The sequence below is a fragment of the Vigna unguiculata genome, chromosome 2 (genome assembly GCF_037176805.1).
Source record: "Vigna unguiculata cultivar grain cowpea cultivar isolate G323 ecotype 2 chromosome 2, ASM3717680v1, whole genome shotgun sequence".
Lineage (NCBI taxonomy): Eukaryota > Viridiplantae > Streptophyta > Magnoliopsida > Fabales > Fabaceae > Vigna > Vigna unguiculata.
In genome coordinates, this window is record NC_140793.1 from 27,024,109 (window position 1) to 27,096,197 (window position 72,089).

General features: G+C 28.9%; 4 protein-coding genes across 4 annotated transcripts; 1 reads left to right on the top strand and 3 right to left on the bottom strand.

Moving 5' to 3' along the window:
- Positions 1-15,658: 15,658 nt before the first annotated feature.
- LOC114173633 (BTB/POZ domain-containing protein At1g67900-like) lies at positions 15,659-19,029 on the bottom strand. The gene is made up of 4 exons (XM_028058125.2): positions 18,696-19,029; positions 18,531-18,600; positions 17,162-18,433; positions 15,659-16,506 (listed from the first exon to the last, which is right to left on the bottom strand). The coding sequence occupies exons 1-4, from the start codon at positions 18,752-18,754 to the stop codon at positions 16,009-16,011; spliced, it is 1,899 nt and encodes a 632-aa protein (XP_027913926.1). The 5' UTR covers positions 18,755-19,029; the 3' UTR covers positions 15,659-16,008.
- A 19,482-nt stretch (positions 19,030-38,511) lies between these two features.
- Positions 38,512-42,121, bottom strand: LOC114167545 (MATE efflux family protein). The gene is made up of 8 exons (XM_028052651.2): positions 41,707-42,121; positions 40,924-41,465; positions 40,745-40,831; positions 40,453-40,509; positions 39,212-39,450; positions 38,974-39,092; positions 38,786-38,875; positions 38,512-38,666 (listed from the first exon to the last, which is right to left on the bottom strand). Exons 1-8 carry the CDS (start codon positions 41,989-41,991, stop codon positions 38,607-38,609), a joined length of 1,479 nt encoding a protein of 492 aa, XP_027908452.1. The 5' UTR covers positions 41,992-42,121; the 3' UTR covers positions 38,512-38,606.
- Positions 42,122-55,270: 13,149 nt separating this feature from the next.
- On the bottom strand, positions 55,271-56,316 carry LOC146888483 (uncharacterized). The gene has a single exon (XM_085669942.1). The coding sequence runs from the start codon at positions 56,095-56,097 to the stop codon at positions 55,648-55,650; it is 450 nt and encodes a 149-aa protein (XP_085526068.1). The 5' UTR covers positions 56,098-56,316; the 3' UTR covers positions 55,271-55,647.
- Positions 56,317-68,677: 12,361 nt separating this feature from the next.
- LOC114174040 (uncharacterized) lies at positions 68,678-70,130 on the top strand. Its single transcript, XM_028058781.1, has 6 exons — positions 68,678-68,985; positions 69,086-69,184; positions 69,275-69,316; positions 69,441-69,585; positions 69,677-69,778; positions 69,899-70,130. Exons 1-6 carry the CDS (start codon positions 68,770-68,772, stop codon positions 69,955-69,957), a joined length of 663 nt encoding a protein of 220 aa, XP_027914582.1. The 5' UTR covers positions 68,678-68,769; the 3' UTR covers positions 69,958-70,130.
- Positions 70,131-72,089: the final 1,959 nt, after the last annotated feature.

The window sequence follows — 72,089 nt, forward strand, 5'->3', positions numbered from 1 at the left end:
ATTAATTTTGTAAACTTTATTTGATTATGTGTTTAATTATATATATATATATATATATATATATATATTAAAATTTATTATCGATATTACAATCTCACAATTTACGATTATATAAATCTTTTACAATCCTAATCAAAATATCGATTTTAATTACCTTGTAGATAAGTAAAAGACAATAGAAAGTAATAAGTAATAATAAATTTCTTTAAAAAATATATAATAATATTAAAGGCTTTCATCTATAAACAACATTTACACATGGTCCATAAAAGTATAAGTGGCCATAGGATTATTATTATTATTATTATTATTATTATTATTATTATTATTATTATTATTATTATTATTATTATTATTATTATTATTATTATACCATTATTTCAGAAAATCTCCCACATAATTAAAAAGAATATTTTTTTAATATATATTATCTTTAAAACAAAATGTTGTATTTTAACATAGGAATCTTCCATGTTGAACCTAACCTTATACATAGTGCATATAAAGTTTCACATGGTAAAATTTGGAGATTTAATTATCTTGAGCTATATTTCTTAAATTTGAACTTTAGTAAATAACACATTCAATATCATGTTAAGTTTTAATCAACGATTATGATCTTCTACCATGAATCTCATTTGATGAGGTCATTTATTGACTTATTCCTATCTCAGAATGACAATCCCACCATCATACTCACTAGATAAACCTTCAAAAAATTATTTATAACTCATACAATAATTATCATTAAATTTATTAAAAGATATTTTAAAAAAATAATCATGCATGTACCTTAACCTTATTATTACTTTATATAATAAAAAATAACAATATACGATAAAAAATTGTACAATAAATCATTAAAGATACGAGTTAAGACACATAAAATGTCGTTTTTATAAAAAAAAATTCCCACAATACAAGAGAATAATATACTTTCTTTTTTTGATATACAAAGTCCGTCGATCGATAAGTATAGGAAAGATATCTTAATATCATAAACAACAATGTTAAAAGATAATAATAATAATAAAAAAGAAGCCGGAAAGTTTTATGTGAATTGTTATATTTGTTATGTCTTTTATTTAAATAGATATATTTTATTTATAGATAAAAGGAAATAAATAGTAGCCATTAGTTCTTAAATATATTAGTAATTACCTAATTAAAATTATTATAGGTATGTTTTTCAAGTTATATTAATATTTTCAACATGCTAGCTAGATTTATTGAATTTATAGTTTAAAAAAGAAAAAAACTCTTTAAGTATTCCTCCTACTTTCTACTGGCATCTTAGGTTTCACACGCAACATTCCCAAACGTGTACGTACGTCTTTATGAATAAGATGGACAAATATGATATTCAATGCATGAATCTATTAATCACCGATGTATTAAAGATTTAGAAAAAAATGATATCCAGAATAATGGTATCTAATTCAGAGTATGACACTATTAAAAAATCTCCTACTATATGGAATTTTTTTTATAAATTTATTAAAAAATTTATAAAAAAACTTTTTTTTTCTATTATTTCTAAGAATTTTAATCAATAAATAATTTCTTTGTGGATAATTATTTCTTATAAAATTATAAAATTTATAAATATTTTTTACAAAATTTATTGTAAAAAGATATTTTATACAAAATATTTTGTAAAAAAATTGACAATAATTTTTTACAAATTTTTTTTCATAAAAAAATTTATAAGTATTTTTCGGAAAAAAATTTTAAAATAAAATTAGCAAAAAATTTAAATTTGTTTAGTAGTGTAAAAAATACAATTACCGAATGAATAAATGAATGCAGATAAAAGTGTAAATGTTTGGTAATTAATTTACCACATAACATAAGAGTGTACCAATAAAACAATAATGATAGCAATTTGGTGTTTCTATTTGTATCTCTATCACACAGCTTTTCATTAAAACCCTTCTGCTACTGATGCTCACCTAATATCTTTTGCCAGATCAACAAGATACCTCAGTGCATGGAATTTGTTAAGAAAAGTGAGAGAAGAAAAAAGTTGAAATTGTGTATTTTGGGGAAGTGCAAGAACAGGTGTTTCCATTAATGAGGAAGGACTAAGGAGGGAGACAAGATTACAGAGTATAAATGTCATTGTCAGTCCATATGTTTCAGTATTTATGGTATGCCATACAAACACAAATGGGTATGGGTATGGTAGTATCATCTTCAACTTCATCCTTTCATGCTCTCTGCCAAATTTAATTCTCATGTCAAAACAAATTTAGACCAGTTTCAATACTTCTATTTTGAAAATGTATATATGTTCATTGGATTGTAACATGCCTTAGAAAATATATGGATAAGAAAATATAATATATCTATTTAGTGACAAATTTTGACCGTAAGATTCGGAAGGGTTCATTAATATATTCAAAATTCATACAGATGTTTTAAAGAGTTAACACAAAACTTTTTTTTTATATTTATTGTTCTTATGAGACCAAACTATAATTTGCAAACTTATTAGATGGTTTTGGTATTCGATTGTTGACGAACCTCCTCTTGCTCTAGTGGATCTTCAAAGATGATGTAAGGGACCTGCAAAAGATATTCCAATGCCTAAGTTAGCACTGGTGATGTCAGGATTTCAGAGATTATTTAATGCGTAATCAATGCCTAGAATAGTATGTTATTTATACATTTTTACCTGTGGGTCCTATTTGGAATGAGTATTTGGGTCCAAATATCCCTTTTTAACTCTTTTTGGACCTAGTAACAGTGGGTGAGATTACCAGAAGGTCCCTCAAAGTTGTAGGTAAGCGGTTGTGGGTCTCTAGTGCCGGATACCACGTACTCTGAGGGGTGGTGAATATGCGGTATCTGGTAAGCAGTTATGCAAATCTGAGTGGTCTGCTTAGTCGTGAGTCATATAAAGTACGCGACTTCAGGGTGTTGTTGGTGTCCACATATCCTTAGTGTGCAGAGTATGTGATCCGGAGGTGTTGCTGATTGGCCGCATATTGTATTCGTACCTTACAACTCCGAGTAGGCGGCTTGGGTAAGTTGTTTACTGGCCGCATACGGTATGCTACGTGCATTTGTCCTTGGTTTGTGGTATGGTTGGGATAGTTGGGACACTTATGAATCTTTAAATTTAAAAAGAAAAAAGGTTTTATTTTTCCTAATTTAAAAATTGGATCTTAATGTTATGTACAAAGAAGAAAAATGTGTCTTATTTTTATCTTTACGGGTATCTTACTTTATTTCTAAAAAATAAATATAATTTTTTTTCATCTATATACCTATTTAAAAATAAATAAAAAATAATGTATCAAAATTTAATAAAAAATTAAGAGATGTAATTATTAAAAAAAATTATGATAATCATGTCACAATAAAAAACGGTTATATATAAAAGTATATAGTATATAACTTTTTATTCTTTATTCATAAAAAAACTTAAAAATATAAAAAACTCATCAGATAAAAAAACAGTATTCATTAAACTAATATTTCACTATCAATTTAGATAAAAAAAATGATCTTTTTCATTTTTAATAATGGAATAGAAAATATGGAAAATCAAAACACAAAATAAGTTTGTGTCTATCTTTCTATTTTTTTTATAAAAAAATATATGAAAATAAAAAATAAATACAATATATAAAAACTAAAAAAATAATGAAAAAACATAAAAATATTTCAACAAATTTATTTATTATTTATTGTTTAATTTTATATTTTATTATTTATTAACATGTTATAATTTTAAAAAAATACAATAATATAATTTTCATATATTTAAATACAATATATGTTACATATAAATTTTAAAAAATTTAAAATTTTTGCGGGCCGACTTTCTCAAGGATCAATTAAGATCTGCCGTTGTATGTATTAATTATATTATTTTACTTGAAATTCAGCTACTCCTCGACCAACTTTTCAATATTTACAACAGCTACTCACTACTATCAAATTAATAAGTAACATAAAAAACTAAATTATCTGAGGTAGTATTAGAAGAAGAAGAATTAATAACAATTTCACGTTGAGCTTCTTTTTAAAGAATAAGATCAGAACTATAAAAAATAATGTAAAAGAATAAAGAAAAAAGTTATTTTCGACACCAACATTCCCAAATAACTATCATAACTATCATTTGATACCAACTTCTCTTAAATATTATTATTTAAATAAAGTGACAATCGGTAATATTAATGTCATACTACCACCGTCCAAAAGTAAAAGAGGGGAGTGGATAAAGTCTTGACTTAGATCTTTGGATTGCATGACAAAAAGAAAAAAGTGAGAGAGAAGAAACCATGGAAAAAGAGGAACAAAAACTTTTGAAAGCTAAAGAACAAAGCAAAGAAAATTAAGCAAAACGGAAGAAATTTCTTTTAATACCATATTAGAATGATACACGAACCTCCTGGGAAAAAAACGAAAATATTGTATTCTAATAAAAATCTTAAAACAAATATAATCTACAAAATGACGCATGAATAAGAAAACAGAAAAAAAAAACAAAATAACAAAAACAACAGCCACTAGAAATTACTACCAGAGGAAGGGACGAAGACAACCCTGTAAGGAAGAGAGGAAAAAGAAGGTAAAGAAAAAAAAAGAAAAAAGTATGAAACTCGATAAATTTACTTTTAGATATTTATGGATATATTTGTGATTATCTATGATTAACGATGAATTTTATCTTTCGTTATTAAAATTTGCTGATTAATATTCTAATAATAAACTCGATTTTTCTACCGACGAGTTTGTATAAGTTACTGACGCATTGAGACTATTGATAATATGCCGTTTTCTTATAATACTCACACTAAAACATTATATTATAAATTCTTAAAATTAAAAAGGTAACTTTATTAACAATATTCATATACAATATTTATAAATCATAAAAGATATTAAAAGTAAATGGACAGTAAAATTCTTAATATATATATATATATATATATATATATATATATATATATATATATAAACTTATGTTTCATTGTTTAAATAATAAATTATTGATTTATAGTTTAATTTTTCATGAGTGTTTTAAATTCCACATTTTATTATTATCTATCAGAGACGGGTTTTAAAATTTTATAAATCGAGAATTTTCAAACAAATATCAAAGTTAATTTTTTTTATCGACTATTTTCATAATTGATGTTAAAATTCCAAATCCACTATGTATCACTTCAAAATCATATTCAATATAAGATAAATATTCAACCTTGTAGTATACATAATTAATAATACTAGTAACAAATGTTGGAATTTTTTTACTGACCCGCTTTGTAAATGAATTCTCTTCGTCCGTGACTCAGATCGAAAGAACTTATATTCATCTCCTCACTAAAGTTAAACATGAGAAAATATATTTTTAAAAAATTCAATTATGTTACTTTTTTTTTTCAAATTTACCTTATATAGGTGAGAGGATTGTGTTTCATATGATCATTTATAAGTTTGTTTACTTCCATAGTTCAAAAGTATAATGATTTGGTTTGGTAATCATAATCATAATAGGAATATACAACAAGCATTGAATTTTAGTCACATATTATGTGACAATAAAGTAAGAAGTGTTTTTGGAAGGACTTCTTAAATTACGATAAATAAGTCTTATTAGAAACTAAGACCTATAATAACGATAACATCATAAATAAGATGAAAGTTTTATTGTGATAATAAGTTTTGTAGTGTATAATTAGATCATGTCTCTTAAATATTATTATGATTGTGTTTGGTAAAAGGTGAAGAAGAAAGATTGGAAAAAGTATAAAATGAAAACTAAGAGTTTAATTAAACATTTTGTTGGTAGCTTTATTGCATATACCTCTTGGTCATCCAAAAATGTGCATGCTATGTATCTCTTCATTTGTGATAGCTTTATCAGAACCGAACAAAAAGCTCCGCATTCTGCCGTCGCCACTGTTTTGTCGTCACTGCTTCAATCTCTTATCTGCCAAAATCTGCATTTCATTATTATTCTTTTACTTTCAGCCAGCCACCGTAACTCATGAAAAAGAAAACATCATTTTAAGAATAAAAAAAAGCAAAAAATAAGAATAAAATACTAAAACCTATTCACCTTTTTTTCCTTTCTTCCCATCTCCGTTGAAACAAATAAACTAATTTATGTTTATAAAAAAATTGATCGAATCCAATCTTATCCATAATCTGAGTCCCCCGATACATGATATCAAATATGATTAAAATATAATTAAATGTGTTTTTATTTTTAAGCAAAAATTGATATTAGTTTCTTTTAAAAATATTTAAATTAATTTAATATTTTAATTTTAAAAATATATGAATTTAATTTTTTAAGTTTATTTAACATCTAAATTGCTTTTACTAACTAACATTAAAATAAAAATACTAATATTAAAATAAAAATATGTTAAAAAGTGTAAAAAAAAAATACGATAATAAAATATATATTTTAAATTTTAAATAAATTTAATAAAATTTGTTAAAAAATTAAATTTACATATTTATAAAATTAAAAAACTAAATTAATTTAAAATTAAAAAATAAAACTAAATTTAATTTTCATTAGAATTTGAAGAGCAAACTTATAAAATATTCCTGTAATAATACATTTTATGAATATAGTATTGAAAAGAAAGAGAAGAAAAAAATGATATCGTAGAGTGTGTAGAGTGATGGAGATTTGATAGTAAAAATCTTGGGATGAGACTGGTAAGAGCACGGGTGTGTGTTTGAGAATAGAAATAGAAAGGTTTTGTGGAAAGTATAAGTGTGATAATGACCTACTTTTTATTTCCCTATGCTATGCTACGCTATGCTATGCTACGCTATGCGTTCTCTTCCCTCCTGGGTTTCAGAAATACGATCTACCTTTATCAGCCCCATGCACGCTTGCCTTTATATCCCCACTTTAACACTTTTTTATACTAACAATAATGCATACAACAAATCTTTTTTTTTAATTGCTGCAACGTTTTTTCTTATATCTAAAAATATTTTATTAATACACTTTTATAATATTTATAGATAAAAGTTATGTAAGGTCCATTTTTATTCTGTCCTAATTTTAAAGGATTGTTCAAATTAATTGGGCATAAGGTTGGTCCATAGGGAGTCAAAGACCCTAATCTGCCATAACTTTACTCATTCGTCTCATTTTCAGAAAAAACAGTTCCCTTATTAGCAATTGCGAACTCTCTGCAAGGGTTTAACCCCTAATCTTGGTCAATGTTACTCAAGCTCGACCTCATTTTCCACTCCATGTAAGTGATTTTCAAGCTCTTTACGTATCCTCTATAAGTCATATTTTCGTACTTCCAGTTAGGGTTCCATAGTAACCCCATTCCTTTATTGTTCCGCTATTTTCCAGCTTTTGAGTCTGTTCCTTGAGTTGTGCTACTCCGTTGTTGGTATCGAGGCCTTGTACTAGCTCATTCCAGGTAAGGGAAGTTAGGGTTCTTCGCTTTTTGTCGTATGTTGGTTGTTTCACTTCTGTTTTATGATTGTTGTGCTTGGAAAATGCTTGTCTTGAAATAAGAATGAACTGGTTATCATTGGGAATGTGTGTATGTCTCTGTCACGTGAAGCAGGAGATGGCGAACTGATGTTCTCGCCCAGGCGAGCTCATCTCGCCCAGGCGAGAGTTGCAGAAACTCGCCCAAGAGTATTGCACGAGTACTCGCTCAGACGAGTGAACTGATTTTTGAGCGAAAAACCATCTCGCTAAGGCGAGATGGCCTCGCCTAAGCGAGCGCCTGCAAACTCTCCTAGGGCCATTATCGCAGTCTCGCCTAAGCGAGAGTCTGCAGCTTGAGCAAGGGTACTTTTCTCGCCTAAGCGAGGACGTCTGGCTTGAGCGAGACCCGCTGCAAGTCACGCTGTTTTCCTGCGCTTGGTAGTTATGGACTGTTTGATTAATGGATCTACCCGATTTAAAATATGAGGCTCGAAAAATGCATGGAAATTTGTGGTTATGAAATTGGATTTATGTGTTGGTTTGATTTTGGCATGAAATTGATTGGATTATTGAATAATGTCATGAAAGGGATAAATATGCATGAGTGGGAGGGTGTATGGGTTATGAATGACGAACTAGATAAATTCTTAGCATGTAATGAACATGAGATGGTTGGTTATGAAAGTGGCATGGTAATGAGATGAGCTAAAATTCTATATTCATGGATGGAGTATGAGGAGTTGGTATGGGTTTGACCTGGAATATAAAAGAGATTGATTATAAAGGTTGACATGGGATATATATGCGTGATGAATATATTACTTACTTGATTATGATTGGTCCATGGCCAGTGCGTAATTCTTTGAAATCTCTAGGTGGGGTTTCAGGACCGTGCTTTAGTGGTCGGGACGTAATTTCATGGTCCCTGTTAGTGGGTGTCCCATCTATATAATTTGGTAAGGATTCAAGGTAAGGATTGTATCCTGACACTCTAAGGAGTCAGTTAGTCTCACTTAGAGTGGACTGACTCTTGTGGTGAGAGTAGCAGGAGGCCTGAAACTCATTAAGGGCTAACCTTGTGTGGGGGGATTGATTCATTGTAACACTTGTAACACATAGCTCAGGGGTGAGCAGCTCGGGGGTGAGCAGAGGTATTTACCACAAGTGCAAGCATTCGCTGAATCCGACCAGGTTATATGTATCCAGATGAGTCGAGTCTTAGTATATTGACTTGAAGGTCATAATATGCTTGGATGATGTGTGTATATTGGACTGTGAAAGTATATCTGATTGCTTGATAAAATCTTTTTGGCTCTAGCTTACCCTTTGCTTGTTTGATTGCCTTGTATATTGTTCTTATACCTTTGCGATGATTCATCAATTTATTAATGGGAGTAGATGTGAGAGGTACTCGTGGTCAACAAGGGAGAGATGATTCCGCTGTATAGTCTACTTGGCTGAACTTCACGTTTTATTTGGGCTTTTCTTGAGGACTAAGGCTCGTATATTGTATTGCTCCTAAGGCTTTATTTCGAATACTGGGGTTATCTTTTACTCCTTTTGAGTTATAGGTATTGTAGTGAGCTTTAGTATTTCCTTTTAAGTACTTGGATAACTGTAAGGAGTGACCTTATACTTCGCAACTTACTCTTTATATTATCCTAAGATCTCATTTAATTATATTATTATTTAAATGAGATGTTACAATATATTTTTTTTTAGTTTGTTATAAATTTTAGTTTGATAAACATTTAACATTTTTTAATATTGAAGGAAAATAATTTAACTTGTGTTATTTTATATAGTTAATTTTTAAAACTTATATTAAATTAAAATCTGTTTTTATTTTTTATTTTTTTTAATATATTTTGATTTTCAAATTAAGATATGTTAAATATCATATTCTTGTCACAAAGTTTTTAAAAATATTTCAGAAAATACTTTTATATTTAATCATGAGATGATACGTGAGATTAAGATGGTGTTTTTTTTCTTTTCTAAATTTATTATTCAAGAAGAATGAGAAACAAATATTAAACGGTGATTGACATATTCTTTTTTATAATTTTTATCATTGAATAAAATTTATAAAAATAATTCTATATCATTTATAATTTTATATAACCTATAATAAGAGGTACATTTTGGTAACCTAAATTTTTATCTATTAAAAGTTTTCTTTAATATATCACATAAGTTAATTTATTCACAAATTTTTTAAAATTTTATTCTCTAATCTATTCTAAAATCACATTTGAATCTCTTAAAATAAAATCCTCCTATTCTTCCGATCTCTTTCTCTCTTGTTCCACAAATCATTCCTAAAAAAAAACAACCTAAATATAAACTTTTTGATTTCACATACATTATCTTCATATATATATATATATATATATATATATATATATATATATATATATATATATAATATTTATAGTTTAATCCTAGATGATAGCTACAGTTTTAGGGGAGGTTACACTTTTGTCAACTAATAATAAAATGCAGTTTTCGTTTCATTACCTGTTTTCTTTAACTAGAGATTGATATTTAGTTTACAATTAAAAGAATTGAAAAAGTGATCTGGGAAAGATGTTTAAATGTTTAGTTATTTTGAAAGTAAGTTAGAGATACATCCTCTATTCCATCATCATGTCGCTAAATTGTAGAATAGAGGCTTAATATATATAAAGCCTCTAATATTTTGGATAGATGATGTGTGATATCGGGAGAAAAGGATATAAGAAATATCCATAATACTTTTTATGCATGGAACATATATATTAATATATATTAATTTCATATTTAAAGATATTAAATATATATCTCTACTTAAGACTTACTTTATAAATATGTAACTATTTATTTTAAAAGGATGTATTCCAATACATCACAAATAGTTCCACATGTATGTATGTTAAGAACGATGACAATTTAAATATTTGTTTTACCTTCACTTTTTAAGTTGTCTTCTAAGAAAAAAACTGTAATATTAAATTAGTCTTCAAAACGGATAATAATACAGATACGATATTAATATACAAAGTCTTATAATTTGGATTTTGTTGTCTAAAAGTGAATGAAAAATAATGAAAGAAAAAAAAAGTAAAATAAAAAGTTATATAAATTTAACCTATTTAATTTTGTAAAATGGGGGAGAAAGATAAACAAAATACAGGTAATACAAATAACCTAGGAAAAATATAAGATATATAAGAAATTCAGATACTTTTGTGTTTGAATATTCATACAAACTATAATGAATGTTTATCTACGACTTCTATATATTTTACTTGATACGTATTTTTCTTCTCTCATTTTAACATAGAGATTTATTTTATTTTAAAAATACATAATTTTAATCAAATTTTCATTTCATTTACTTTTTTTATTATAAATAAATTTTCTGGCACTTCAAATAACATGTCATAAAAGCAAAGTATAAATTAAGTTATGAATATGATAAAAATAAAGAATTTTGTGAAGTAAAATGGCCTAATGTTTCCATTTTAAAACAATAAAATGTTATTTGGTAAATGGTAATTGGGTTGTGGACTGAATTAATCCATTAGGTGGCTCTGTTTCATTCATAACATGATAGATATAAAGATTGTTCTTAAAAATGCTATTGTAATAAGATGGTCCATTGAAGTAGAAGCTACTAACATAAGAGAATATTTTTAATGGACATTAAATTGTGCTTGATATATGGGTAACAATGTTATGCTGGCAACGTACTTTCACAAACTTTTCAGTTCATTAGGTTCTCATCAAACTTCCTTTGCTTTAAAATTCAAATGCAATTATTAAATGTAATTAATCAAAAGCTCTTGTATTATTAACCACCAACCAAGCTATTAGTAATCAACAAGTAGCTAATATATTAAAAGTTACTTTTGATTAATTATTTATTTATTTGTCTCAACTTTAGTATATTACACATCTTAACTTACATGTTTTTTTTCCTTAACTTTTAGGGAATTTTGAAATTAGTCTATTTCAAAACTTTGGACCAATTTAGTCCTTCATCTTTTGAAATACGTGGATTTAGTCTTTTTAATCAAATTTTGTTAGCTTTATTTGATGTTTTGTATGCATTTCAATATTGTATTTGAGTTGTTTATAATGTTTGACACATTTTTGCTTTAATGTTAAGTCAAATACTATCATCAAACACAAATAAATTTAACAAAATTTGATTAAAAGGACTAAATCCACGTATTTCAAAAGATGAATGATTAAATTGGTCCAAAATTTCAAAATGGACTAATTTCAAAATTTACTGAAAGTTAGGAGACCAAAAACATATTTAACCTTTTTATTTTTATTCAGAATACTTTTATTTTCTTGCTTAAACACTCACTACCACATTTTCACGTTAGTTTATGAAAAGTTGAAAATTTTCATGAAATTAGTTATTGTACAATGAAGAACTAATTTGATTGATATTTTTGTGAAGAATGAAAGTAGGATTTCTAATGTTCTAAAAGACAAATGCAGTCAATCAAAATTTTCAGAAATGGATTTTAATATTTTCTTTAGTAATAAATTTGTACAATAAAAAAGGACACTTTTTCAACGTAATCGACCTATTAACATTATATAATTCTTCATCACGTTGATTAAAAATTAATTTGACATCTGTTCATAAATTTATAATAAATTGTTTATAATGATAAGAAAATCATGTGAAATTGGACAATAGGCGTTGAACTTCTGATACAAGAAGAACTGCGATAATAAGGTGGATTGGGTTTGAACTTATGGGCTTATTAGTTGGGTTAGAAGAGAAGTAGTCAGAGGCCCACTATTCACAACAAAAGAAATAAACTCGAACTTTATACTTTTTCATAAGGGTATAAAAGGTATTTCGAGGACTATGAGATGCAGGTGGAGAACATGGGGTGCAGGAGGAAGCAACCCTTACTTGAAATTGAATGGATCCAAGTGTATACATATTTGGGTCCAGAATACTTGTTTTCCCGTTAGTAAGATTAAATAAAGAAATAAAAATGAAAGAAAAGTAAGTAAAGTCATGTGTGTGCAAATTTCAATTACTTTTAATAACTATGTAATTTCTTTGCATAATCTATCTGTCTTTCAAAATAATATAGACAAACTAAGAAAGTAATCATTTAATTAAATAAATTCTAATGACCAATATTTCTTTTAACTAAGACATCTTTATCAAGAGTAAGAATGCATGTTAATTAAAAATAATTATCAAGATTGCCAAATGTTGAACATATTTCTTGTTTGCAAGTTCCAGGATCTTTGATACCCAATAAAGTTATACTAGAGCTCCGATTTATATATATTCCTCATTCGTAAGTAGTTTATCCCTTATCGAGATAAGTCCTTTGTTGCAAAGAAAATCTTAAAGAAGACGCTAGAAAATATCACTAACCCAATCAAGTTAGGATTTTATGGGAAAAATAATTTCAATATGTGACGCATCATTGCTTTGTTGAAGGAACATGACTCGTATGAATGAGTCAATTATGAAAATTTCAGAGAGAAAACTGATTTCCTAATTCTTTTGTCTCTCTTAGATGAAATTTTTATGAGTGACAAATTGGTTGTGTTGTGGTTGAAGTTAGAGAAACTTTTCATGACTAAGTTTGTCTTTAATAATTGTTTCTCAATAAACTACTATTTAAGTTTCGAACTGGTGTTTGAAGGAACATATTAATCTGGAAAAGTATTAACAAATAATTGGTACTCATGTGGTTAGGCTCAGATCTCATTGGTGTTGTATCTCTCTAGCGATACCCCTCCTTAAAATCCGAACAAGTGGTATCAGAGCCGATGGTTAAAACTGGCTCAGACTAGTGCAGTATGGTCCTAGTATCGAAAGGGTTCCAGGTAAGTGTGTCCCGTTAAGAAGAACGGCGATACAGAAAAGGAGTATCCGTAGTTGGGAATGCTTCTGCTGGAGGGAGAGTGTACCAATATGGTTGAAGGGACTCACTCTTGAGGGGGAGATTGTTAAGAAGAGTTTAAGTCCCACATTGACCAGAAATGAGAAAGTAGAGCACTATATAAAAATAAAGACCCTTAAATTTATTAAGGTTTTGGGTTGAAAGTGGTGTCAGTATCTTATCTAGTTGGGCTCAAGTCTTATTGGTGTTGTATCTTCCCATTGAAATTCGCTCCTTAAAAACCTAACATTTTTATCTAAATTGATTCTGTATGACACATTGATGTTACCATTTGTCATCATATATAGCAAATAGAATGAGATGGTTTTGATGGCATCCTATCTATGGCATATAGAGCATATGATATGATACAATAAATTGCAAATACAGTTCCTCATGAAACGAAAGAAAGCACCAACTCCAATGTTGGGACCCTTCGCATGGATTCTTATTTTATTCTTTTCTTTCTTTTATTAGAGAATGATTAAATGAAACCTACATAGATAAAAGAAAGGGTAAGATAATTGAATAGGGAAAGTTGATATGATTTCATGTCCCCGGTGGTTGAAAAAAGAAGGCATATATTACTAAGTCTAAAAACAATGAGCTTGTTGGGCGTTGATGGAGTTAATCTGCATAACTTGAGAAGAAGAAGAAAAGAAGAAAACTTGTTTTTTCATATTTGGAATTTAAGTGTGACTTTAGGTCTTAAATTTAAATACAAATAAAAAAAATTGAGTAATATATATAAAAAAAACTCAAAAATAAATTGTTTAAGATTTTGGATCGGAGTGTGAGATCAATCAATCCGAAAGAAAATTGTACTTAGATTTCATTGTTATTATGTTTCGAAACAAATTCTATGATTTTGTGGAGAACAATTTAAGTGGACTTGGAATGGACGTGAGAATCTATGATTAGGTAATAGGTGGGGATTATTCCAAAATTCATAGGGGGCTATATACATCATTCACAAGTATCGCTCAGTGAAATTGAATGTTGAAAATGAAATTTGACAGATTCTTTCTGTAAGTGTTGTTTGAGAAGAATGCTTGCAAATTGTATCCTGATGACGAAATTTACTAATATGATTATGATTTGAGTTGTAACCACTGGGAAGGTAACAATGTTATGGAGCATCAAAACAAAAAGCTCACATAACGTTATTATAAATCAGTAATCTTGTATAATAATTTTATCTTCCAATCTTCGTCTCCTAATAATAATGGAAACAGTGAAGAACGAATCCTTTAGGAAATAGGAGATTGCATCATGGTGGTTGGGGTTGATGCGAAGACTTTGTTGACTAATGATTGAATTGTAATTAGAGCCATTGAAGCAGGAAAAATCATAAGGGAATCCAAAGCAAAATTTCGTCAATGATAAGTAGTAACATTGATCGGTTATTGAGAAAAAACTGATGCAATAGTTGGTCATGACCTAGGTAAATTACACGATGACCATGATTGCAGCAATGATGATGACGACATTCATTACCAGGACGCCAATATTTGATTCTTCTATTCTATGTATGCTTTAGGATTTTAAGAAACATGAAAGTGGTCTTATTTTGTAGTTATAGCCACCCAAACAGTTAAAGATGTCAGTTTCAGTTTGTGAATACAAAGAAGGGTTCATTCTAACGATTGTACAAAACCAAATTGTTGATAATCATTTAAAACCTGACTACAAGAGAGAATGAAAATGACCTTCATGAGTGGATCCATACCAACTTAGAAGTCAACTGAACACCTTACAATACTTTTGAGAAATTAAGGAAAGTCCAGGAATCAACACTTCTTGGGTTCAATTACACATAGAACAATTTTTCTTTAAATGGAACACCCTTATTTGCCCTATGCTGTTTTTTTGCTTTGGATAGTTAATACATATAAATAATGTCGGAAACTATACTTTACCCGTATAAAATACCTAACACCATTTGCTGTCTTATGTATAAATACTCCAATTAGTATTCAGCTGTTCGTGTTATTCATGCTTCTTTGAAGCAAGCATATCTTTTTCATGGGTAGATCTTATGCTTTCTGGTTTATTTGACCAACTTTTTGGGTCGGACTTTCTATTGCACATTATTTTATATTGCAAGAATTAAAGTATATTTATTTTACAGCATGGTGATGAATGACAGATCTCTTCCAACTAAAAAAAAGCACAACAAATACACGTTGAACCTTACTTATTACGTGCCACAACACTTCAAATCTTGTTCATAATTGGGTATCAATTCAATAAAGCCGAGATTATCAGTGTGGATAGAAATAAATATATAAGACAAATATAATGAGCACATGAAAATATGAAAAAATTTGTCAACAATGTCAGGACCAAGGAGCTACAGCAAATGACAAGAGACAGATGTTGCAGATTTGTAGACAAGAACAGCGCCATTGGCCCCACGATTTGTCACTGACACCTAAGATTCCTACTCCAGCTTTTGACATGAGAATTACCAAAGTGATTTCCCCTCGTGCTGGGGGAAATCTTTTCTTATTATTATAGGTTACATCAACAATGCACATTTTGATTCTTGGATTTTCCTACAGTTACATGGCGCTTTGCAGAAACAAAAAAGAGTATACTGTTACCCTCTAAATTTTACCATTACCAACTTCAAAACTAAACATAATTCACTCAATTCTTTTCAGTGGCAGTTCTATTGGTAGACCAGAACTTACTAAGCATTTTTTTGGGTTGAGTTGGAATAGCACATATAGCCTTAAATCTAGAATTCCTTCCAATTGCGTCGTGAGTCAAACCATTTTGATTGAAGTCATCATCTTCAGCCAGCTTCATCCTCAGAGTTGAGGACCTTGACTTTGGTGACTTGAAGTTTGAAACACTCCAAGTGTCCTCAGCATTTATACTTGTAGTTGTGCTTAATGGTGCTGTAGGTTTTGCTGGGTCAATACCATGTGCAGTGAGTAATGCCTTGATATTGGTCGGCAAATCAGTCACTTTGCCACCAGCTTGTGCTGCTCGAGCTTGCTCAAAGAAGAGAACTTGAACCACAAGCCGTAGGGGAAGTAGCTCATTTTGTGCTGCATGCATGCAGGCTTCCATAGACAACTTTTTGCAGTCAAGAATTCTACACAACCTTTTCCTTTCACTCTTGTTGAGTTCTGGATGAGCCTGTTTTGTTATCATCAGTTCAACAACTCATAAATTTCAGATAATAGAATATACAACACATCCCCACATAATAATTTTACTTATATGACCTAATTTCTAGTAGTACTATATTGACTGAACTGACAGCCAGACATGTTACATCATTAATGAGATGTTTGAGGTGGAATTTAGCTAACTGCAAAGAAGGGATAAGTGGTCGTCAAAAACTCTCAGGGAAGACAAAAAATTATGTGAAGGACTAAAAAACATGCATCTCCTTTTCCCCTTCTCCCTTATCTATTTGGACCTAGTACTCAGTAATATGATCTAACTCTACCACAGAAGGCAATTTTCTCTTGCTTTCAGCAAATGAAATTACAACACCTGAATACATACTGCATCATATCAGTCAGAATGTGAATACAGTGAGGCCAAATTTCTGGTGGGTCAGTCTACACCTAACCGCCAATAAATTTTGAATAAGACAAGATTTTGAGGTCAAGAAAGTTGGTTATCCACTAATTCTGCCCCACATCCTAAAATGTGAAAACGAAATATTTTCCCAGCCACTGTTTTTTACTAATTCTTAGCCACTTATTTTTATCATGGTATATAAAATATATAATGTGGTAAATTGGAAAACACAACAGGAACTTTTTTTTTTCTAATGTTTTACCTTCAGATAAATGTCAATAGCCCTGTAGAGATCATCATGATCATGTCTTGCAAAATCTGGTATAATCTCGGCAAGAGCTATGAATTTGGACAACTGAAAATTCGCATCTCTGGCAACTTCTTGAAGATACCTATCCACAAGCTTTGCCACCTTCAATTTTGAACTGTGAGATGCTGAAGAGGACCTCCTACTCTCTTGAAATTCCAAGTTAATATTCTCTGCTGAACGAGACCTCCTTCTTTCAAAGGCCATCCTAGATCTCGCAGGGCTAGTTGGGGGACTCTGCCCTTGTGACATAAACTGTTCCAATATGGTCATCACCAACTCAACATCATACACTGTATCATCTGCGTAAGACAGTGAAGGTATCAAAAGATCATTCACTGTGGCTTCCTCCAATTGAAGCCCTATCCTTCTTGCTAATTCCATCTTCGAAGATGAAGAAGCATTAAGAATGTTAGATGCCTTCAAAAGCTTCAAAAGAAAGCCACAAGAAACAGCACCTTTCCCAGCTGGAAGCAAGCTCACCACTGATTCCAAAAGCAGACGATGCTTTGAAGCTATTTCACCAACCGAGTCCCATTCTGAGTCAGAAACTGCTTGCTTCTTGAGATGTTCTCCATTGCTGGTAATATTTGGAAGCCACCTAGATGCATAGATTTTCAATGCATCTCCAATGAGATTTGAGGGAATCTTGCCTCCAGATTTGATTGCTATCATGGTTCTCCAATACAGGTCTATGCTCAGTTCTGCCAAATCTTCAGCCCACCATCCCTTGTTTCCTGACTTATTGTGCCTCAAACTTTCTGTGCCATTGCAAGACACATCGTCCTTCACCCTTCTGGAATGACTATGTGACAAACTCACCTTAGAGGGGTGGCTCAACACTTTTGCTGCTATAGCTTCAATGCACCTGCTGGTAATTCCCAAGTCCTCTGACCAAATAGGTAAAGCTTTTGTGGTCTGAAGACTTACAATAGTATCCTTCCACCCACGTAGAATGCATGAGTTGAAGAAAACCTCAAGCTTCTGAACTAGGTTTCCCTTCTCAACCTCCTCCGTCATCTGAAGATACTCAGCACCACATCGTGCAGCCACAATGTTGTAAGGGCTCAGAGTGATGGTGATTCCATAGCAGAACTTAGCACACAACTCAAATGCCTCCACCCCACCTGGGAAATCAGGGAGCCGCACTATTTGGTGCTGAGAAGAAGAATCGGGAGATTCTGAACATAACTTTTGTAGTCTCAAACATTTGGATAGCAAGGGAAACTGAAAAACATCACCGTGAACTTCAGAATCAGTAAAACATAAAAAATAAAAAAAAAAACAACTTTGAACAATTTCTTCCATGAACTATTTCACATACCTTGTGAAGGAGATATCTACTTCCCTTCACTTGAATCAAGAGGTCGCTGGAAACTTCAGAAGAGACAGACCTGCATACGAAGGAAAGGTATATACTGTTACTGACCAGAAAATAAAAACCATCTAAGAAGAAAGAATAAAATAGACGAGTTAACTAATGTCTTACCTCACTGCTTCTGAAGTGTAGAATGTATCAGGACGAGATCCCAGTTTCATGAATTTCATGGCTTTCAGTTTCTTATCACCAAAATCATGTACTAGTTCTAAGTAGCTACTTGCATAATTCACTCACAGAAGCACCCCGAACAACGCATAAGTGCAACTAACAGATTGAGAAATACTAGTGAGTTTTAACAAATACCAAAGCAAGGAATAGATTTTCCCGCTGAGTAAGCCCAAGTGGAACACTGAATACTGAGCCGGCAGACCATACAGGGTGTCAGAGTCCTCAAGAATACTTCAGAACTCTCAGAAATATAAAAAGAGAAATAATAAAAAAGATAGAATTTCCTTGGAGGAGAGAAGGTGTAGAAGTTCCAAGGGGAAAGGAAAACCAAGGGGCTTATGTGAGAGCAAAAATAATATATAGTAGTTTAAATAGGTTGGATAGGATAGATGACATATATGGCTTGAAAGAAACACTGAAGATCAAACACGCCTAAGTTATGTCCTTTCAGTCAAATAGTTATCCCCATGAATGATTTTGACATTTTAAATAAAAGGGTATGAGGGCAATGAAACCTCATCAAATTCAGCCTCAGACCTGTCACACTCCTACACAGTATATCAGTTAGATTACAAGGTTATGCAGTAAAATAAATACACAGCACACCAGCTTGGCATATTCACAACCATGTATTATGCAAAACAAACAAATTTATAGTGAAACATAATACACACTATTACAGTGTAATTTTTTTTAGTTCTTGTAAAAATCATATAACCAAATCCACACCACCAAACATTTCACAAATAAAATAAGGAATGGTTGAGAGCACAGATAAGGAGGGCTAGTTAGAAGCTAAGGTAGGAGGAGCATGTGGATACTCTCCCAATACAGAAACTGCCAATCATTCATCGAAAACTTCGAACCGTATAAGGAAAAGCAGGGAATTTTTATTTGCAGAAAATCTTGCTTTGTTATTTCTAAGGAGAATATGATGATAGAGAGCTAATTTTTTTTGCGACTATGGAGACATGCCATTGGCAGCGTGCAATTCTAAAGGCAACTCCCACGTGCTTATCCTGCGCCCACCTCTGTTCCGTATTCTCATCATTACCATTGCAAAAATGCAAATTTTCTATTTATCTTCAGTTTCTTGTGTTTATAAATGCGAGCAGCCCTGATTATTTTAGTCAAACACTATTTTATTTTATACGCAACATCGTACACATCTCTTAGATATCTCCATCCTTTTCAAAAGGAGAATATTTAGATGTTTTAGGCATAATAGTAACATATTAAAAGGTGCTTAAAATATTTTCAAAGGGGAAAAAAGAACGACATGAAAGTTAAGTTACAGGGAATGCTGAAAAGGGTTGGCATGTGTATTATCAATATCACACATGATTAGCCTATAGCATCCGTGTATAAACATAAATTTACTTTGTTTTATACTATGTAGTATTCATAACGTTAACAATATTGCCCTTGTGGTCTTCCATAAATAGCCAACTGCCACTCTTGATCTCTTTGAAGTTTTCTCTTCACCTTTGGGGTGAGCATTGATTTCCATTGATTGCAAGTGGTCCAGAATGTTGAAACTTGGCCCATTGGTGGAGTGAAACCAAGAAACCGGAGGTTGTATGCTCCTGATCATGTTGGTGTTTGATTAGGTAAAGTCAAGTTTTTTCTGGTGAACATTTAAGGCTTTGTTGCTCTGAAGGAAATGGTTTAAATGGGTTAATTTGGCAGTTGAGGGTTTTCTTCAAGTTCAAACCTTGTTTGGCTTTGAATTCTCAGGACGCCATGACTTGGGAGTTTTGACATTTTTCGAACTCTTTCTCTCACTTTGATGATCATATCAACACTTCAGGAACAACGTCGTGGGCCCCGATTACTGATACATACAAAGAAAAACGGTGAGATGTAAGTATATCATGTTCTTCAGTTCTCTTATGAACCAAGTACAATTGAACAACCAAAGAAGGTTAATCCCAGAATAATTCTCTTACTCTCTCAAGTTAGTAAGAAAATAATAGACGAGTAAATCAATATTGAAAAAAAAAATAGTTTAAATGACAGTCCCGGCAAAGACAACTAAGAACTATAAAATAATTATTCTTATTATTTTTAGTAAGTTAAGATATTTAATATTGAATTATAGAAAATATTCAAGTGTTACGTTTTATTTTAATAGAGATATCAAAATTATATGATTTAGATTTTAAATAAATTTTATTACGGAGATCACTGATTTAATTGGGTTTTTTTATTTTTAGGACGAATAAGATTTACTATTTTGTAAGTTTTTTTAGCTCGAACTTTTATGTGATGACTTTTTCGAAATATTTTTCTTCGAATTATCAATTTTAATAGGTTTTGAAGTTTACATTTAAGTTATTTCTCTCTATATCAATTTTAAAGTTTCAAATTAATTTTATTTTTTAAATAATTGTTTTTTAAAATTTAATTTGACAGTTTACTTATTTAATCATTTTTTTAATCATAAAACTATCTATAAAAGTAATAAAAATCATTTACAATTAAATTATAAAAAAAATTATTTATTTTTATAATTATAGTAATACTAATAATAATATTTTTATTATTTTTTATTTTATTATAAAAAAGTCAATAAATACATATGTAACACATGTTTTTGCTTGTATTATAATGAACTTATGTGTCTTTTGATTTATTTCAATGTGAGGACTTTTAGTTTTTTTTTTTAATAAAAATACGTATAATGCAGTTCAAAATTTTTTATGTTTTTTATAGAACAAATTATTCTATTGATAAGTTATTTAATTTAATTTTGATTTATAGAGAATAATATAAATTATTTAATACTTTATCTATGTGTATTTATTTAAATGTTTTTTTAAGTATAGTATCTCTATATTTTGTGAGATGTAACTCTATCATGAATTTGGTATGATTTCCATATTTATATTTTTTTATTTTTTTAATAGATGTTGATAACAAATTATTGATGAATATCGGAATGTTAGATAATTCAAATGTTAAAGTTTATTATGATGACAGACGTGATGGCTTTATTTGAATTTTATTTTTTCAGATATTGGCGCACAATATTATTATTATTATATATGAATTTTTGTAAAAAGAAATAGTTTAATAAAATTAAGATAAAACTATTTGATTTGAGTTCATATTTTAAGTATAATAATTTTATTATATAAGATAGTTAATAATTTTTATCAGAGTTAAAAGACCAAAATATTTTTAAAAGTGGATTGTCACAAGTTATGTCAATTTTTTTTTCTCAGTTTAGTAAAGAATTAATAATCTTTTTTTTAGTTTAATTTACCCTCCTTCTTGCCCTCCATATATTATTTTAACGATACCTTCCATGATTAGTAATACTTATCAGAAACAAAAAGAATTAACTTATTCTCATTAAAAAAAAAAATACTAATCATGTTTCTTTGATGATAATATAATTGTTGCAACCACGCAACAAAACTATCCAGAAAATGATGAAGAGATGGTATACGACCCATTCACAAATGTGCATTCTTTTCTAAGCAAGATTTAAATTGGAATTTAATGTTTCAATGTCTCCATATACATTATGTGTCATGAATGTAATGTTATTCAACGTTTCAACAGATCTTAGTTCAAATTATATGTGAAATTGATGTGTTGCTTCCATTCGATCTTTTCATTTGACTTTTATTATTAAGTTTCATGTGTACTTAACATAATTTCTTAAATTTTCTTTTTAGAACAATTTTAGGCTTTTGGTGCATCTTTTATCTTAAGGAATAACCATACACATAATTTAGGTTTGAAGATTATTAAGTTGGATGAATTTATTTTTTTGGTAAAAAGTTGATCTTCAAAGTTCTTAAAAACATGTGAATTTTTGTCATGAGGGGTGGAAACTAGTTTATATTGGAAAGTGAGGTTTTGAAGAAAAATCGAAAGGAAATAAATGTCAGAATGGTGTGATCATTTTTCATAGGAGTATGGTCTCTGTAATTTTTGTTCCAATTTTCAATCGTGTACCCATTATGTATTTGTAGGCGTAGCAGTGTCTAGAATATTTTCTCTTTTTATGAATATCTTAACAAATCCATGTATAATAAAAGCCCAATTAGACCATGACCTTAAGTCGAACTTTTTTTTAATTATATATATAATTTATGATAAAAAATTAATTATAATTGGTTTTTTAACATCAATTACAATTGATTAATTGGATTTTAGTTTACCTTGTAAATAAAATTAATTAATTAATATTAGATATTTTGATTGGCTAATCATTACAATTAATGACTATTTTTTTATTTTTAGAAATTATTTTAAGTTTTATGTTATGTTTGTTTTCATCAATTTACTATTTGCGATGATGGAAGAGTGAATGACAATCACGTTTGCTTCCATCAATTTGAAGAGAAATGTTAGTCCAAACTAAATTATGTTTATGGCTATATACATAATATCTGGACGATGAAGGAGTGGAGTTGTTTTGTTTTTGGGAGAGGTTTCAAGGAGATGAATGAACATATAAAGAATGAGAATTGATTATGAAAACAAGATAATCGATTCTCTCAAATTCAATAATAAGAAAATACAATAAAAGAATATCTTCCTCTATCATAATTGAAGCAGAATTGATTTTTCTCTCATTACCACGCAACTTATTCTGGGAGAAATTGCAAGATTGGAAAAATATTAAAATTTATGTGACTCAATAATCAATTCTCTTATATTATAACATATAAAAGAATTGATTTTTTCTTTTTCTCTCAAATTCACTTTCCCAAATTTATCTTTAAATCCAAATAATATTATAATATTCATAGTCTTAATTTATTTATAGAACGGAATGTATTAAGAAAAAAGAAATAACACTTCAATATGATATTATAATATATTGAAAGATTGAATTTTATATATATTCGACTGACTGACCAACATTTTTGTTGACCGTGTAATATTTGAATTTTCTCATTATTAAATTTTGATGAGTGATTTTGTAGTTTAAAAAAGCGGAATATTCACATAAGGATTGATAATTTTTGTTATATTAAAATTTCATGACAATGTTGTGTTAGACCCCAAATTACTCTATATACATGATGAATTTTTGGAAATTATTTTTGATGGTGTCAAAATAGATATTTTTTTTAAGGTGGGAAACATATTAAATGGGGTTAAAATGTTTTTGGTTTCTTAGCTCACACAAAATTAAAAAAAAATTTTTATCTCAAACTTTGATATAATTTGATTATCAAACTTAAAAAATAAATAGATATAATCTTTTTAACTCAACTATGTTAAATGTTTTTGACATCAAATGACGTTTAACACAATAAATAAATTCCATGTCATTAGATTAAAAGAATTATGGTTAGGAATCAAAATGTATTAAAGTTTGAAACATAAGGGTCATGGCCTCTTCACACTATACTAAGGTCTCTCCCTGTCTATACATGATGTTGCCTATCACATCTTTGTAGCCACATCCTTGCGATTCATGTGAGTTATAGATATTGAGAGATTGTGGTTTTATATATATATATATATATATATATATATATATATATATATATATATATATATATATATGTGACATTAATCTTAGATATATAAGACACTTGACACCACTTTTAACCAAAAATCTTAAGACAATGAGATTATGAGCCTTTCATGTTACATAGTGTTTAACTTTATTTATTCTATTCAATGTGGGATTTTGACTCACACTTAAACTATTCTCAACAAATTATAATTACAAATATTTTCTTTTACTTAAAATTTTATCAAATCACTTTTAGATTTTAAGCTAATTTTTTAATAGTTGGGTATCCTAAATAAAGAGGTTAAACGATGAGGGGAGATACGTCTTCTTCTTCTTTTTCTAAATTATTTCTGGATCATAGAGTATGTGAATATGTATGATCTTAATAAATGAAAATTAAATAAATTATGTCCATTTTGAAATGTTGAATATGTTATGTCCATTTTGAAATGTTAAATATGTTTTTAGTCTCTAAACTTTGTCACGATATTGTAATTTGTCTTTATTCAAAACTTTATATATTTTAATTCTCAAATTTAAAAAATAATGAGTATAGGTCTTTGTATTCAATTGCGTTAAATTTTATTGATCTGTCAAGTGCGTTTCATATTAACGTTTGAATTGTTTACACCAACTCACATGTTCCTACGTTCCTGATTCAATGTTAATTAGAAAACGCGTTTGACATGTCAAAATAAAGTGTTTAGCATAATTTAATTAAAAATATTACATTTATTTATTTTTAAAATTTAAGATAAAAATGTATGAATATTTTGAATAAAAACGAATTCAATTTCGCATCAAAATTTAGAAACTAAAATCGTATTTAGCCCAATTTAAAATTACAATTATGGCTAAGTCAGAGAAAGTAGTACAAAATCCCAAAGTAGTACAAAATCCCAAATAACTCGTCTGGTGAAAATAATAAAAATAAAAACAAAAAAATTTCCAGTTTCAAAAAATTAGACCCCAAATAAGAAAAGGTCAAAATAATTTTAAATGAAATACATAAATAATAAATTAGAACAATTAATTTTTTTATTTTAGCAACTAACTTACCAGAAAAGGAATAAATACCAGGATTTCTAAAATGCCTTTATAAGTATGAGTAAACAATGAAATACACAAAAAAAATTATAAGGTATATATATAGTAGTTGTACAATACTATATTTACTTATCTTCTTATATGTTTAAAAAAGAAAGTTTCTTTAAGAAAAAAGAAGAAAAATAGCATAAAGTAAAAGTGAGAGGATAATATAAAAAATGAAGGAGTAGACCAAAAATTAAAAGAAGAATTGTTTGATAATACAGTAATGATATATATAGGAACAAAGATACAGAAAAGTAATGTAGGAAGATAAAGATGAATGAGTAGTTTGTGGGGGGATGGGGGCTATATCCCTGGGGAGAAGGGAATTTAGGAAGAAAGAGACAGGGCAATCGTGCAAAATGCATTATTTAATCATAAATAATTTTTGTGCAAACAATTTAACACAGGTTACATTTATTTGATAACAAATTTGACAAGATACGGTAAGAATAAAATAAACGTCTAAATTTGAAAAAAAATAAATATAAAAATAAAAAACATGTCAAATAAGTGTAAAAAAAAAAATACGTGGCAAAGTATCATTATTGCATTCAAAACAACATGGTGAGAGTGGGACAACTCAGAGTGAAAGGTGATGGATATGATCCATAGGCCATGCTTGAAAACTTAATTTACAACTTTTAGGTGTTGAAAAAATGGAGAGGTTTGATTAATTCCCCCATCAGTGGTTGAATAATTTGTGAGACACTGAAAACTGAAATGACTTGGGGAGTTAATTACCCGGTCGGTCACGAATTAGGTTACACCCGACATAGCCCATGTATGATTGCCATCTCTGCAACTTCAACCCTATAATCAATGTTAAAAATGTAATCTTTTTTAGGACACAGGGTACCCGCAAGCATCTACCTTTGTTGCCCAGAGAACAGAACCCATTAGAATACAAATCTGAGAAGAAGGGTTAAAGAAAGATCCCATCAACAGTGCATTATGGTGCATCTGTGTAGTGCTATCATCGATCAAACCCACCAACTTTATTCTGTGATCTGTATCATTCCAGAATCAGAGAAGGACCAGCCCTGGTCAAATTGTCTTCACCACCTTCACCTTTTTGTCCTATATCATAATGTCTAATGTGTGGTTTCAAATACGAGGGTGCGGTTTAAACAAAAAACATATATGTGTGTACGAGAAAAGAGAAAACATGTTATTAAAAGATTAGGAGGTAATCTATAAGAAAAACCAAAAGTCTGATACATATCTTTCCCATCTTGTGGGGTCTCCTTGTCTCTCAAAGCTACAGACATGTACTTACAACAAGTTGAAAAGGAAAAACACATCAACCGCACCAACTGCGAAAGTTCAACTTCCATTCCATCCACCTTAACTTTCCATTCCAATTACCTTCTCTCTCTCTGCTTACACTTACCCTTAATTTTTGTTTTCTTCTTTCTTTTCTCTCTTGTTTCTTTCTGCTATGGATATATACTATTCCTTTTGCTTCTTTCTATGGACATCCATCAGACTCGCTTTTTCTTTTTAGAGAATCCCCTGTCTTATGTGCTTGTCCACAATATTCACATTTTTACGCATTCAGTATATAAGTTAACTTTATTTTTAATCGATGTGTGTGACTTTAAATATATATTTATCTCAGAAAACTAATTTTTCCTTCTGTTAAGTTCAACTCTCTCGAAACAATGGCAATAGTTACGTAATCATTAGTGGTCGTTGAGTATTACATTAATACATTTGTATATCGGTGTATGTAATCATTTAGTATGACGCAAGTAGTTAATACGATAATGCAGTGTTAACTCCTACCCTACCATGGAACTTTTAATGGCGTAAAGTAAGACAATTTTAAATGGTAAGAGATAGATAGATAGATAGATAGGTTTGTGTTTTCTTTTCGCAAGCATTAAACTGCATGGACTTTGTCCGATAAAAAAAGAAAAAGAAAAAGTTTCTGCTGGCTACTTTATATGCTGTAATGCATTTAGAGTAATATAGTTAATTTTCACCAAACTATATATATACATAAAAGCACTGTAGTATTTTGTAGTTAATGGAAGAGAAAAGCCTATTGCAATATTATAATGGAAGGATGTTTGGGTTTTATGAGGCAAAAGGCAAATGGGTGATAGAATGCAAAAACTAAAAAGATATATAATTTTACTTAACTGTGTAGTTGATGATGAGATGAGTACGAACGTACACAGATCTGCTGCTAAATGATGAGTCTCACTCACCTCCATGAAATTTGTTTATTGATTTGTCATCTTTGTTATAGGTACCTAATCCCATGAGATATATGTTAATTTAGATAATGAGTTATTTAAAGCTAGTTGGGGAAACAGGGCCAATTTACTATGGAAAGTGAGGAGAAGGTGCTTTCACTTTGGAAACTTTCTTTCTGGCTAATTGAATAAACAATATACAAGATGCTGATCATAATTTCAATGCCTATTCCCCTATGCTGTAATTCAATTAAGAAACAAGAAGAGTTTCATAAAAGCAGATAAGGACTTCCAGTATTAAATTAAGAGGAAGAAACTGTCTGCGAATCTTTGCTTGATATTTCAAAATGTTCAAAAGGACTTATTCTTGTAAATTCGGCTATAGAGGGAAAAGGGTTTGTTATTTAAAATAGTTGTGTTGTGTATGTACTCAATTAAATTTTATTTGTTCTTTTCTTGATATGTTCTTCAATTCTTTTATTGTTTGTAAATACGAAAATCTTCAACCAAAATTTTACAATTCTAAAAGATATTTTTTGAATTATCAATAGAAAAATAAGAGTACTAACCGTATCAGCCCATATTAATATTTGTACATATTGATATTTGTAATTCTCATTTGATACTCGAGCATTTGAGTCTTATTTAGACTATTTTGCTCAAGTCGAGCATTCTCACTTCATTTAAGTAATATTTTCAACTTAATAAAGTGTTTTGTTATTGCTTAAGTTATTTTTAAGAGATTTTAAATTAGGTTGCATTAATTTAATTATTTGTTATGCCTATTATAATAATAATAATAATAATAATAATAATAGTTATTATTGTTATTCTTACATGTTTTATTTTATATATATATATATATATATATATATATATATATATATATATATATAATGAATTGTATTTGAGAGGTGATTATATAAAGAAGTTATCTAATCTTGTTTATATATATATATATATATATATATATATATATATATATATATATAATGAATTATATTTGAGAGGTGATTATATAAAGAAGTTATCTAATCTTGTTTGTATATAAATTATAATGTAAGTATTTCTTGTACCTATTCAAGGGTGAAGAATCATTGAAAATTTATATAGAGATATAAGAAAAATTACCATGTTATTAAGGATAATAATATATCATGGATACGAGTAATGTTTACCTGTTATTTGTCCTGTCTAAAAAAGTTTGTTTCATTATTTGTTTAGTATCCATGAAAAGTATTATACCAACGAGTAACCATGGATATCTACAAATAAATTTATATTTTATTTCTTAAAAGATTTAAATAAAAATATACAAAATCAACTCTTTAAAATATAAATTTAAATAAAATAATAATTTTTAAGTACAATTCAAATCAAATTATTCTATACAATATTAATATAAATAAATTTAATCTTTTAAAAAAAATTAAATGAGTTGTACTAAAAAATATAAATTTAAAAAATTTAACATTTTACAAAATAACTTGAATTTTTTATAATTAAATAAAAAAAAGTAAATCAAATTTTAAATAAATTTCATAGTCAATATTTCTTTCATTAACATCATTTAAACTAAAAAATAAATAAATAAAATTCATCGATAACTATTAACAAACTGGTCAGATATCATGATACTGGTTTACCCTCACTTATTCATTACAAATATTCATTTAAAAATTTTGTATGAAACTTCTTTTTTTTTTTCTTTCTATCCCTGTACCTTATAAAGTTAGTCTCAAATATTCAAATATAATATTTTTTAAATTTATGACTCTTGTAACTATTTAAATGGTTTTCTTATGTCTTTTGGTAGGAGATGAATGTGTTTGATTTATTTACTAAAACTCTATAATAATTTTAAGATTTTATAATATTCTTATTTTTTTTACTAGCATACTTTTTTTAATGTGACGGTCTAGACTTTGATTATTATTGTATTTTTATATTAAAATATGATAATGAACGCGCTTTTTAAGAGTTCAATCTTGTTTCAGAGTGAATCTTTTCAAAGACTTTATTTTTGTATTTTTTTATTACTATAAACTGATATATATATATATATATATATATATCATAATAGATCATTACCAATAACATATTGTCAAACACAATAATTTAACACTGTCTCTATTATTGTATAAATATATTGTGTATTAGTACCATTTTTTTTATTTTTAAAATATCCCTAATTAGCTTTATTGTTCTTAGTACATAAAAAATAAATTTCGTAAATTAATAGGAAACATCACGAATAAGGATAGTTACAAATGCTAAGAAATTGCATAATCACGTTAGATGGAAAGGAAAGTCGGAGTTGACAAATTTTAATCAATTTATGCACAATTTTGAAAATGAATAAAATAAATTGTTACCAAATTTAATATCACCTATTAAATTAAAAGTTTTCTTAATTATTGGATAAAATGTAAATATACTTCTTCTAGTAATTTTATTATTTTTCAAGTTAAAATTAAGTGAAATCTCGTATCAATTAAAAATAAAACATATTTATAGTATATAATGAGATACAAATCTCATCTTACAAGCAGTTAGTCTCATAGAGTTGAGTTAGTTTTAAATTTTACTTCTTAAATTGAGTATCTCTTCATATTTGTTTGTTTTTATTTGCAGTTGGGGTTTATATGTAAGGAAGAGATGTCTCTGTTATAATGCGAAAGTTGTACATATTTGGAATATATTTTGGATTGTGCTGAATACATTATGGATTACACAATCAATTCAAGAATACATTACATATTGTGTAATCCAGAATATATTTCAAATCGGAATCTATTACATAATATATTTTTGAAACACATTGGGGATTAATCAATTTAGAATGTGTAAAAAGTTAATACTTTTATTTTGTATTATTTAATCCAAAACATTATTGAGAATGATTAATTGTCTCCTCCCAACACCAACGATCATCACCACACACGCTACCTACTACCAACCACCACCGGCAGTCACTCACTAGCAAGAAGCATCATTGCCGTCCACCATTGAAACATCAAATGTCTGCAAAACAAAAAAAAAAAAAAAAACCATTCTCACGCTATCCTTTTCTATTAATCTCAACAATGGTAAAATTTCTCGTTTGAAGTCTAACCTAGCGAGTCTTGTTGTTTCTTGGGATTATTGTGTGACCCATTATATGGTCGCTATCAGACAACCCATTAATATCTAGTTTCACATTATTGGGATGAGAGAGGTGTGTTGGAAATCTCATATTGACTAGAGATAAGACATATTCACAGTATATAAGCAGGTACAAATCTCACCTTATAATTCAATTTTATAGGACTGAGTTAAGCCACTTCTTAAGATACTTGTAATTCATCTATCAATAAGAGTTTATACTAAATTTTATCATAAATGATCCTTGCAAGACTTCAGTTTTTATTTTTTAACATAACTTATATCATGATTTTGAGGATTCCAATGCTCAAGTCAATTATATGATCAAGATATTGAGTATATGTATATCTAATGAGTGATCTCTTTATCTGATGACAAAACCCTTTTATATACCTTACTACTTGGATCATTACTTAAATGAGCTTGATCTATATTTGATGATCCTATTTTACCCCTATTTGAGGAATGTGTTCTTATTAAATTTAGATTTTCTGTAGAATTTTCTTTTTTTATATTATTTTTGTATTGTGCCTTTAAAATACATACATTGATGAATACTAAAGTTAAACACTCAATAAATGACAACACCAAAAGCCAATAAAATATTTAGACTCATTCTTTAAGTTAGAAAGATTTAGAACCTGTGAAAAATCCCATATCATAATTTTAGGTTTACGTATTACTATTCTAAAGTGCGGGCCATCATGATAGATATCGGTTAAATTGATCCGTGATGATATCTTTTTGCTGAGTTTTGGAAGTCCAGTGATATAATTACTGTTAAATTATTCTTATATTTGGAAGTAGAAAGATTACTAATTTGAATTGATAGGTGGTGACGAGTTAGTGACAGAGTAATATGTGGCTTATACAAATAGTCAAAATTTAGGAAGCTTAATTAATTAATTAATTAATTGTTAAAATGATGAGTAAGATGTAAACTGGGTTCCCGAAAGTAGTGAGTGAGGCAGGTTTAATGTGAAAGATTGGCGTGCGACGCATGGATTATTAGGCAGCATGAATGTGATACGACAAAATATGTCTCAGCTTTAGCTCATAATTATTGACTCACATAAACAAAAGGTGATATCACCATCTTTTATGTTTTTAATTATATCATTACTTCACTAATCAAGTTGATTATCATGTTCCCCTTTTTTAAATAACTAAATAAACCTGTTATTTCAAATCAAATCCATCATATAAACCTACCATTTGGTGCGCTTCAATTTCACACTTTTTCTGATTCGATGGAAATGATTTAAAGTATATTTCATTATCTCCCAACCGTTAATTACTATATTTCAATGCTACAAACCACCTTCTTTCTACGCATATCAATCAATTAATCTATGTATAACGTGTTTTGTCCTCAAAAGTATCTAAATGAGTCGTAACGCAATTTTCCAACTTCTTTTTTCTTAAAAGAAGACACAAATGTTGCCATTTTTGGTTAATTTGGAACCAAAATCTACTTTTCTGATTATTTATAAACTTATATTATTTTTCTTTTAACTTCAGCTCGGCCCTTTTACCTATTTTAAGGGAAATTTTGAGATTTTACTCTGCTAAAGAGTTTACTACTTTCTCCCATCCTTGTTCTAACATGACTTTGTATATTCAAATTAAAAAGTTAAAAAAAATTATTTACTTTTCCATGGATACATAATAAGAGATAATGTTTAAGATCCAATTTTTATAACACTTGTCTGATAAAAATAGTTGAGAATAATACTTATTATTTTTTTTATTTATAGGAAATATTTTAATTTTAGAAATATCTTTTAGTTTTAGAAAATATTTATTATTTTAGATTAAGAGTAAGATATCGTAAATATTTTACCCGTAAGTTACGCATAAAACAACCATTGAAATGATGAAACCATTGATTGAATCATTAGGAATAAACTTTTCCAAAATGGAAACACCTGTCGTTATTCTGTTTGTAGATAGTAACTACAAAATATATATTATCAATAAATCAACCTAAATAATTTGAAATGACTTATAAATTTATACTGGTACTTTATAAATTAAAATAATGTTTTAAAACATTCGAGGAACTAAACCTAACCTTTTCAATTTTAGGGATTATAAAGGATTTATTTCAAATTTCAGTAACTAAAAATATTATTAAAATTTTAATTTATGATGTGATTTTACTTCTATAAATTTTGTTTCTATAAATATATTACATTTCTTTTGTCTCTATGATATATTTAGTCTTTTTTTCCTCTGACTTTTATGACAACAAAGTATCGACAAGAACTAAGTAAAAACTTGAAATATCTCATAGACTAGTTTAAGAATAATTATTGTAAAAAAATATAAACATTTGAAAACATTTAATTTATGAATGAAATTAATGTCAGAATACATGCATCCAACATATTATTTAAAAATAATAATGTGAACATAAATTCAAATGACATTGAATTATTTAAGTCAATTCTATCAAAATCAAAATTAAATGCACTCTAAAATTTTGTTGAAATTAAAAAGACAGAGTATGAACCGCCCAGAGTTACTGTTATACTATGACACATGACAATTGTCATGCTCTTGCTTTTAATTTAATTCACTGCCATCTATTTCTTGACACCAACTTTTCAAAAGAAAACAGAAATGGAAGAAAATGGTAAAGAAGAAGAGAGAAGAGATAAGTATAATCTGTAAAAAGAAAAGAAAAAAAAAGATTCATCTCAGCTTCTTTGCCTTTGTCTTTGATTTTCAAAATCTTTAATCATTCTGTTCTAAGCAAATCTCCAAAAGGAAGTGATCGAAGTTTGAGGAAGATTTTTCACCAAAGTCTGCACCATTTCTGACAAATATGTTTAATTAATAGTAACTTGTTTATTGTTTATTATTATCTAGATGATAATAATAAGAATTATAATAATAATAATAATAATAATAATAATAATGAAAATGTCTTTTCAAATAATAATTATGCTAACAATCAAATGTAAAGCATTTTGTAGCACGACAGGACTCATACCCTCCTTAGTTTAGTTCGATGTCTGTCTTATAAACAGCAAATAATAAATCATAAAAATAGATGGAAACATTTTGATCATGGTTAATTAATCAAAATAATAATAATAATTATATATCAAGATGACTGTATAAAACATTTTATAATATTGTTTAACTAAGATTAAATATTTTTCGATCAATATGATAAATTTTGATGTAATTTAATTTTCAAACTTCTAAAAAAAATAAATATAATTTTTTTAATTCAATTATATTATTTTTCTTTATGTCTTAAATTATGTTTCAAGTATTTATATTATTTAACACATTTAAAATTATTTAATTTAACTATTAATCTAAATCATTGTTTAAAATGTAAAAAAATTATATTTATCTACTTTCTAAAATTTAAAATTAAAATATATCAAAGTTTAAAAAAAAAAATCATATCATAATGCTCAAAACATATTTAACTTATTTATCTATAAATCATCTCAAATTTGTTATTTTTTATAGTTACAATAAAAATTACAATACAACTATTTTATCCTGCATGACCTTTGATTTTAAAATTATATCTATTATTTATTTATAAATTTAAAACCAAAACATATCAAAATTTAAAATAAAAATAAATTTCAATTTTAAATTTACATACTCGAAACATATTTAACCTATTTACCTATAATAATCTCAAATGTATTATTTTTTATAATAGCTACACTAAAAATTACAATACCAACTATTTCATCCTGCATGGCCTTTGGTTAATGATGAAGGCAAAGTAGTTTGTTGAAGTGTTCTTCCCCATTTGAGAAACTTATCTTATCCCAATCTCATTATTGAGAATGGAACTGTGGTGGAAATTCCACAATGAGTAGTAATTAGATGAGCCTGTGGACCACATTCTTCAGATATTAATAACTTTCTAATGCAACTACTAATTTTATCTACCAACTATTTCCTTTTCATAATCACTTTCTTCATTTCTTTAATTTCTGTCGATTGGGACAGACTCATAAGTTGTAATTTTCCTAATGTTAATTTTATCAAATACGCGTTGTCACTATCACCTAAATTGTTTATGTTTTAGGTTTAAATGTATCTGCATTATACGGTTAAGATTATCTCGTACCATATAGCTGAAATGATGAACATATTACACCGTGAACTTAAGATAAATCGAGACAAATTAAAAAAAAAAAAAAAAAAACTTGAAACATACATCGAGATGTTCTAAGAGACATACTAGAAACTTAGAGCAATAACAAATAGATTAACATAAAACCCTATTCTTAATCAACAAATTAACAATAATCATCCATTTAAAAAAAAGCATTTTATAAATAAATAGACATTTTACATATAAACGATTAAATAATATTTATTACTCGTAAATTAATAAACTGAATTGAGTGTCGTAATGTTTTGGCACAAACACAAAAGACTGAAGTCTAAGTTAGCTTGAAGAAAAAGATCCAAGGTACAATCATAGTATGAACACAGTAGAAAATAATTCATCTCGTTTTTGTGCAACACCGGTATCTTCTAATTTCTAAAATTTTGGAACAACTAATTTGTCTCTTAAACCGAAAAATATTGTAAAATCTATATATTTATAACTCTCATCAATGATATTGGATCACCCTCAACCATCTGTTAGGTTTATAGAGGGGGTTTAACTAAGAGATACAATACCAATAAGACCTGAGCCCAATCACATAAACTATTGACACCACTCTCAACCCAAAATCTTAAAACAACAGGTCTTTATTCTTATATAGTGTTGTACTTCTTTCTCATTTCTAGTCAATGTGGGACTTAGACTCACACTTGGATTTCTAACAAAATCTTAGGACAATGAGTTTACAAGTTTTCATCTTTATATGGTACTTAACTTTCTCTTTTTTACTCAATGTAAGACTTAGACTCACTTGAATTTTCAACAATCTTTTCCTCAAGTGTGAGTGTCTCTTCACATTGGTACTTCCCCCTCGGAAGCATTTCAAGTCACGAGTACCCGTTACTTGTTCCATCGTTCACATAACGCGACACACTTGCCTGACCATCTGTTAGAAAGACTTTCGACATTGGAACTCGTTTGAGTTAGTCACCAAGATGTATCTTCGGCTTTGATACCATTGTTGGGTCTCTGGAGAGAGGATCATCGGAAAGATACAACAACAATGAGACATGAACTCAACCCACAGATAAGAGATTGTCATCACTCTTAACTCAAACTTTAAGACAATGAGTTTATGAATATCATTTTTTTAGGACCAAACCATTGAAGATATTGACAAGAAATAAAAGCCAAAACAGGTTACTCATGGATTCATTGATGTTGAGCCAGAACCTCTTGGCACAATTGTTAATCATGGGGGAATTGTGAATGCAAATTTGGGAAATGCAGTTGATATGCCTGAGACTCAAGTTAATGGACCAATTGAGGTAACTCCTCATGAACCAACTGAGGTAACTCCTACTGAACCACCTGTAGAGCCTTTTTTGAAAAGATTTGCTAGAGACACATTAACTAAAAGTGAGAAAGTTGAGCATCATATAAGGATGAAGACCCAAAAACTCTTTGTCTTAAGGTTTTGGGTTAAGAGTGGTGTCAATCCCTTATCTGTGGGTTGAACTCATGTCTCATTGGTGTTGTATCTTTCCTGTGATCCTCTCTCGAAAGATCCAACAGTAGTATCAAAGCCAAAGGTTTGTGTTAGTGACCGACTTAGACGAGTTCCTATATCGAAAGTCTTCCTAACAGAAGGTTAGACAAGTGTGTCCGGTTGAGATGAACGACAGTACAAGAAGGGGTTCTCGTGGTTTAGTTTGAGGGAGAAGTGCCAATGTGAAATGATTCACACTTGAGGGAGAGATTGTTGGAAATCTAATTGTGAGTCTAAGTCCCACGTTTGAGTAAAAATGAGAAAGTTGAACATCATATAAGGAATAAAATCCATAAACGCATTACCTTAAGATCTTGGGTTAAACATAGTCTTAATCTCTTATGTGTGGTATGAACTCATGTTTCATTGGTGTTGTATTTTCCCAATGATATTTTTTAAAAGACCCAACACAAATAAGTAAAAGATATCAATACATTTCGTTTATAAAATAAAGAGGTGAAAGAAGATATTCCTAACATAAGTAACAGGGCATGAAGAGAATAAGAATGAATGTAAATGTGTAGGTAGATGCAAAGTTTGCGTGTATTTTGAAGGTAGTTTTAGCGTTTGGGGTCCATGTGTCGTATAGTGAGGTTTGACATAGTGGCTAAACAGGAGAAGATGGTGGATGTATAGACAACACTAGAAAAGCACTGGACCAGTGACCCACAACCCTAACATACACACCACCCCAACATGTGAACATTGTCACTCACCATTCTCAATATTAACTTTCCCCAACCTTCACTCAACATTGCAAACACATGTGGGCCTCTTCCTCACACAACAATGACAAAACATTCTACCAACAAACTTTTATGCCACACGTCACCTCTCTCACCTGCATGCACTCTTCTAACTCCTCCCTCAATCGAGTCAAAATTCCTCAAGTATTGTTATCTTACGTTGTGTATTTACTCCACTTGGAGTTTTAGGTACCTATAAGACCCATCATTCTGCACCAATACGAGTCCAATAAAGGGCCACTGTTAAATCAAAAGAATTTTGGGCTTCAAAGTCCAAAGCCCACTATTAAAACAACTCTATGCCTTTGAATTTAAAATTATAATATTAGCGATTAATTTGGTGTTTACTAATAAAGAAGGTGATTACAGTATGATGATAAGGTAACACTACGAACAAGCCCATTCCTTCTTCTTGATGCACCCCCATTTTCTCTTCCTTCACTCCCATAAAATGTATTATCCTCTTAATAATAAATTATATTAAAAGCCCAAATCTCCGTATCCATATTTTTTTCTTGTATAAATTAATACTTTTAAATCTATAAAATCTTCTTTATAACTAGGAAAATAATTAATAAAATTTCAATGTTTTTCTTATCATTATTATTTTGATTAATATATCTTTTTTTTAAGCATTATAGTACAATTAATAGTATATGAGACCATCTCTAATATAAGAATCATGAAAAATAAGATCTTAATTTATTTATTTTAGTTCTTACCTTATTACACCACTTTGATAACTTCTATGCAATTTTTTTCGATCCAAAGTGTTTACAAAACTCACACTTAAATATATTTTTTTATTTATATTTTAAATTTTTTAAAATAAAAATTATTTTAATTATTATGTTTAAATGCTACCTTGATTAATACATATAGTTTAATTTCTAAATATTAAACACAATAAATTATATTTATATAAAAAATAAAATATATAATTATAAATTCAAACAATTCCTTTAATAATAAACACTTGAAAAATAACAAGTTTCTTATTACTAATAGAGATGGTTTCAAGAACAAATATCTATTTGTCAAGATATTCTAAGGAGAAAGTCTTGTAAGATCTCCTCCTTTAATTCATGAAGCTATATATAACTTCTTAAAAACGCTTACTCATTTGAACAGGAGATACTCTAACCAAAACAACTAAGCATATCATATAACTAAGATGGAATTCAACACTTTTTTTAAAAAAATAGTCATCACGAAACTACGTTAATCTAGATAAGGTGCCTAAGATCGAGATTATGGTTAGAATTGTAAAGCACTTACAGAATCGTTAATCATAAAATTGTATTAAGGATCGTAGATTTTATGTTATACAAAGTATATTATATATATACCTGAAACAAAAATTGAGCTATTGTTCTTGTTTGAGTTTAGTCTGCGATCCATGTTGAATTAGTCAGTGTAATGTTTTGACTAAATCGATTTATATACACACAACATGTGGACTATATTGATATTTTAGGAACTGAATCATTAAATTGTCGACTTATTACAAATGAAATAAATATGCAGAAACGTTAGTTGAGTTCATGTTTTGGATCTGCCCACTTCGTTATACGCAATTTTGCTGTGTCAGCCTGAAATTTTTAGCCAACAAAATACTTCTATTAAGATTAGATAATTCAAAGTGAGGAGCATAACACAGTTGAACAGACAAAAACAAAAACTAAGGTTGAAGAATAGCATAGAATGTTACCTCTTTGTCCCAGTCGCACCGAATGGTAATGATGCTCAATATTAATGTCTGAGTAGCTGTGCCACCAAAAATCATCCCAGCCCAGATTCCCTTTGTTCAATTTCATCACCAAATGGTGTAAGAATGTAGTTAATAATGCATGTGAAATGACTGCATAAATGTCTAAAAGAGGGTAACATTAAACATACCATAACTCCTAGGTCGAAGACCCACCCCATCAAAAATCCAAGAGGCACACCAATAATATAGTAGCAAGCCAAGTTTATGTATGCAACGTATGATTGCCAACCTGATCCTACAGCCACTCCTGTTCAAATCATCCAAAAAGGGGATAAATACAGATATAGCATTCTTCATTCATTCATCACAATTTTGCAGTCTCTAATGAAAGTTTTTTAACTCCCAATAGATAAGAGTATGTGATACCTGAGAGAACTGGCTGAACACTGTTGAGCAGAATTGTGAAGGCTAATAGAAGAGAAAGGTTGTTTACTTGGTCAAGAACAGGTTTGCTGTTAGAGAATATGTAGCCGAATTTATCATGCAATATCAAAATCAACATCCAGAAGAAGAGTCCTATAATAACAGATGTCACCACAGATACTGTAGTAGCAAACTTTGCTCCTTTTCCGTTCCCTGCTCCAAGTTCGTTTGCAACTCTCACTCTGCAGATTGCATGTTAAGTAACAAAATTACTATTTCTACACTTTTAGCTTCTGGTCACTATGGAAATTAAAAAAAATGGTTTTTTGGTTGTTGTTTGCTTCATCATTATATCTCACTCTTCCCCCTATCTTTCTCTTCCTTCCTTGTAAGTTTAAATGTTTTCTTTAAGTTAATTAAAATAAGTGTATAATTGATTATTCCTTATTTTCTATCCTCAGTTTTTCTTACATATGATAATGTTGTGGTTTATGATTCAAACTGTGTGCAACAGGATGGTCCAGCCTCCATATGGAGCAATCAGAAGACAGAAGACAGAAACAGAGATTGTCACTATTATCATCTGTTAGGACCGTGTCAAATATCTAACATTAAAAATTCTGAGAGTGAGAAAGAAAGAAAGAAGAAGAAAATAGATAAAAAAAACGTAAGGAATGTACTCGCAAGGAATCCACGTCAGATTACGTGTCAAAAGGCATCACTCATACTACGTGCTCTTCCTTCACTACATTCCAGAGACATCTAAATCTGTTGATGAGATTCCTCTTTAACTCCACGACAAAAGGTAAAACAGCCTCTGAATAATGCACAAGTTTGGCCACTACTTGTACCAGACTTTTTCCTGTGGCTACCATAGTTTTGTTTTTTCTTAATTATCTTTCATTCCTATTAATATTTGGTGGTAAATGGTGATTGAGGAGAAAAGCATCGCCATTTCATGTGTATTTGCATCACTTCACCATACAAAAGTCTACAAAAGTCACTATCACCACCGAAATTTAATCACAGGTTATGTTTTCTTGATAGATCGGGGTCATTGTTGATGCTTCTCTATGGTTCCTGAACGTAACCGCATTCTCCTCTCTCTCTCTCTCTCTCTATCTATCTATCTATATTTTTATCCATTACATATGTTTACTGTTTCTTCTGTGAGGTACACAACTAAAAACTAAAACAAAAAAACTAAATACTTTAAAATATCATGTTGAGATAATATATATTACCCTGTTGCAGCAAAGAATGCCAGAGGAATCATCATCTCCAAGGTATTGATGGTCATACTGCCAAAAACAGAGCACATAATTGGCATAAAGATATCAGAAAAAAAAAAAAAGTAACTTTGAATTGGAATAACTAAAAAGTGCAGTCAGTAAATATTTTTGGTGTTCATCATCAACTATTTTAAATAGCTTTCATAAATAAACATAGATTAACTCTTACTTTTCAAAAATCTTTAAATGAAATAAAAAACTAGAAGGCATTGGTAAACAATCTCTGCATTCTCCATTAAATTACCATATGGATAGAGCATCCACAGCGATCTCTGCATTCTCAAGGTTCCCCGTCATCACTATCAGAATTTTGTAATACCAATTCTCCAAGCTGCAGAAACAAAGTTCAAAAACCGCGCAAGTGAGAAACACAAACATTGACAAGAACAAAAGTTGAAACAGAGTGAGAGAGAGAGAGAGTACCAGAGCATGACTCCAGAAGCAGCAGAGAGTTTGACAAAATCCCAAAGCCCAGAGAAAGCCTCAACTGAAAACCCAGCCCAAGTGTGAGGGCACCCACCCCAAACACTGTACCCAAAGAGCCCCAACGTGAGCACCCACCAGGAGAAGTTAATGGTTGCAGCGGCGCCAATAACTCCGAACTCCAACTTGAACACGAACAACCAGCTCAGAAACACATGCACCAAGAGCGCCACCAGAGACACCCACGCAATAGGCGCAGTCTTCAGCTGGCACTGCAAGAACCTCTGCAGAGGAAACTGAAACGCAAACGCGAAGTGCACCGGTAGCATCCAAATCGACACCGTACCGGATAACTCCGCCAGCTCATCGGGCTGCCCCAACAGCTTCAACACCGGCGAGGCAAAGAGGTACAGAGGCAAAAGCAAGATACAGCAAATGAAAAGAACGATCCACGAACGCTGCATGTAAACGCCTAACATGTAGTACTTTTTCGCTCCAAACGCTTGCCCACATAGCGTTTCTAAGGCACTTGCCATACCCAACTAGTTAAATCACAAAAACAAATGCAAATTACTGTCTCAATCATCCTTCAACGTAATATTCATACTAGTTTACTTCGTTAGCAGCTTATGATCATGTTTTGTAATTTACTATACGTGTTAACGTAAATCTTTATTAATGAACAACATTGAAAACAGCTAAATAAGTTGTGTCTAATCAAGTTGAATTCGGTAACAACTTTCATGAAAGTTTAAGAAGTTGAAACTTGATAGTGATACATACCAAGAGGCCAAAGTCGAAGCCAACGACGACATTATTGGCAATGGAGATGGCGGCGAGTTCGAGGTCACCGAGACGGCCGGCGAAGGCTTGGGTGATGACTAACATGGAATAGGATGCAACACGGCTAAAAATTGAAGGGCCTACTATGTGCCAAAGCTTCTTCGACTCGATCCAAAACCTTGGTAACAGTTTTTGGTCTCGTTCATCTCTTTCATCTGTTAGAGAGTGATGTTCCAGCAGAGGAAGATTTTCATCTTCTAATGGTGAATCCTCCTTGCTTGGCATAGCTAGGTAGCAATATGTGTTGGTGGTAACTGTAAAGATTCTGGAGATTCTGAAAAGTGAAAAGCCGAAACTGAAAGGAAAATGAAGAACGAAAGGTAGAGGAGTAACGAGAGGTTCAAAAAGTTCGAGGTTTTAGAAGAGACCTTGTTTTTCTATCATATACTAATAGAAAGGAATATTCTTTGAGTTCTGCAATTAATGATTTTTAACGTATTTCATTATTATGTAATATTTGTTCAATACTATGAAATATATACTTTAAGAAAAAAATTTAATGCTCGCTGTTTTAAGAATAAATACCTTAAGAAAAAATTTAATATTAGCTATTGTTTCTTTATTAAATAATAGAAGATATAGAGATTTTTAAGTAAAAACATGAATGGTACAAGAAAATTTAATGGCATGGTTTGGTTTGGTTTTGCTTTATTATAATCTTCCGTTTATTAATCAATTTTGAAGATATAAAAAAGGAAAGGAAACTTGAGTTTTTAAAAGGAAAAATGATATTATAATAACTCAATTTTTGACAATTTTATCTTACAATCTTGTTGACATTCTTTAAGTGATTTTGAAATATAAAAAAATGAAAAAATGAGAAGGTATTCGAAGAAATCCATATTCTTTATTGATTTTTTTTTTTGTGTTGTAGTCTCTAAAGCATAAAAAATACACTATATTGTTACTCTAAAAATCTTTTTAAAATATTTTAAAGTTTCAAAACTAGTAACAATCAATGTATTTTAAGGGTGGATAATGATAATTTGACCCATTTTTAACCTACCACTCCAATTATGTATTTTGATTTTTTTTTAGTGGTGTGATGTGATAATCTAAGAGTGATTCAAGTGGTGGATTAAAAGTGGGTCAAAATATCATTATCTCTTGAAGGCACACCACAAAAACAACAAAGGAAACCAATTAGAAAATTCAAATTCCACATGAAATATATCAACTCATGTTGTAAAAAAAAGTTGCTAAAATTTAATTATTATAGTATCAATTTTCTTTTAAAAACTATATCTTAATACTATTATTAAAATAAATAATATTTTCTCAGAATTTACGGAATTCATATGAAAATTATTTTTTTCTGATTTCACGATATGTAATATATATAATAAAATATATATTAGTACCTTGGAGAGATGATTTACATGTGAAGGTAACATGAATAATATTTGACTTTATGTAGAGATTGTTAATTGTTTGAATTATGAGATGAATGTTTGCTAATGTGGTGAATATGTTCATGGTGTAATATGTATATATGTTTCTTGTAGACATTGGGTTAGCTAGACAGTACAAAATTGAAAGTGTTTGAGATAAAATTTGTATAATTTAAGTGAATAGATTTTAAATAAGATATGATGTATATTTTAGCAGTTTAAAGTTGGAATTTTCAATGCAGTCAACTTATTTGAAGTCTTTATTTTAGAATAAAATATTTCATGTTAGACACAAGAAATAAAAAAAAAAACTTGATTAATTAAATCTCTTGATATATTATTCAAAATTTTTAAATTATACGTTGGACAAACTAGCTCTTTAAATAAAAAAATTTAATTGTTTATGAGTCAACTCTAGAACGAAATTTAATTAATTAAAAATCCTAGAGTTTCGATATGTCAGAAATTTCTCATTGCAATATATACTGCATTTTAAGGTTATTTAATATAATTAAATAACAAAAAAAATTGTATTTAAAATTATTTTATTAAAGTAATCTTATTTAAAATGAATTACTTGGACTTAAATGAATAGAATAATTTATTTGAAGACCAATTAAAAAGAAAATATCCAATGTTTTATCCGAACGTAAGAATTTCAGATAATGTAAATTTTTTTATAAGAGGCTAAAAGTGGTGGAAAATGTGAAGTATAATAATTTTAAATTTAGTGAGATAAAATAATTTAAACTAAAGTTAAAATAATTTTTTAAAATGATTTAATATAAAAATAAATTTCGGGAATATAAACTATAATTAAAATATGTTTAAAATTAAAACAAAAGCGATTATGATTTCTAAATCTACTTTTGAGAATTTTCTAATTTTATAATAATGAAGGCAATGAGGGTTGGATAAACCGGGGACAGGTAGCAGAAGATCTAGAGAAAGAGTAAAAGAGAAACACGCAAGGATGGATGGTTGTAAAATTTATAATATAAATAGAGACAGTGATTTAGATTAGAATTAACCACTTGGCATTTAGGAAAAGTAATGCAGTACTAGAGAACAACATCGTTTGCTTTTAAAAATAAGAAACACCATATTAAATAAATAAGAAAAAAAAAAAACATGTTTCGACACTGTCATATTTACGTTAACCAATTTTATATTTAGATACATGAACCTCTTTCAGATTCATGTTTCAGGGATGATATGAACACCGGACATGAACCTGTTTTTTCTTCTTTTTACAGTGATGAAAAACTATTAGAATTTTCTATAATTAATGAGATTTTTCTGTGATATCTTAGGGAGTTGTATAAAATTTACAGAAAAATATATGACAAATTTACTTCTAAATTGTTTAAAACTTTTAATATGAAATTGGGGGAACAGAATGATGAAAGACTGATACCATACCATCATTTATCTTGTGGTGAAATGTGGCCACTAAAAGTCACACGTATGGAGTCACTGCTTACGTATCTTATTTTTTGAGCCTTTTAGATCCACCACAACATTTCTTTGCGAACGAAGACAAGCTTTACCATAAAAATAAAAGTAATTATAATAATAATTTTCATAAAATAAATTTTTCATAAGAGTTAAATATGTTTTTTATCATTTAACTTTAGTAAAAATTAGATTTAATCTCTTCTAAAAGTCTTCAATCAATTTAGTTTTTCATCTTTAGAAATACGTAAATTTGATCTTTTAAATCAATTCTTTTAAGTTTATTTCACATCCATGCATTTACATAGTTGATAGACTAAAATGGTTTAAGGTTTTCAAGATGGACTAATTTTAATTTTCACTCAAAGTTGAAGAACAAAAAATATATTTAACCATTTTCATAAGGAGAATGCTAACCAGTGCTCTCCTAATGCAACTAGTTAAGGATAATTAATTTGCATTGGTTTCTTCATCTTTACATTGAAAGTTGAAATAATTAAATATATTAATTAAGATAGTATAAATTCATATAACAAATTTTATATAGACAAAAAATACTCTTTTAAAGTTTTAGACAATAACAGACTAATGCAGAAGAATGACTTCAAAATTTTTAAAGTCTCTACTAAAACATTATATATAGTTATTTTTTTATAAATTTGTAGGTGTTTAACACAATTTTTTTTTGTGCTGGTTGTTCTATTAATTTAAACTTTCTTATGTTTAATTATATTTAATTGTTAACATTAAAACACATTGATTTTATTATTTTATTATTTTTTAATTTTTATTGATGAATATTAAATAAAATATGAAACACACATGTAGAACAATTATGAGCATTTTTATCTTTTAAATAAAATAAAATTATATTAATGATGATTAGGTCATATTTAATTTAATATTACACTTATTTATATACTTTTTATCATATTTGATGCATATTAATTACTTTAACCAACCATCTAAAGACACTGATTAACGAGACCTTTTTCATAATTATAATTTTTTATTTTTGTTTTTAAATACATTATTTTTGTTTTCATAATTACGGTAACTATTAACAAATTAGTTAATAATATTATAAAAAATAAAATTAGAATTATTTAAAAGAAAAAAAATCCTCACGGTATAGATTTATTGAGGAAAAGAATATTATTATAAACAGAACTCTTTTATATCCTTTTCATTCTAACAATTAGATCAAAACAAAATAACATGTTTATCTCTTTCCAATGAACAGAATGCTAAAGATATATGACACATCTTTATCGTAGTTTGAATTAACATCAATTGATAGTTATTTGTATGCGGATGAGTTCAGAATTCATTTTAGGTATGAAAAATGCATATCCGCCATGTGACAACTTTACTCTTTTTGTGAAAGTTCCCTCACAAAATAAAGGTATTTGTCATAAATAGAAAAAGCAAATAGAAGATGCGAGTATAATATAATTTCCATTAATTATTCCAATAATTTTCTTTAGTAGTTATGGAATATATGAATAATAAATATTAAAATTAATTATTTAATTTAGTTTTAACTCTATCATAAATTTGTATATGTTCTCAGTTATAGTGGGTTTTAAATAAAAGACAAACAATGAATTAATAATCTGATTAAAAATTAATGTTATTTTAAGTAAAAAGATTTAAGTGTATATACTTGTGATAAGCTCTTATTTATAATGTTAAGTACTCCAAATCATATAGATTAACTTAACTCTTTAAAAATAAATATATAAATTTAAAAAAAGCTTCCTGTTTAATTATTTAATTATAAGTCTATTTAGGTTATATAAATTTTGACATAGAAGCTTCTCCCTCTCTGTGGACTCTAATGTGGAATATTTAACATCAGGCTTAGGGTTAGGTTGATGTTCCAACCACATAGCTGCCAAACTCCAAATCCATGTTTGTTCCATGTTAGATCTAGATCATATCATTTCACTCCTACTATGACTCAAGAAAAAAAAAACTCGATAATAAACTATAAATTAAAAAATAAATTTAATAGGAACGAACAATATTTTAAATTTTTTACTATGATAAAAGTTATGATGTGCGCAGCATAATATGTCTAATTCATGTGATAATGATGGCAAAACGAGTCAATCTGGTCCGTTTTGGCCCGGCCCGTTTGTGACCTACCAAAAATGGGTCGGATCTAACCCGTTTTGTTTAAGGGTAGGCTGGTCTGCCTTTTTTATTTTAATTTTTTATAAAATTTTAAATTTTTTTAAAAAATTTGTTTATAAATCTTTTATATATATATATATATATATATATATATATATATTTATATAATATAAAAAAATATTACTTTTTGATTATTTTTAATTGTAAACATAAAAAAATTTAAAAAAATGGGTTGGTGGGTCAATGCAGGCTGGAAATTCCAATTCAGTCGCTTTTTTTTGGCGGGCTGGCAAGTCGGTCTGATAGGCCTAACCCGCTATGACATCCCTATGTGATAATGAGAAACAATGTAAAAGGTTGTTTGACGATTTTTTTTATTCAATATAGGCAATTAAAAAGATCACGTATTTTAACAAGTCTATATTCGATGTGAATTTTACCGTTTTAGGTAGGAATCTTGTTCTTAGTATGTTTTAGGGAGCTTCAACTTCTAAGCATTTTTTCAATAGTCCAAATTTTTAAAAAATATCCAAAATAGTCATTTAACTTTGATTGGTGGGTAGTTAAAAAAATTGGTATAATTACTAATTTGGTAACCCAACTTTTTCATTAAGTTCAATTTAGTACCCAAACTTTTAGTTTGTTCAATTTAGTACCCCAATTTTTTAAAGAAATTCAATTTGGTCATCTCCGTTAAGTTGGAGTTAACACCGTGTCCGTACAGGACACGTGTCAAGCTATGAAATTTTTTATTTTTTATTTTTAAATAATTTTATTTTCAAAAAAATTATTATTTTTTCAATAATTATACTCTCTTTATACCAAAAAATTAATTACCCTCTTTCTTTCTTTGCCTCAATTCTCTTTTTTTTTAATTTATTTAAATTTGTTTATGATTTATTCTTAATTTCTTTTTAATTTATTTTTAAATTAAAAATAATTAAACAAATAAATTATAAATAAAATAAAATTATATCTCAATTAAAAACATAATATAAAATTAAATACAAAACAAATTTATCACTAGATTACGAAATCCAATTAAGAAATTATCAAATTTTATAATTTAATTGAATAACGCAAAAAAAAAATTCAATTTCTAAATCTAATTTAAATAACTATAAACTTTGATATATATATATATATATATATATATATATATATATATATATATATATATATATATATATATATATATATATATATATATATATATATATATATATATATATATATATATATATATATATATATAAAAGTTTGTAGTTATTTAAATTAGATTTAGAAATTGAAAAAAACTTTTGCGTTATTTAATTAAATTTTAAAATTTGATAATTTCTTAATTGGATTTCGTAATCTAGTGATAAATTTGTTTTGTATTTAATTTTATATTATGTTTTTAATTGAGATATAATTTTATTTTATTTATAATTTATTTGTTTAATTATTTTTAATTTAAAAATAAATTAAAAACAGATTAAGAATAAATCATAAACAAATTTAAAAAATTTAAATAAAATTTAAATAAATTAAGAAAAAAGAAAATTGAGGAAAAGAAAGAAAGAGGGTAATTAATTTTTTTGGTATAAAGAGGGTATAATTATTGAAAAAAAAATTATTTTTATGAAAAAAAAAATATTTAAAAATAAAAAATAAAAAATTTCATAGTTTGACACGTGTGCTGTACGGACACGGTGTTAACTCCAACTTAACGGAGATAACCAAATTGAATTTCTTTAGAAAATTGGGTACTAAATTGAACAAACTAAAAGTTTGGGTACTAAATTGAACTTAATGAAAAAGTTGGGATACCAAATCAGTAATTATACCAATTTTCTTTAACTACCCACCAATCAAAGTTAAATGGCTATTTTGGATATTTTTTAAAAATTTGGGCTATTAAAAAAATGCTTAGAAGTTGAAGCTCCCTAAAACATACGTAAGAACAAGATTCCTACCTAAAATGGTAAAATTCACATCGAATATAGACTTGTTAAAATACGTGATCTTTTTAATTGCCTATATTGAATAAAAAAAATCATCAAACAACTTTTTACATTGTTTCTCATTATCACGTAGGGATGTCATAGCGGATCAGGCCTATCAGACCGGCTTGCCAGCCCGCCAAAAAAAGGCGGACCGAATTGGAATTTTCAACTTGCCAATCCGTTGTAATCCAGTCCGCCTAACCTGTCAATTTAGTGGATCAAAATGGGCCAGCCTGTCTTGGCCCATCAACCCATTTTTTAAAATTTTTTTATGTTTAAAATTAAAAATAATTAAAAAATAATGCTTTTTATATTATATAAATAAATTATTATATATATATATATATATATTCAAAAATTTGTTAACTATTTTAACCAAATTTTAAAATTTAATAATTATTTAAATTAAATTTCAAAATCTGATAATTTTTTTAATCGGATTTCGAAATATGATAATTTATTTAACCGAATTTTAAAATTTGACAATATTTTTAATCGTATTTAGAATTGATAATTTTGTTAATCAAATTTCAAAATTCGTTTTGTATTTCATTTTACATATTTTTATGTTTTAATTAATATACTTTTTACCTTAATTTTATTTATAATTTAGTTGTTTAATTATTCTTAATTAAAAATAGTTAAAAGCAAATTAAGAACAAATCATAAACGAATTAAAAAAACAACTTAAAAACAAATTAATAATAAATTATAAATAAATTAAAACAAATTAGAAACAAAATTTAAAAAAAAAAAAAGTTAAAACGAGAGAATTGAAGAGAAGAAAAAGAGAGGGTAATTAATTTTTTTTACCTACTAGCACTCAAAGTTAAAAGGTCTGAGAAATTTTTTAAAATTTGAGGATTCTGAAGAATATTTTGAAGTGCCCTCTGTTTTATTTCATTTAGGGCCGGCCCTTTGGAACTGATTCAGATTTCATTCTATTTTCCTATGAGCCAGTTTCTTTCGGGTACCTCCATAACTTTTTTTCTTCCAATTTTTTATTTTTATTTTGTATTTTTTATTGTTTCATCTGAAAGTAATTATTTTGACTTTTAAATTGAGTAATTGGAAATCTTTTTAGATTATAAAATTTAAAAAGTAAAAAATCATTTTTAAATTACATAATTTAAAAGTCATTTAATTCTGAAAAAACAACTTTTGAAAAGATTTTGAAAATGATTTGGCTGGATTATTGTAAAATTTGGAAGTTATTTTTTTTTCAGATTATAAATTCGAAAGTTATTTCTAGCTTTCAGACCGCAGAATCTAAAAGTTAAAAAATGACTTCAAACACGAGCAAAATAGGAAAGCAAATTTATGGAGGTGCATGAAGAATGCCATGGCGGTGCAGGAAGAACCTACGTTCCTCTGGTTTTATTAATATTTTGAAGCCCAACTCAAGGTTTGTATTTTTGACAGCTACTAGGCATAGTTGGGCTCAATTATTCCCACATAATTTTTGCTTTTTTGTCTCATAATTTGTCCGTTATTTTTCCAAATTATTCTTGAGATAATCATGTTTCTAATATACAACATGCAAAAACTTATTTTGTTGTCTTTAAGAGATGTCTTCTCCAAATTTAAGAAAAAAAAAACTCATTTTGATTATGCAAAGTGAATTATGGGACAATAGAAACACGTTTCTGTAATAAACCATACAAACGATAATATACTTTTTCTAATGCGTTAAAAACATGACGAAAAGAGAAAATAGAAGCGAAGATAAAATGATATTTTTTTTAATATGGACAAAAGAAACACAATATGTTGGAATTAACCCAAAGATTCTAGTGGTCACAAAAGGCTTATAAATTATTATGACTATATGTACTATTATATAAAAGACTTTTTAATGTTAGGTTGTCAATATTTTTTTTCAACATCTCATTTAATAGCTTTTAAACTACTAAATAAAGCATTATACAGTGATAACACAAAGCAGATAGCATGGAAAGTTAATATAAAGTCTTATATAATTATCCAAAACTGAGTAATAACAACTACGTGTACAAGCCTATTAGGAGGAGAGTTAGATATGTTCTAACTATGAACTACAGAACAAATCTATCTATAAGCATAGCCAAGTACTACTACTCAGCCCTACTACTAACCCCACGTGAAGTCTCCTCACCTGCAGCTTCCTCTGCTCACACATTTAAGTGATCATTGCAAATAATAAACCAAAAGAGCAAGCAAACACAAAGCACACAGGGTAAGCTAATGATAATTAAAGAAAAGTTCAATTAGAGCAAAATCAGAATAATAATTTCTTATCACAAACTCATATAGAAAACATTTCAATACACGACAACAATTGACTCTAGATTCAATTATCCGGATATATGCAAATGATATCGGATCTCTTGGCGGCTTGCATTGGTGTGTGATTCCCAAACTCTATAGAGTTTTGCTTCAAGCGGTTATCACCCAATCATCACACCAGGTAAGTCTCTTTCGCATCTAGGGCTTGATCGAGTCCAGTGACTAAGACCTCCTGCTACTCCTCACGACATAACTCCTTACGCTCTCTCATGAGCTTTAATGATTATTAGAGTGTCAGGATACCAACCAAAATTGAGTCCTTATGTCCTTGCATACACTACCTTATCAACGCTTAGAATTTCTCGATGAAACTCTTCCATAATTCACACAAAACAGGCTTACATCCACTGATTTCATACATGGCATATTGATAAAGTCATAGAATCCATTTTTAATCATCCAATGCATTCAAACATATCAAAACAACAATCACATCAAACAGGACAATCCAACGTTGAGTGTCAAGTTCCAACGCTAAGCGTCATTTGCCTCGCAATTTTTATCGCTTAGCGTAAAAGTCACTGCTTAGCGTCTGCATTTAAATAGCAAGATTATTACTTACTTAATGCAAGATTCTGATCGGCCAGACTCGAAGATCTCACCACAGTGATCACTCTGGCGGCCTCTGATCTTCAAAAGGATGAGGATACAGAGAGAGGTTTTAGAGAGAAGTTAGAGAGAATTTAGAGAACATTTTTATTAGAGAGATAGTGTTTTCTAAATAAATAAATAAATCCTTTTATGACATTTCTATTTATATATAAACAATTTATTTATTAAAATAATACTATGATCTCATTATTTTAAACACAGTAAGTATGATTTTCTAGATTATCACATTCTCCCAAACATTAAAAAAAATTTGACCTGAAAAATTGACTTATTAGAGAACAGGTGTGGATATGATTTCTTCACATCTTCAAATTTCTAGGTAGAGTCACCTGTTCTCCTATTCCACACGACCTTGACTAAACTGATGGTTCTTGCCTTAATTTGTTTCTTCCCTTAACCGTAAGTATGATTTCATTATTTTAAATACAATAAGTATGATTTTCTAGATTATCACATTCTCCCAAACATAAAAAAAAATTTGACCTGAAAAATTGACTTACCAGAGAACAGGTGTGGATATGATTTCCTCACATCTTCAAATTTCCAGGTAGAGTCACCTGTTCTCCTATTTCACACGACCTTGACTAAACTGATGGTTCTTGCCTTAATTTGTTTCTTCCCTTAACTTTTTGCTTCTCGTCTCTTCTAATTTCCTTGATAGAAGCTTACACTGTACAAAATTATCCGGTAAAATCTCTTCCATGTCACTTTCATTTACGCTTTTGTTGCTTCTGGTTGTTTCCCCTTCAGTCTTTTCTTTCATTTTCTTTAATCATAGTTGGTAAACAGGTACCACCTATTTAAAAAAAATAAATCACCCTCTTAGAAAATTATTAGAGCATATAGTTGGTCTATAAATAGACTCACACAGTATAAAAGAGGTTGAAAAAATTAGAGAAGGAGATTGATAAAAAAGCTATAGTAAAAATTGAGACAATAGAAAGAAGGAGGATCAAGTCCAAATAAAATTTAAATCAAAATACTTTGACAACTTAAATAAAAATTAATTATTTTTAATTAAATTTATTAAAGAAAAAGTGAAAGTTATTTAATTAAAAGCAAATTAAAACTTTTCTAAAAGGATATTCAAGGATGTGTAAACTTTAGAAAAGAAATCCAAGACTAACCCAAGATGTTTTCAAATTTTTTGGAGTTAAAATAAATTATAATGACTTTAAGTGTAACTAAAATTCAAAAATAAATATAATCAAATGATATTAAAATAGTGAAATTTAATTATAATTTAACATCACTAATTCGACTTGGTAGATTGAAGTTAACCTTCTACTTGTATTGTAAATTGCTATTATTTGTAATCAATATAAATTTTTCATCTCAACCCTTATGTTGTAAATATCCTAATTTCACGTCGAAAACATTGAGTGTGTGAGGTTCGATGTAAGATCCAATAACAGATAGCATAATAAGCCCAAATGTTGATTATAATAGATTATGAATAACTTTGATACTATGTTAAGCTCTGACACTGTATTAAAATTGTGAAACTTATGTCTAATTCAATCTCACTAAGCTAATTCAGTAAGTTTACGTTAAGTTCATCATAATATTGAGTACCTTAACATGGTATTAAGACCAATTTATTCAATTTGAGTTAAACTTATACTTCACTAAATAATATGATATTCAAGTCATTTGAAAACTTTCATTATCAAAATTTGAACTTTCATATATTTTTTAGTCTTATTAATTTTTATAATCGATTTGTTCCATGTGAGAAAATGTATGGAAGATTTCACATTAACCATATATAAAACCAAATTATAATATAAATGAAAATAAATCTCCATTGAGTTAGTTTATTATACATAAATTTTACCATCCAATAAAAGAAATAAGAATCATGCGTACTTACTAACAAAATCACCAGATTATGCTATTGGTCTAAGGGAATTAGATTCAAACATTTTAGTTTGAAGTCTTTAAATGAAATGAAATGAAAAATATGTTTTTGAGAAAAGAAGACCACATTCAAGATATTTAACTAAGCTCCGTGACGTGACAAATATTAGTTATGGACAAAAAAATATAGATATTCCATAATAATAACGTAACGAAAAAGAACGCTCTTTTTATTGCGTAGTACAAAGGAATATTTAAAGAAGCCGTAATATAGTTAACATATTATATAAACGACACCTTAAACTTTGGTCGTTATTGTTTTGAAACTATTCCTTTTGTTTTAAATTTTTCTTTGTTTTGAGTATAGTGGGAAGTATTAGTCCTATTAGCATTTCTTTTATTATTCGAATAAAACGGTTAAAAATAGGGAAAAGAAAGCAGAGAATACGAAAACATCTCAGTTACTTTTCTTTTCAACAACATTTTCCTAAACTGAATTGATTTAAAATGATAAATTAATTAGAGAATACCACAAAATATTCTAAGAAAGTAAATTTAAAAAATTTGAAAAAAAAATAAAAAGGTCTCATGATAATTTACACAGGAACTTAATATATGAGAAACACGTGTATCTAATCCAGTAGTGAAGTGAGTGAGGGGTTCGCAGTTTAACCAATGGCTAACCAGATCCACCTTGCTTGCAATAATACAAATTCTTGTTGGAGGCATCTATCTCCAACTACGTGCTTCCCACTTTCGCATAATAAATAAATATAATACCATTATTATATTTAGGAAAATTGTCGTATAACATGTCAATTTCCTACGGAATTCATAGCCTATTAAACAAATCTCCACAACATTGAAAGGAAAAGACGAGGAAACCCACGTTCTTTAGAAAACAACCCAGAAGCTTCTTTCGTCATCAATACTGTCACATGGAAAAGATGATGCCATTCTAATTTTAAGGAAAAAAAATGTTTTTTTAATACAAAAGTAGGTAAACACTGTCCTTTTAATCTAGGAGAGTGCATGTTTAAGACAGCACACAATGAAATATACAAATTGTAAACAAGAGTGGACATATTTCGATTTGGGGTTAATTAATTAGCTTTTTATGAAAAAGTCTAATTAGCAAAAGTAGAATGATTATCATGAAAAAGTTAATTCCCGTGATGAATATAAGTAAATGTTTTATTTTTTTAAAGATAGTTTGTTAACATTTAAAAGTTTAAATCACAAAACATGAACTTTTTTTTAAAAATAAGTTGATATTATTACATATTATGATTTGTATAACATAATCGCAAATAACTTTACTAAAGGTTCTGCATTCATAAACTTTAACTTTACTATTTAAATGTGAGTAGAAAAAACGTAAAGAAAGAATGAGAGGACAAAATTAGTTTCCTCTTGGATCTGTGGTCAGAATGAAAAAGCAAAAAAAGATCTTTTCATATTCACCTTTAAAGTTTTCGATTTAAAAATGCTGGTTGTTACGTGCCACGGTATATATGGTCCAATTAAAGCACTAATTTGAAAAGAAGGGAAGTGGAGAATAATGTGAAAAAGTTGGAATAATTACGCATATATTCCACAATGAGATAGATCTATGGATGGCAAGAAGCCAAAGCAAACAACTTTGCAACTGAAGGAGCTTCTAGCTCTAACCATGGGGAACAAGAGGAGTTTTCACATTAACAACGTTAACAACATTAACAAAGAACACGAATCTAAGTAAAAAGAATGCCAAACTGTTTTATTCTTTCAATTATTAGATGTACAATGAAATCATCAAGGTCATCTACATACACGTGTGAACACCAAAACAATGAATCACAAAATAATCATCATAATCATGAATACCATCGTCATCATCATCATCATCAACAGCCAACCCTCCCAGATATCGAATCAACAAACACATCAACGACGAACAAAGCTAGAGAAAACACATAAAACCCGGAAAAGAGAAAGAGAAAAAGAAAACGCTACTCAACAAGACCAGAGGATAAAATAAATGAAATAGATCCCGTCCGTCCGTCGGTGAAAAACAAGATCAAGGGCCGAAGAGCCTCCACGTGGACGAATCCCGACCGTCAGGTCTGTTTTCAAGCCAAGAGCATGGCGACCAAGGTTCCCGCGATAGCAGAGCCAGCAACGAAGGACTTGGAAACGGAGAATGCGGCGTTGGGTGGTGGGGGTGAATCGCTGCCACCTGAGGGTGGAGATGCGGGGGCGTCGCTGGATGGTGGTGCTGGTGGAGAGTCAGAAGGATTAGAAGACGGACCGGGAGCTCCAGCAGGTGGAGTAGTAGAAGCTGGGGCAGGAGCGGGGACAGGTGCTGGTGGTGGAGTTGCTGGTGTGGGTGCGGGTGTAGGTGTTGCTGCAGATGGTGGTGGAGTTGCTGGTGTGGTGGGTGTAGGAGCCGGTGCCGATGCGGGTGGTGGCGGTGGGGTGGTTGTGGGAGGCTGTGTAGGTGCACCACCTGGCGCTTGTGCTATGCATGAAGTAGCCAGAAGCCCCAACACGAGAAACAGTTGTACTGCAACAGAACCCATGTTCTGAGTAGAGAGAACAGAAACAGAAAAACTGAAACTTGCGTGTTAGAGAGAGAGAGAGGGTTGAGCAGTGGAAGATGATAAGGGAACAGAATATATAAAAAGAGGGCTCGAGAGGCGTTAAAGGACAGTGGCGATTAATGCATCAATAATGCTTAAAGATTCCTCCAACTCCAATGTCTTAATTTAATTTCCTTCTATATGCGCGCACACAATTTTTTATCTAATTAATTTTCCAACCTTACTCTGTATATTTATATATGTTGTGATGTGCATGCCCTCCTTCTTTGCTGGCTCCCCATTCGTCATTTTCCCATAATACCGTGGACTAAGTCAGGGCGGTGTGATGTGAGTAATAATAATGAGTCAACACTTAACACTCCATTTCCACTTTTCTATTTTTTATTTTTTATTTTAAATTTTATCTTGATTTGAACTTTCTTCGGTGTCTGGTACAATTTTTGTTATGTTTGTGTAAATGTGGAAAATATTAGCTGGCAGATGTGGATGTTGTGGCCAATCGGGGATTTTACACTGCGCACTATGATTTTTCTGAATGTGTGTTCCTTGTTTGCCTTTTTGTCCATTGTGCTTCCTCAATATTACCCTCTCACCCTTTGCGTCAGGACACGTGTCAGTTCTGTGGGTCAGTGAGCAGTCACTGTCTCGGCCACCTCTCAGTACGGCGGTTTTTCCACCCATTTTCCTACTCTCGTCGCTTCCGCGTTAAACTTTTTTCCACTGGAACAGAAAATAATAAAATTTTAAAAAAACTACATACATTTTTTAAAAATTGGAACTTCAGAAAAAAAAAGTGTACTTTGAAAATAATCAGAAATGAAACAGGAAACAATCCAATCTGTAAAAACTATTTTCTATTTTTTATTATTCTTTACTTTTTCTTTCTTCAGAAAGACCATAGCTTTTCAACAACCCATAAAGTCGTTCTACGAGATTACTAGGGTGCCCTTATCTTTTGACCGTTGATCTAGACCTCACACGTGTGTCCTTCATAGTCCGTTGGTTGATGGGTTCCGTCTTGTAGTAAAACGCGGGGTGCTTTACCCGCGTTGATGCCACTCGTGTCTTGTCCTGTGTCCTGTGACAACTTTTTTTTTTTTTTTTTGTTAATTATTACTAATAAAGAATCATAGAATCTAATCTAAAAAAATGAAAAGTAGTAATTATTCTTACGCGAACTGCATACCCTCCACCAGATGAAAAGGTGCCCTTATTTTTGTTTTGACCCTTTCTCCGTTGGAACATAATTTATTCGGTAATTTTGCATTACATGATTGAGAAAGCAGATACATCACCCTTTCATTATCGGTAATGTTTTAGATAGAATACGTAGTTGATAATGGGGTAGATGGAAACAAAGAATAATATTAGGTAACCGTTGCAAATGGAAAACAACTACTCAACTCAAACGGAAATAAAATAGAAAATAAATATATATAGGTATAATATTTGAAAATAAAAATGCAGCTGGAACATATAGACGTGGAAGAAAATGAAAAAGAGGAGCATGTGAGAAAATGTTTGAATCCAATGTATCCCGTTGTCATTTTTTGGGACTAGAAGGAGCAAAGTCTTCACTACTGTTTGTGTATGTATTTTTTTAAAGATATTTTAATGGTGAAGTAGGAGCTGGCAAAAGCTGGCAATTATTAACGTCTTAATAATACGAGTAGGTTTGGACTTTTGCAATTCTTTCTCTTTGTCGGATTTGCTTGTAAAATATGTGGAAAACAACGCAAGAAAGAGAGAGGGTTCGCATCTTCACTCATGAGTACCATTATCTTATCATGTTTTCATCAACCTACTTTATTTATTTATTCACCATATTCAACATATATTTACCACCAAAATTTCAAATTTATGTATAATGTTTTTCTAACTATTTATATGCGATTTACTCATAACCCACATTTCCATTTCGTGGAATTGTTGTCTTCAATTTATGAGAAGAGGAAATGGAGTACGTTGGATGGTGCTGAATTGACCAAAGTGACAACCAAAAATGGAAGAAAACAAAAAATATACATATGAACATGATCGGTTTTTATTTTCCTCGAATGGGTTGTATTGTACTCCATTATTTTATAAATGAATTATGATCATCAATTGTAGGCTCTTGTTTCCGACAATCACATATTTATTTCGATAGAAATGTTTTTTTGTTCAACGCCGGGTTTTTCCTTTAAGATTAAAAAGCATCATACACAAGATAAAATAAATAGAAACAACACAATTATAAATACCGTTAAATACGGTTTTCATTAGACGTGAATATCATATTATCAAAAGTAAATTTTGGAGGAACTAAGAAAGAAGAGAGGATTCAGAGTATCAAATTAATATCTGTTACAAATTTCACATATACATATTTATAAAGAGATATATCTTGTCGTCTCTGTTTAGTAAAGAACCTTATAATTCATTGTGCTACAATTGTTTTAACATTTTAATTAATTATAACAGACATCGTTCGCCCTTTTTTTTTTCTTTCTATCTTTTTTTTCTATACATAAACCAAAACTTATATGAATGTCATAGAATTACATATTAACAAGTATTAAAGTCGTGCCAGTTTTAATACTTATTCTTTTTGATTATTTTTTTTTTTAAAACGTGTTAGAGTTGAGTTGGGTGAGTGTTGAAAAAGGAAAAGAAATTAAGAGTATTAAACATTTTGTTAACTATCAACTTGATTTCTAGATAAGTACAATTTTATAAAACTTAAAAACACAGTTAAGAAAGGTTTTAGAATATTTTAGGTTAAAATATCATTTTGATCCCAATTTTCGTCAAATTTTTTCAAATAAGTTATAATTTTGGTTTTGTGTTCAAATAGGTCCCAATTTTCGTTAATTTTGTTCAATTGGGTCTTTTTTTGCTAACACCGTTTAAATTATTAACGGCCATGAACAATGACTGCCACGTGTCACTTCGTGGTTTTTTTTAATTTTTTTGAATTTTTTTTAAAAAAAATTTAAATTTTTTTTTAATTTTTTTTAAATGTACACGTGTCAACCCAGGAGTGTGTCACGTGTCACTTCGTGGTTTTTTTGAATTTTTTTTTGAATTTTTTTGAATTTTTTTTGAATTTTTTTTAAATGTCCACGTGTCAACCCAGTAGTGTGCCACGTGTCAAAGTCAATGTTCTAAATTCAATTTGGTCCCTATATTTGTTATTTTTGTTCAATTAGGTCCCAATTTTTGTTAACATTAACAAATTTGGTCCCTCTCCAAATTAAAACCAAATTTAATTTTTATATTAAAATTCATATTTTTTATTAAATATTTTTATATAATATATTAAAATTCACATCATTATAACTTTGATATAAAAATTAAATTTGGTCACATCTTCGATAGGGACCAGATTGGTTAATGTTAACAAAAATTAGGACCTAATTGAACAAAAATAACAAATATAAGGACCATAACAAAAATTAGGACCTAATTGAACAAAAATAACAAATATAAGGACCAAATTGAATATAGAACATTGACTTTGACACGTGACACACTACTGGGTTAACACACGTGGACATTTTAAAAAAATTCAAAAAAAAATAAAATAAAAAATTCAAAAAAATCAGGAAGTGACACGTGACACGCTCTTGGGTTGACACGTGTACATTTAAAAAAATTAAAAATTTCAAAAAATTTCAAAAAATTCAAAAAATTCAAAAAAACCATGAAGTAACACGTGGCAGTCACTGTTCATGGCCGTTAATGATTTAAACGGTGTTAGCAAAAAAAGACCCAATTGAACAAACTTAACGAAAATTGAGACCTATTTGAACACAAAACCAAAATTAGGACTTATTTAAAAAATTTTGACGAAAATTGGGACAAAAAGGTATTTTAACCAATATTTTAACAACTGTGCCTTGACTAACTGCATTACTTAAAATTTTTTCGCCACTTGTATGCCATCAACTAACGCAAACCTTATAGTTCACAACAAAACAATTATATTAACAAAACAGGTTAAAACAAATGTGAACGTTATACCATTCAAACATTCAAAACACAGTCGAAATAAAGGAAAAAGTCGCAAGCAAATGGAGGATGAAACATTCAAAATAAAGGTTGCAGTACAAAAGAAAAGTACAAAATTAAGCAAATCCAATTAGGCACTATGGCAAAATATTAAGACACTAGAAAGAGAGTCAACTTAATAATAACTATGAGCGAAATTGAAATATATAGTAAAATTGAATTTTAAATGAAACACATCATAAAAAAAATTGAAAAAAAAAATGTTGAGAAACAGAAATAAGTTTGAAAAGTTATGTACAAAAAGAGGAAATAGAACGCAAAATTGAAATCTAAGTTAGTAAAATTTAAATTAGGAATGAAAAAATATGTTTTGGTCTCCTTCAAAATAAGTTAAAAATTTTAACTGGGCTCATCAATGGATTGATCAATAAGTTGATGGACTGGTTCATTAATTTTTATTTTTAAATTTTTTACATTTCTGTATGTGTATAAATATTTTAAATAATACAAATATTTTATAAGTTATGATACACTAATATTTTAATTTAAGTTGTTATCTATGTCCGATAAATATCCATGTTTGAATTTTAAAATATTTTACTGATATTTATAAAGGAAGTATATAATTTATAAAACAGTGATACTTATAAATTATAAGTATATTTAATAATATAAATATTTTCTTAACTTTTAATTGATTAAATAATGTCTTTGTCAAATAAATTAAAATAGTTATTATCTTTACTTGTTAAATTAGTCTATTATATTAATAATTAAAATTTAATTTGTAATTATTAATGATTTAAATAATAATTATTATATATTTCTATTTTTAGAATAATAAAATATAAAAAATTAATATTTTAATTATGTTTTTATTTTAAATTTTTTAAGAAAACATATCAGCCAGCTAAACCCGCTCTGTAGTTGCCTTTAGTTCACCAATTTGACAGGAGATCAAGTCAAAACATGTTACAAGTTAAAAACTCCTAATTTAACCACCTCTAATTTTATCGGGGCATTTTACCACTCCTAATTTAAAGTCTCATTTAGCATGATATTAAGAAACATTGAATTGAAAAGATAGAACACATAAAATATGACTTTGATCAGGGGTGGATATCTCGAGCAATAGCAACAAATTGAAATGAGATTTAAGAAAGAATAAGCAAATAAATAAAAATAGTGGAATTTCTCTATTACTTTTATGGTGTGTTTGGATGAGGTAATTTAAAAGAGTAATTTATTTATTTAAAAAATTTTAATTTTTTTAAGTAAAATTACTAGTTTGAATTGAGAAATTTTAAGAAGGTATTTCAAATAACTAAAATAATAAAATTTGAAATTCACTTTAAAAAATGAGAAAATTGAAATTCTATACATTGTGAAATTCCTCATTAGTCAAAATGAAAAAAGGTCGAGGCTAACTCAAACAACAATCGACAAGGACTAACTTAAAGCCGAATTCAAACATATTTTAGTTGGTGCCGACTTGGCCCAAAATTTCGTTTGGATTTATTCGGTCGAATTCGGTCAAATTTCGGTTGGGATCGACTTGATCGAGTTTGACCAAATGTTTGGCTAGGGCCAACTTGGCCAAATTTGGCTAGAGCCAACTTGATCAAAATTTGATCCGAGTTAAGTACAATCAAATTTTTTCCTATACCTACTTGACCTAATTCGATCAGGGTTGACTCCATCAAATTTGGTCAAATTTGGCCCAGTTGATCTTAGCTAAAATTCAACTAAGTTGTCCTCGTACGAAATTGGGCTGCATTCGACCAAGTTGAGCCCGTATGAAATTTAGCCAATTTTGACAAGGTCTTCACTGACAAAAATTTGGCTAAATGAGACTGAAGTTGGACTTGGCCAAACTCCGTCGAGTAAGACATGTCTGAAAGTTGGCCAAATTTTGTCAAGTTTACCCTGGCTGAATTGTGGTCAAATTTAGTAGAGTCAACATTGACTTAATTCGAATGAATCGACCTTGATCAAAATTTTGGCCAAATTTTACCTAATCGGCCCAAAGAGAAATTCAGATAAATTTGGCCGAGACGACCATGTTTGAAATTCTACCAAAGTCATTTGAATTAACCCCGGTGAAATTTTGCAAAATTTGTTCAAGTCTGCACCAGCTGAATTTGACCTAGTTAAAGTTGACCAAAATTCAGCCCATATGACACCGTAAAAAATTCAGTCGAATTGATTGCATCACAAAATTTGGCAATATTTAGTTGAATCAGCCCCAATAAAAATTTGATCGAGTCCAACCTGACCGAAATTAGGTTGATTTTTTTGAGTCGTCCCCGAGAAAATTTGGCTAAACGTGACAAAGTTGGCCCTGGTCGAAATTGGGCGAAATTCAATCGAGTTGGATCCGTCAGAATTTTGGCCAAATTTGGCCGAGTCGACCTTGATCAAATTTGGCCGAGTCGACCCCGATCGAATTCAACAAATATTATGTCGTCGAAAATTTGGCCAAATTCGATCGAATTGAACGAATTTAAGTTTGATCGAATTTAAATATTTTAAGTTGACTAATATATTTTTCAAATTTTTATATTTTAAAATAAATACTGTTAAAATGAAAGTTTATCTGATAAGAAAAATTCAATTATTTTATTCAAACAAGAAATATAAATGTAAGATATTTCAATTACTCTATCTAAACAGATTATTTAGAAAATAAAAGAAATTCAATTATAATAAACTCAAATGAAATGCATTTTAATTTTTTAGAATTGTTGAAATACTTTGTCCAAGCACAAATTTATTTTTTTGGGCTTGTGAAAAATATGTTGTAAATAAATGTTCTTACTATTCTCATCTTAACTTTGTTCGAGAGAGAAAGAATACATTATAAAATGGAACTGAATAAATAAAAAAAAGACAATAAAAGTAAATATTTTGTTTAATTGAAGCAAAATAAATTGAAAATAAATAGATAAAATAGTTTTTTTTTTCAAACGAAGATAGTTTAAATAAAAATCTGCCTAATTATTCCTAACTTTTTTTATTCAGATGATTAGCAATAATTTTGCAAATATATTTTTTTCGCTTTCTTCAATAAAGAAATCTTGTACGCAAATATCACACACACACATATATATATATATATATATATATATATATATATATATCCTAACTAGGAATGTCAACGGAATTGGTAGTAGCTCTCATGTATCTTATCTGCTGCATAAATATTTATCACGAACCTGTATTCATATTTGTGCGGGTATTTATTATGCGGGTACCCGCATATGTTTTTAATATCCATGGATATCTAAGGGTACTCGCGGGTATTTACAAAATAAAAGTATAATATTTAACAACATATATTAACCATAAATTCAAAGAAAAATAAAATACAAAATATTCATAAATTTCAAAAAAATTGTAAATAACCTATTTAAATAGTGTTGAATTACAATTTATAAAGAAACAAATATTTTTTATAACCAATTGATAAAACGTAACCCATCCAAAATCAATATATTAATGTTTTAATCATATTTGTTTAAATTTAAATTAGAGTATAGCGGATATAAGTTTCTATGGGTACGAGTACTATAATATCTATACCCGTCCCGTTAACATGCGAATATTCGTACCTGTTAACATACGAGTATTCGTACCCGTTACTCGCGAGTATCCATTTACCGTATTTATTCTTTTATCAGTCAGTGGTTTTAACCGAGGATTGAAGGATCGAGGGTTGAAGCTTTTAAATGCGACATCGACATCGACCAATTTGGATCTCACATATACAAAACCGTCACCAGGAGTAATTTCTAATCAATCTCCAATAAATTATATGTAATAACATAGTAGGATCTTTGCAGAACTTTAAATTTTTCGGTTTGTATATATGGATCGAAGCATCCCATATCTTTTCTATATTTTAATTCTTTTCTGTTGATAAAAAAAGAAGTTAGAATTATTATACTTATGAAACCAAATTAAAGAGTAATTAGAAGGGTATGTTAAAAGTGAATAATAAAAAAAATGGGTGAAATATCACTATCCAAACCAAATCATGCAATAGTTTGTGATCCTCAAATGACATGAGTAGCAAATAAGTTCCTTGAGAAACAATGGTGACCTTTAGATACCCAGGAAATCAAGTGACTTAGTAACTCTACATATAAGGCAAACATGGCACCATCACTAACTAGACAGAATATACAATAATAATGACTCCAACATCTCTCAATGGTAAAAAATTCATACATAGAAACCCAATTCAGTTTTCAAATGTTTTAATCAAAACTTCTGAAAGACCAGACCAAAACATTTTGAAGAAGTTCGACTTGTTTGGGTCGGAATATTGTTGACAACAATCTTTTTCAGCTTGTTGGCTCAAAACTAATGAATTGTGTATTCTTAAAAAGAATTCAGCATGTGTGAATTAGAATATCTTTTAACACCTTTAATACAAAAAAAAAAAAAAAAACTTATTTAGATCTTCCCCAAAACTTCCACAAAATGTGTCATTTCTAATGAATCTTTGATAAACAAAAGCCCTTCCTATTAAATAGTATTTCTGGCCCCAAATGCAATTGATATTCCCATACTGCTAAACCTAGTGAATGAATATGGATATAAATAGGTATTATAGGTACGTGATGTGATGTAACAGGAGAAAAGAAAAAGAAAAAATTTATATTTTATCAAATAACTTCAACATTTATTTGATTTTCTAATTTCACTTTTTTATTTGATCTTTTCCATTTCCTTTCCAATTCTTTTACTTATTCAGGTGGATAAAATATATTTCATATCTATACTCAATAAAAGGCCAATCAAAGAAGCATATGTGAAATTAGTGGACCTGACGTTCAATCGCACGTATACCAAAACTAGTTTTCTTCTAAACTAAAGGTAGAAAAGTAAACACAAAATCAGTTTTGCCTTAGTTCATAAGTAACGGAATGTGAATAGTTCGAAAATTTCCAGTTAGGTTACCAAAATCGTTGAAAACAAATTATACACGTTTGGTAACCCAGACAATTCGGTTTGATTTTCAATGGTCACGTAAGTTTTATCAATTATGTTTTAAAAAGACAGAAATAATATTTAATTATTTTTATTACAATCATAATCTCCCATTCTCAAATTTACATTTGTATCTATAATAAATGCAATTTATGAATTAGTGTTGTGGCTATCCCTGTGGCCATCCATTCTAAAGCCTGAGGTGTTTTCATGGAACAGTGAGAAAAAGAGAAAACTTGTTCCATCCAACAAACATTGAAAGAGATTTAACATGGTCAATGGTGAGGTCAACCTCGGGTTTCGTTCAAACTAAAAAAATACATAACTCTGGATTTTATTTTCTGAGTTTTTATATGTTTTCAAAATATATAGATCAACATTGATTTCGATATTTAAAATATATATAAAAAATTTAATATATTTGTATGTTTATTAGAGAATAACACCAAACAAATCCAGACTCAGAAATTCAGTGAGGAAATGAAAGTGACAGATTAATAAAAGAAGTATAATACATATATACGAAATTAAGGTATATATTTATTCTTGTTCGATATTATTTACTTTTCTTATAATTTATAATCATTAAAATTTTATTTAATTTTTCACTTTCAAAAGAAAAAAACAAATACATTTTTTTATTTATATTATATATTAAAATATCTTATTTTTAGTGTTCACGTTTGTTTCTTGATTTTATCCTTTAAATGATTTTTTAAAAAATTAAAATAATTATTTTATCAATATATAAAATCTAACCATTTTTTTTCAATTTAACTGTTTTTTATGATTTTAACAATATTTTTAATTAAAAAATATATAACAAATAAATAAAAACTAATTACAATAATATTATAAAAATTATTTATATTTAATTTTATAGTTATAATAATAATAAAAATAATAATAACAATAATTTTATTATTTTTTTATTATCATAAGAAGAAGAAAAAACATAGATGTGCATGTATTTTCGGTAGTTCTTTATTAAGAGAATGATTATCTTAATTATATTTTTAACCTTCTGGTTTTAAAATAATCATTTTAATGAAAACAATTTATATCGTAATGCTTACATTGTTTTGTTAGCTACACACACGTAATTATTGGAAAAATATTATCTATTTTATATGATTTAAAAAGTTAATTAGTGTATCATTTTTTTAATTCTATGTTTTTTAATGACTTAGAGTTTAAGAGTACTAATGATTTTAACGATTTTAACGATGAAACTCGATTATATTGTTCCTAAAAAGTTTAACTATAAATATATATTTTTTATTGAATTTTATTTCATAAAAATTATTATCTCTAAAATCTTTTCTAATTTTTTTTCTGTTTTCTTTTTCTAGATTTTCGACTTTGTCTTTCATGTGTTCGAAGATATGTTATAGGAATCCTAATATCGAGAATAGGAGTATCAAAGTGAGTCAACCTGACTCATATGGGTTGAGCCAAAAAAGAACCAGTTCAACCCGACTTACTTTTTTAGTGAGCAAAAAACTTTACAATCCGGCTTAATCCACCGTAGGTTGGTGGGTTACTGAATTGGTTCACTTACGAATTTTTTTTTGCAATTTATTTTATATATTTATTGCATTATAATGATAGCGAATTCACTCAGTTTATTTTTTATAATAGTGAAATCAAAGTGTTTACTTAATTCTCGAAATAAATATTATTATAAAAATAGTAATTAAAGATTAAAATATCAACGCATGTAACTTCACAAACAAATACATGAAACATTCAAACTATTCAAATATTATAGAACAACATTCTAATATTTAAAGATATGAAATTGTGAACCTAACTTGGTTTGTAGAGCTGTCAAGATGGGTTGGAATCTGCGAGTTAACCCGACCCACCATGGGTTTGAGCCGGGTTGAGTTGAAATTTTTTTACAAATTTCAATACGGGTTGAATTTTGACCCGGCTCACCCGGGTTGGCTCACCAACATGCAGATAAAGGATCACACAAGTGTTTTTTTTATTAAGTTGGACTTTGCATTTGGGTTAGTTTAGGTTATTTTTTTTATCCATCACATTGATAATTTGTATTTTTGTGTATTTGGATTGTATTGAAGTTTATTTAAAATTTAATCAGAATTATAATTTAGTTTTGACTGAAAAAAATAAAAAAAATATTTTTTTTTTTAATTAAGTGAGCTTGTGAGCCAATTCGTGATGGACCTGTCTCGATTCAAATTTTTTAACTTGCTAATAAGTGAGTCGGGTTATGTTGACTCACTAAGTGATCAATCCATAAGTTTGGACATATCTCCAGACTTAAACCCGTAATGAGTAAAGTTGAAACTCATTCATTAAGGATTAAAATCTTACCCGATCTGAATATTAAATAGAATGACTTCATCTTTTGTTTTTCTTAACTTTTAAGAAACATGTTAAAGTAGGGTGTTTTGGGAGTTACAAGTTTAAGAGTTGAAATGAATATTTGTTTGGTTAAGACGTGTTTATTGTTCAAATTTTTTTATGTGCAGATACATTAACGTGAGTAAGGTAGAAGAATCGTTACGTTTCATTGGTGCTCCTTCATGCTGTCGCCGATGCTTCAGAGTGCTCGCACCGCTGGCTGGTCATGGGAGGAACGAGGCTTGTACTTGTCACTCTCCTGCATTCTTCTTCAACCACGAGAAGACCACTTCCACTCCAGCCTTCTCCACAGCCCATTGGGCTCCCCAGCCCATTCTCACTCCCACTCCTACATGGGCTAAGTCGTCACTAGTGTGAGCAACCGTGTCTTCTTCTATGTGAGCAAATATATAGCCACGAATCCTCTCGCTTCCTAAATTTTTTTATCCACTTTTAAATTATTATTCTAATTATCATTAACTCATCACATCATTAAAAAAAATAAAAAAAATAATCTAATAATAATTGAAACAATAAATTAAAAGTAAGTTAAAAAAATTGAATTAAAATATCATTATCTCACGTATTATTAATACATCAATTAATAAAATGAAGAAATTTTTCTAACTTTCTAACCAATATAAATGCTTAACAACCAATATAAAACCTGTAATTTGTAATAATGATGTGATATTTAATTATGGTAGATTTTCTTTTCAAAACTTATAATATAAACTTAAATGCATAACCAAAAAGTTAAAAAAAAAATGCATAAAAGATTAAATTAAATGCTTAGTATAAAGGCAGTTCGGCGGATTAAATACCCAGCTACCTTATTAAACTACTACTAAAATAGACTAGTATCTCTAATTGCCAACATGAAAAAAGTACATATAATCAAACCGTTCAATTAAAAAAAATTATAATATAAATTAAACTGAATTATTTTTGGAATAGACTTAAACCGGTTCTGCCTATAAATAAACTTACAAATAATAATAACTATTTAAAATATGTATATAATAACTTAAATACTAAATTATTATATTTAGAATTAAAAATAATTATAGAGATACAATTTAAATTAGAAAAATATATTTTATTTATTTAGATTGAGTCGATTTTATACAGATGAAATCTAAAATTTACAATATATTTATTAAATGATGGGTTTTGGGACGTGGGCCCTTAGATTTTCCTCAAATCCGAAGAAATAGATACTAGATTTCAATTCACGCAAGCACCAACCCCATTGTAGGAGCAATAACCTGCAGTTAAAGTTTGTGCATTATGGAAGACCAAACCCAGAGAAAACCCAGAATCCTGTGCCTCCATGGATTCAGAACCAGTGGCGAAATCCTCAAGCAATTGGTCTTAAGATGGCCAGAATCTGTGATACAAAACTTGGACCTGGTGTTCCCCGATGGCCAGTTTCCTGCACAGGGAAGATCTGATGTTGAAGGCACTTTTGATCCTCCTTACTATGAATGGTTCCAAGCCAATGAGGTTGCTGTAGAGACAACACAGTCTCCACCTTAGTAATCCCCACCTCCGACATCATTCTAGTAGAGCTTTCTTCTTACGTTTTTATCTTTTTCGTGTACAGGACTTCTCCGGGTATAGAAACTTCGAAGAGTGTTTAGCATACATAGAAGATTTCATGCTAAAAAATGGTCCTTTCGATGGTATATTGGGTTTCTCTCAGGTGCGGACTCTGCTGCTACAATGTTATTTCTCAACTTTTTCTGTCTTTTGTTTTTCCAATTTTGAGAAAATAAGGAATGTTGTGTCTCAGGGAGCAATTTTAGCAGCTGCATTACCAGGAATGCAAGCGCAGGTACTGAAACACAAACTCATCTTAATGCTGTTTACACTTTCTGTTTTAGATTTTAATAAAGTTGATCTTCCTTCTGTGAAGAGATTCCCCTTTGGTGAAAGAATGAATACTTTGGGTTTTATAGGGTGTAGCACTTGGGAAGGTAGAAAAGATCAAGTTTTTGATTGTGATATCCGGAGCCAAGTTTGGTGGAAACAAGTTTGGAATGCCTGAATTGGCTTCTAAGGCATTTTCAAAACCAATTGATTGTTTATCTCTTCACTTTATTGGTACTTTCAAGTCCCTCACTTATGATTCTGCTTCAACAAATTTTTCTTCACATATAACTCTAAAACTTGTATTCTATCTTCTATGGTGAAGGGGAGAAAGATTTCATGAAGGAAGAGAGCGTTGCTTTGTTGGAAGCATTCCAGAATCCTGTTGTGATTCATCACCCCAAAGGACACACAGTCCCCAAACTTGGTTAGTGAACTCTCCTATTGTAGTTCTTTTATTGTAACTATGATTGTTGCCATTTGAATATTGGTTTTGTGCATATAATGTGTCTCAATGTGATTTTGATTTGGTCTTTCTTTGTTGCAGATGATAAAAGTCTTGAAATTATGGTTAATTTTATTGACAGCATTCAGAGGATGATTTAAGATGGTGATATCAAAACTTGAATCTTATGCAAACTTTCTGTCAGTTTTCTATCTTGTAACAATATTATAAAACTTCACTGAAACCATATACTAATGAGGATTTTCCGCGATAAACTCCAATATATTAAGTCAGCATCAATGAATGGTTAAATTTGAAAGGGTTTATTTTGTTATGCAGTTGATTAAGATCTATTCTGCAATTGATTTGAAGCTGCAATGCAGTGAAAAAGATTGGATTGATAAAGTATTTTAATTTTACTGTTTTCATTAAATATTTTAAGTTTTTCCATTAAGTCTTCCAAAGAAATAACTTCTTAAACATGGAAAAATTAGTAAATGACAATTCTGTCATTCCCTCACACATGTAGACTCTTGGAAAACATGAATATCGGAATCATTTTCTTAAAAATAAATAGAATTTGTTTAGCTGGTCATAAGCATTTTGGAAATGTTTATATTAACTTCATTCTTTATATAAGGAATGCGATTTACTTTAGTTGTAAATTTGTTTAACGGCATTATTGTAAAAATAAGCAATATTATATAACTTTAAATGACCTTTGATACATCTATATAGAATTGTATTGCTTAAAGTTTTTAAATATTTTTATTTATTATGTTAAAATCTGTATTATTTAAAGTATTTTTTTATTTTGTGAAATAAAAAGCTAATAATAATAAAATTATAACTAATTACTTATACATTTATAATATAAAATTTGGATATTACCACACTGTCATGACTGTTATATTTCCAAAAGAACCAAATAGGAGATTTTCATCTAAATGATTATTGCCGGTTCAACTTTAGGAGTAATATAATTATCGAAAAAGTAAAGAAAAAGAGAAAATAAAGGATATAATTGTAAAATAGATGTAGTAGAAATGTATTGAGTTTCAATGTACGATGGTCTTTGTTTATTATGAAGAGGAGTTAAGCTTAAAATTTTCAAAATTCATTGAAGTAGTTCTTAATTAACTTATTTGAGAAGCTAGTGTCTCTTAGGTATTCTCCATTATATTTTCTTTCTTTGTAAGAGAGAGGGAGATGAAAAGGATAGAGAAAGAACAAAGAGTAAGAAATTATGAAACTAATAATGTATTATTCAAATAGAGGTACATGAGTATTATTAGCAAAGAAAATGCAAGATTGGTGAAAAGGTTGAAAATATATATATAAGCTATCTTTAAGTTTTCCGTGTAAAATTATCTGCTTGTTTTTCTGGTTTTTAACATAACAATAAAATTCAAAATTACATTGTTATCTTTAGTGAATTTTGATGCACTTAAAATATTTTTGGATATAATTGGAACATGTAGAAGACCATTGAGATAAATTTTGTATATTATATCATATATAATTAATTATTAAAAAATAGTATTTATTTGTGACTGATGATTATCGATTGAGATGAGTGATAAAGTAATTTAGTAATTAAATAGAAAGGAAAAGAGAGAAAGATCACAAAATTAATATTCCTCTAATAATTTGAAAAAATAAGAGAAAATGGAAAGATTTAGTGAAAGTCTTTTAATCCAACCAAATAATCTTGGAGCCAACCATCTTCCACAACAAAATAAATAAAATGAACTGTTTTGTTAAGAAAATTCTGACATATACTCGTTAACTAAAAAACAAATTTACATATGGGTTGAGCATCAACCAATAAATAGAAGTATAAATTCATCGCTGTAAAGTTTTATAACCATAATTGTAACTGTTGGTAGAGAGCAAGTTTTGAAACTGTTGTCCCTTATAAATTTTATGTTACAGCGAAATAATAGCCAGAGAACAATAAAAAAAAATAAAAATAGACGTTATTACAAAGGAACACTGCGTTAAGGACATTTAATGCTTCTTGGTGCTGCAGCTCCATAATGGTACTTTTGGCAGTCTACTCTTCTGAAAATAATGTTTTAGTTTATATATTTTCAGGTAAATGGTTACTTTTCAATATTTGTATATTAATAAAACATTTTCTCTTTTACTAATAATTCTCATATTGACATAATATTTAAAGTTTAATAAATAAATATTTTTGAAATAAATAAATAATATATATATATATATATATTTAAAGTTTAGAATGATAAAATAAGATAAAAATATGTATTTAGTATTCAATAATGGA

Coding starts and splice junctions, on each gene's coding strand:
- LOC114173633 (XM_028058125.2), bottom strand. CDS start 18,754: ATGAAATTCATGAAACTGGGATCTCGTCCTGATACATTCTACACTTCA. Junction 18,601..18,695: donor TACACTTCAGAAGCAGTGAG/GTAAGACATTAG, acceptor CTTCGTATGCAG/GTCTGTCTCTTCTGAAGTTT. Junction 18,434..18,530: donor GTAGATATCTCCTTCACAAG/GTATGTGAAATA, acceptor GATGTTTTTCAG/TTTCCCTTGCTATCCAAATG.
- LOC114167545 (XM_028052651.2), bottom strand. CDS start 41,991: ATGCCAAGCAAGGAGGATTCACCATTAGAAGATGAAAATCTTCCTCTG. Junction 40,832..40,923: donor GCTTCTGGAGTCATGCTCTG/GTACTCTCTCTC, acceptor TTGTTTCTGCAG/CTTGGAGAATTGGTATTACA. Junction 38,876..38,973: donor TCTTCGACCTAGGAGTTATG/GTATGTTTAATG, acceptor AATTGAACAAAG/GGAATCTGGGCTGGGATGAT.
- LOC146888483 (XM_085669942.1), bottom strand. CDS start 56,097: ATGGGTTCTGTTGCAGTACAACTGTTTCTCGTGTTGGGGCTTCTGGCT.
- LOC114174040 (XM_028058781.1), top strand. CDS start 68,770: ATGGAAGACCAAACCCAGAGAAAACCCAGAATCCTGTGCCTCCATGGA. Junction 69,185..69,274: donor GTATATTGGGTTTCTCTCAG/GTGCGGACTCTG, acceptor GTTGTGTCTCAG/GGAGCAATTTTAGCAGCTGC. Junction 69,317..69,440: donor TACCAGGAATGCAAGCGCAG/GTACTGAAACAC, acceptor TGGGTTTTATAG/GGTGTAGCACTTGGGAAGGT.